The sequence below is a fragment of the Diabrotica virgifera genome, chromosome 6 (assembly GCF_917563875.1).
Source record: "Diabrotica virgifera virgifera chromosome 6, PGI_DIABVI_V3a".
Taxonomy (NCBI): Eukaryota; Metazoa; Arthropoda; class Insecta; order Coleoptera; family Chrysomelidae; genus Diabrotica; species Diabrotica virgifera.
Window position 1 is genome coordinate 16,987,681 of NC_065448.1, and position 60,948 is coordinate 17,048,628.

General features: G+C 34.2%; 1 protein-coding gene across 1 annotated transcript; it reads left to right on the forward strand.

Moving 5' to 3' along the window:
* The first annotated feature begins 30,810 nt into the window (after nt 1–30,810).
* On the forward strand, nt 30,811–59,938 carry LOC114328191 (dynein intermediate chain 2, ciliary). Its single transcript, XM_028276974.2, has 11 exons — nt 30,811–30,924; nt 31,341–31,442; nt 32,557–32,761; nt 34,660–34,988; nt 35,446–35,716; nt 39,412–39,573; nt 43,303–43,553; nt 46,697–46,874; nt 49,862–50,090; nt 56,388–56,621; nt 59,703–59,938. The coding sequence occupies exons 1-11, from the start codon at nt 30,856–30,858 to the stop codon at nt 59,884–59,886; spliced, it is 2,214 nt and encodes a 737-aa protein (XP_028132775.1). The 5' UTR covers nt 30,811–30,855; the 3' UTR covers nt 59,887–59,938.
* Nucleotides 59,939–60,948: the final 1,010 nt, after the last annotated feature.

Here is a 60,948-nt window from a genome sequence, read left to right on the forward strand (position 1 = left end):
GGAAGGAATAAATATGGACGTCCTTTGGACGTCCGACGTTGGACATTCTTCGGACGGAATAAAAATGGACGTCCGACGTTGGACGTCCTTCGGATGGAACAAATATGGACGTATATATACTGGACGAAATACGGACAATTCCCTAATAGCACACGACGTCATTTGGACGTCCAAAATAGGTCCATTTTTGGTCCTAACGTCCATGGACTATAAACGGACGTCCCATGTTGGACGTCCTTCGGAAGGAATAAATATGGACGTCCTTCGGACGGAATAAATATGGACGTCCTTTGGACGTCCGACTTTGGACGTCCATACTGGACGAAATACGGACGTTTTATGAACGCTTATATTGGACACATTATACCAATTACGAGATCAAATAGCAAAATAATTCAATAAAATATTAACTTGCGTTAACTTTACGTTAATGAAATACAGTCAAACCTGTCACTAACGGCCACTAAAATGAAAGAACTATTGGCCGATATAGAAAAGTGGTCGTTATTGCCAGTTTTTGTAGCCTAGATATACAGTACAACCTGTGTTACTGGCCACCTGTACTAACGGCCAGTTTAAAAATTCCCCAAACCAATTATATCTAGACTACAAAAACTGGCAATACCGGTCACCTTTCTATATCGGCCAATAGCTTTTTCATTTTTAGCGGCCGTTACTGACAGGTTTTACTGTAATTAGTGTGGGGAATTTTTAAACTGGCCGTTAGTACAGGTGGCCGGTGTTGGCAGGGGGCCGGTAACACAAGTTTTACTGTAGTTTAAATCGATTAGATCGAAAGATTAAATCTTAATTCAAAATTGTATATTAAATTATTACATAAAACTGTATAGTTTAATATCCAAAACATGTTTTGATTTCATGTAATGTAATGAAAATCTTATTTGTAAATTATTGGTTACAATGTTTAACAACAGGAAATATTCAAGAATAAATAAAATAAAAGTTTCCCCTAACAACAAAACATTCCAGGAATTCTACTATCAAAGTTCTATTCCGTGAACATCTGATTAAATTATGGCTGGAAAGTTACCACAAGATATTCTATGAAAAGAGTACAATGTCCTCCTGGAGGGGTAAAATTTTCCATACTCTAAAGAGAGGCCATTTACTATTCAATTTGCGTTCATTTTCAAATTTGCCGCGCGAGTATCTATGTAGCGTCGCGTGGTCATTGGTCATCAAGTCATCAATTATTTCATTTTCATCATAAGATAACCTAAAAATTTAGTAAAAATTTTGATTGGAAAAAAATGCATCGATAAGGGGGTGAAAAATGGAAATTAGTGGCTTTTTTTGCTGTACTCAACTGTACTGTTTAGTATGCTAGTTTTGGCTATGGCTGGATCTCTTAAACAATTATGTAAGTATTATAAAATCCGTTTTCAATTTTCTTTATGAAACGAATCATTTATGCATGTATTACCTGTAAATATTTTGATTTTTAATTGTAAAGAATAGAAAAATTACCGTTCATTTTAATTTTTTTTAGAATCAGCTGAAAGTGGTCTACAAAAAACCAGATATAACCAAAATAAAGATATAAAAAGTGTATTGGCTAATTGGAAGAAACAACATTGTCCATGCATAATAAGTTATTACTTTATAAACAAATATTAATACCTAGGAATGGAACCTGGATATAATCATCAAGAAGATAGCAGGAATCCCGACAAACAACTTAAATAAGTACAAGAATATTGAGGAAATCCTCCTGGATACTACTGGGCAAACTAGAAGATTGAAGAGGACAAAGCCTTTTGAACTAGTTTGAGTGATAGGTGATAGTGAAAAGCAGAGCATAGTGCGTGATGTGGCTGTGTATGTTAGAATAGTGCACGATCTTGTTAGATTAGATAAGAGACGCTATCGGGTAAGCTCTTCATTTTAAGAAACATTAGTAATTTAGGTTAAATTAAAATTGCTCATTGGTCAGTTATGACCAGATTGCTTTTTTATGTTTGGCAAAAAGGGCGTAAGTCAGAATTGCACATTGCTAATGTTTTGATGATTTCTGGACCAGCAAAAAACTGTTGTAGACGTAAACTGTATGTACTAATAAAAAGAGCCGATTTTTCTGGTCCAGAAATCATCAAAACATTATCGATGTGCATTTCTGACTTAAGCCCTTTTTCCCAAACATCAGAGAATTGTAATGTACAAATTCTCCTATCTGATTTTTCATGAATTTTGTAGGAGACGAAAAACCATTTTTAGGATCATCTCCTGCTTTCACATGTAAATTTTGACATGTCTTGTAGTAAATAGATAGTTGAATTTACTACAAAACATGTCAAAAAATATATGAAAACAGGAGGTAACCATAAAAAAGTTTTTAGTCTCTCTTACAAAACTCATGAAAAAACAAATCTGAGGTATGTCACATCAGTGACTATATCCAGGGAATGTCTAAAAAATATACTTTGATGTCCCAAGAACCAAATATAACCTTTATATATATACAGGGTGTAACAAAAATACAGGTCATAAATTTAATCACATATCCTGGGACCAAAAATAGTTTGATTGGACCTAACTTACCTTAGTACAAATGTGCACAAAAGAAAAGTTACAGCCCTTTGAAGTTATATATTAATAGCACCAAGGGCCTTAGAGGCCCATGGCTTGAAAAGTTTGTTTTTTCTTCATTTTCACGTTTCTTTATGTACTGAGATCTTCTCTGGCTTGATATGTGATTTTTCTCCATTCCTTCCTCTTATTCATTTTTCTTTTCTGACCCTGTAACACCATTCTTTCCAAATCTTTTTCGACCTCTTGCTTCCATCTATTTTCCGGTCTTCCTCTTCTCTTTCTTGAAGCTATAGTGTAGTTTAGTACCCTTTTCGGAGTCCTCGTTTTTGGCATCCTTTCAATGTGACCTCGTGATCTAAGTCTCTGTGCCTTTATCACTCATTTGAAGTTACAAAATGAAAAGTGATTTTTTCCAATGTATCGAAAACAATGTGCTTTTGTGCACGTTTCAATTTAATTATTATTGTAGTACCTACCATTTAAACAACGTTTTAAAAACTTTTTTGCCTCTTATTGCTTTTTCGAAAAGTCAATTTTTATCGAAATATTGTGAATATTTGTCAAATCCACCACATATTTGTATATGGTTAAGTACGATTATGGAGACTTGGTAATAATATGCAAACTTATTTATGCTTTACATTTTTAGGTATATTTTGAACCATATTAAAAAAGAAGCCAGACTCGATAAAACGTGCCTTATCGAAAAAATACAAAGAGGCAAAAAAGTTTTGAAAACACTCTGTTTAACTAATGGTACCTCAGTAATAGTTTAATTGGAACATACAACATTTGGGGGGTTTAAAGGAACAAAACCCCCATAAAATTTTTACGTGGACATATTAAAAAAGAAGTCGCAACTCGATAAAAACTGCCTTATCTGAAAAATACTAAGAAACAAAAATATTGAATTTAACTAATGGTACCACAATAATAAAATTGAATTGGAACATACACAAAAGTTTGGGAGGATTTAAGGGATCAAAACCCCCATAAATTTTTTATGGGGTGCACAAATTTCACCATAATTTTTCTTTAAGATATTCCTGCCATAATAATGCCACATGTCACATGTCCATTTTCAATAAAAAATCGCTAATAGTTTTCGATATAATCGAAAAAATCCATTTTCATTTTGTAATTTCAAAGGGCTGTAACTTTTTATGTGCATATTTGTACAAGGTAAGTTAGGTTCATTTGAACTATTTTTGGTCCCAGAATAATGTGATTTAATTTATGACCTGTATTTTTGTTACACCCTGTATATACAGCCCATTACGCACCACCTTAAAAATTGGGCATTTTTGATGTCTCGAATTTCCTAAACCTGTTGTTGCATCTAGGTGATTTTTTTTATAATATTCTAGCCTAGGCCCTAGAATATGTTACCTCCTTATGCTTGTCATGCACAGGGAGCTATACTGTAATATATATTATATCACATTACTATAGAGAGCGATATAGAAATTGAACTGCTTTTTATAGATTTTCGACAAGCATTTGATACAATAAATAGATCAAAAATAATGGTAGCTCTGAAAGAAATGGGAATACAACATAAATTAAGAAGATTAATACAAATGACAATGAGTAGAACTGTAGTTAGTATAAAAACTCAAGTAGGCGACACAGAAGAATTTGTCATCAATAAAGGGGTGAGACAAGGAGATTCATTATCAGCAACTCTGTTTAATCTTGCCCTAGAATACGTCGTCAGGAAGATCAACAAAGGCACCCTCCGAACGAGAGAAGGACAAATAATAGCATACGCTGATGATATTGTGCTAATAACAAAAAATAGAAAAACAATGGAACGAATGTTAAACGAAATGGTAACAGAAGGAAAAGTAATGGGATTAAAAATAAACCAAGAGAAAACCAAAATAATGAGATTTGACAAAAACTTTGAAAACAGAAAGGTTAGAGTAGGAGAATACACTTTTGAAGAAGCCGAAAAATTTAAATATTTAGGAATATTAATAACAAACAATGGAGAAAGAGAAACCGAAATCAAAGAAAGGATTATTACAGCAAATAAGAGCTTCCATGCAAATAAAAAATTACTTAAAAATAAGTTATTGAGTAAGAAATCAAAAATGAAAGTATACAAAACAATAATTCGACCGACGATGATGTATGCAGCCGAAACTCTTAGCATGACAAAAAAACAAGAGGAAAACCTTAGAATACAAGAAAGAAAAATACTAAGAGCAATATTAGGACCAATAAAAATAAATGACAATGAATTTAGACAAAGAACGAACCTTGAGTTACTGGAAGAAATTGAGGAGGATATAGTATGTAAAATAAAACAGCAAAGAGCAAAATGGCTAGGACACATATGGAGATCCGGATCAACTACGACGATATACTCAATATTGGAATGGACACCAGCTGGCAAAAGAAGACGTGGAAGACCAAGATCTACATGGTTACAAGAAGTAGTAAGTGATCTCAACAATGCGGGCATACGACATTGGAAAGGGAAAACCAGAGACAGGAAAGAGTGGAGAAAAATAACAGAGAAAATTAAATAACGAACATGAGGACTGATCTACCTCAAAACATAGATCTAGAGAGCGTAAGCGGCGTAACCCCTAAAGGGGTGTTTAGCCACTATATATATATATATAGAGAGCGATATGATATAATATACATATATTACAGCATGACAAGCTTAAGGAGGTAACCTATAGCCTAGGCTATAATATTATAAAAACATCACTTAGATGGGACAACAGGTTTAGGAAATACGAGACATCAAATATACCCCATATTTAAGGTGGTGCGTTAATTTCTTGGAGAAGTGTATTGTAATTTAATGTAAATACTGTAATATCCAATAATTGTAATTTGATATAAGATGAAATATAAGTTCCTTAAAAAATATATTTTTTATTTCCCACAATACATTCTCCACAGGTCTAAATATCGTCGCTAGACGTCCACCGAATGACCTTCCAGGACGTTAGATGGATGTTCAGCAGCAAGACATTGGACCAAACTGGGACATCCTATGAATGCCCAAATGACGTCCACCGAACGTCCCCTCCGACGTTAGGTGGACCTCCATTGGACGTTTAACAACTTGGCCTTTGGACCAAAATTGGACGTCCTGTTAAGGTCCAATTCACGTCCCCTAGGACGTCCGATTAAGGTCCAATTCACGTCCCCTAGGACGTCCGATTAAGGTCCAATTTACGTCCGATTAAGGTACAATTTACGTCCGCTTAAGGTCCCATTTACGTCCGATTAAAGTCCAATTTACGTCCGATTAAGGTCCAATTTACGTCCGATTAAGGTCCAATTTACGTCCGATTAAGGTCCAATTTACGTCCGATTAAGGTCAAATTTACGTCCTATTAAGGTCCAATTTATGTCCGATTAAGGTCCAATTTACGTCCGATTAAGGTCCAATTTACGTCCGATTAAGGTCCAATTTACGTCCCCTAGGACGTCCGATTAAGGTCCAATTTATGTCCGATTAAGGTCCAATTTACGTCCGATTAAGGTCCAATTTACGTCCCCTAGGACGTCCGATTAAGGTCCAATTTGCGTCCGATTAAGTTCCAATATACGTCCCCTCGGACCTTAGATGGACGTCCAATGGACGTTCGGTAGCGCGACATTTGGACCAAAATAGGACGTATAAAGGACGTTCCTCGGACGAAAACGGACGTCCAAAGGACGTCCCTAAAGTCCGTGAAGGACGTCCAATGGACGTCCATTGGACGTCCTTGTGCTATTAGGGTACATGATGTACCATGCAGCTATTATATCAATCTGAATTTCGCATTGAAAGGTATTAGGTCTGGACAGTGGCGGCTCGTATAACTTTAGGAAGGTCGTGCCAGAATCCGGGCAGCTGCCCAAATTTTTAGTGACGGTTTCACGATATTGTCAAAAAGGGTATAAAATAGAAATTAAAAAAAAATAGGTGCAGATATTTTTTATATTACTATATTTGGGATGCCAAGAAATTGACCAAAATTTATCAAAACAGTTCCGTAAATTAAGTAATTAACAATAAAAAAACTCAACTTACCACCAGTATTTACTGCTGATGTATTTTTTTTCATCACTAGGTGGGGAATCTGCAAACAGACGTCGGAAGTAAACATTTCCAACAGTGCTGGGTTCCTGAGCTGAAACCTCATCAGTGTCACGTCGACCAGTTTGGCCCTAAATCGGACCTCCTTGCCCTCCGTAACTCCAATGTGGCCGGGACCAGCTAAACCCCACCCCTCTCATACTAGGGCATCAGGGTGAAATCGCCGGTTAGGGCATGATTTCTCCCCGATGTCCTTCTTTTGCCCGATTCTCAGTCGCTCGTCATCACGCATCAGATTCCGTTTCTCGCACTCATCCGACCACCACGTCCTTTAATCCTATGCTGTCAATATTTCATTCTTCCTACTACTGCTGATGTACTTGAAGTTTGTTGTTACGATTTGGTCTCTAGAGTCTATTTAGAAAATTATAAAAATAACACTATTCTATTATTTACACACACGCACAAAGTTATTTAATATCACTGTTAAAGTTTACGATATGTGAAGTCCATCCTTCTTCCTTTTTTGGTGGCAAAGTTTTCAATGACTTCATTATTAAAATTGTCAATGCCATTTACAAAATGTCTTTCTGCAGACAGCATACCTAAAGCACTTAGTCGTTCTTCCTTCATGGTATTTCTGAGGAATGTCTTAATTCGTTTTAGCATTGAAAAACAACGTTCTGCTTCAGATGTTGACAAGGGAATGGTTATTAATATACTTAAAAGTTTAACAGTTTCCTCAAATGTACATATTAAACCTTCATCATTTAATAAAACTGATAACGGAACAGCCCCAGAGGTAGTACTTAGTTCGTCTCGCTGATACAATACTTGTAATTAAGTTTTAAGCCGAGTTTTGTTTAAAAATAAAAATTGTATGCATGTTTCATTAAGAAATGATTCGGGGAACTTATCCTTATAAGCAGAAAACTTCTCTGGCATAAATAAATGAGAAGCAACTAAATGTCCGTAGAAGGTAAACCTTGTTTTTATTCGCAACAAAACTGCATCGCATATCTCGTCACCTCCAAACAAAACGCATACAAAACAGAACAGTTTATTAGTTTGTTCGCAACCACACAACCAGCTATTTTTATCATAAATAGTTTTATTAAACTTACGACAGCGAAGTTTTTGTCCATTTCCACTTTGTTTTTCAATTTTTAAATCGGGTAAAGGCCGACCGAGTTCTTTAATTTGAAGCTTTTTTTCTAACGAAAAACCACCAAAAGAGTTTTTTAATATACTAATTTGATTCATTGTCAATAAATAAATTAAACGTAGAAAATAATCAAAATATTATTTATATACCTACGACACCCACGACCACGACGCACTAATAATTACAAATTAAAAAATATAATAGAGTATAAACACAAATATACTCGTACAATACAGTAGTAGATAATAAACACAACAGCGTCAAGCGAACGCGTAAAGAAACTAGAAATAGATCTAAAACATTGTATCTTAAGATCCACTTTTCGAGATTTCGAGCCTGGCACGGAGAGTCCAATTTAAACGTATATTAAAAGTGCAATACCGCTCTATCTCTGTCACTTACATAGGATGCTCATACAATCTTTCTCTTTTCTGGCGTGCCACTATATCTTTCGGCACCGGGATTTTCATGATCTTCATCCCTTATCCGGTCAGCTGTGGGTGGCCAGAGTCGGTGGTTAGATGTGCATTGCGCTACACAGAAATAATCACAAAACAAATTAACAGGCATTAAGAAGTTTTTAAGATAAAAAATATGTTTCTGCATAGTTAGCAAGGTAGTGCCATGGCTCTATGGCACTACCTCACGGGCCGCCACTGGGTCTGGATCCCGCGTATAAAAAAAGTTGATTAATAGCAAGCTGAAAATTTGTTAATAGCTTAAGGGTGTCTAGTAGAACAAACTTTGATATATGGGAACACTCGAACAGGGGAAGTTTTAATTGTGGAACAGGTAAAAAATTTAGAACGGTCATGCCACGAAAACGTCACATGTATTTTGTCCGACAGAACTTCCAATTGATTTGTTACCCTTTCATTAAACTCTAATGCAAAAATCAGACTGCTATTTATTACCAAATGGGCATTTTAATGAGTGGAACACGTAGAACATGTCAAATGACAGGAATTATGACAGGTGATAAATACCAGTCTGATTTTTGCATGAGAGTTTAATGAAAGGGTAACAAATCAATTGGAAGTTCTGTCGGACAAAATACATGTGACGTTTTCGTGGTCTGACCGTTCCAAATTTTTAACCTGTTCCACAATTAAAACTTCCCCTGTTTCAGTGTTCCCATATATCAAAGTTTGTAAGTCTTAAGTTATTAACAAATTTTCAGCTTGCTATTAATCAACTTTTTTTTCATACGCGGGATCCAGACCTATTAGGTCTGGATCCCGCGTATGAAAAAAAAGTTGATTAATAGCAAGCTGAAAATTTGTTAATAGCTTAAGGGTGTCTAGTCGAATAAACTTTGACATATGGGAACACTGAAACAGGGGTAGTTTTAATTGTGGAACAGGTTAAAAATCTGGAACGGTCACAGCACGAAAACGGCACATTTATTTTGTCCGACAGAACAGACTTAAACTCTCCGAACAGAGATTAAACTCTCATGAAAAAATCAGACTGCTATTTATTACCTGTCATAATTCCTGTCATTTGACATATTCTACATGTTCCACTCATTAAAACGCCCATTTGGTGATAAATAGCAGTCTGATTTTTGCATGAGAGCTTAATCTCTGTTCGAAGAGTTTAAGTCTGTTCTGTCGGACAAAATAAATGTGCCGTTTTCGTGCTGTGACCGTTCCAAATTTTTAACCTGTTCCACAATTAAAACTACCCCTGTTCCAGTGTTCACACATATCAAAGTTTATTCGACTAGACACCCTTAAGCTATTAAAAAATTTTCAGCTTGCTATTAATCAACTTTTTTTTTCATACGCGGGATCCAGACCTATATAACCTGTAATTGTTTTGAAATTAAATTTAAATATTGCTGAATTCAAGTTGCAGTATAATAAACAGCACATTTTGATTTCTGGATTGAAACATTTAATTAAGTGTCGTAAAGTTTTATGTTCCATTAGAAGAGGTTTTTGCAATCTCAATATCGTTGGTCTGCGTTTTTAATTTCTTCTTTAAGATTTTATTTGGCCCAATGAAGAAAAAAAACATCAAAGACACAATTTTTTATGGACAAACGTCTACTATTTTATTGATTCAGTGAATTTGAACTCTACGAGCTCCCTAGTGGGAAAGTTTTGGTGTAGTTCTGATTTCTTTCATTATATATGGATTTTGGGCTGCTGAATCCGAATATGAGGTTTGCGGACAAAATTTCTTGCCGGAACATTGAAAAAATCGCGAGAAAATCGAAAAATTTCAGCTTTTTTTCGCTTTTTTGCTCAAATCTCGAAAAGTATTAACTTTGAGTAAATGGTCTGTTAACAGAAATTAAAGTACTTAAAATTATCTACAATTATCAGTATTTACTTTTTTTTTTCAGACGAACCGTTCGGTCTAAAGTTCAAGTTGAAAATTGCCAATTTTTAACGGTCTCGGCAAAACCCACTTTTTACATTCCAAAACTTTAGTTTTTATTAGAATGCTGCCATTTGATAAATTTCTCCTAGTTTTCTGTACAAATAATAAATGTTAGTTCATAATATGAATACGGTATGTCTCTTCTCACAGCTTCCATGAATCAATTCCATCCTAAAATACCGAGAATGTCTCTGCTTTTCCCTTAGAGCCACAGATATGGAGTCACAGTTTCAGTTGGTGTGAACATTCCCTTCAGATCTTCATTTCTGATAAACCTTGAGGTTTTGTTCTTTGAAAATGTATTAGTTGAACAGCTCTCTGACTTCCATAAACCTCAGGTGCGGGTTTAGTTTTTAGTAGGGATGGCGGTTTTTGACAAAACACCGGTTTTCGGTTATACCAGTTTTTTTTGCTTACGGTTAAACCTGGCGGTTATAACCGGTCAAAAAACCGGTTTTTCCAAAAACCGGTTTTCGGTTTTTTTAATCCAATAGGTTACAATGTTACATTTACAATGCACTTTAGTTTGCGATACTTCACTCGACTCGATACTCGATATCATGATCAAAATTAGTACTATCGGAAGAACATCAATATCAATATAAATAAAACACAATTTTTAATAAAACCGTTTTATTCTATTAGTTATTATATTTATTTAATATTTTATTATTATTATATATTTATTGATTATTTTTAAATATAATATAGCCTAAGATTAATATATACATACATATTGCAATAATATACAATTTAACCCAACCATTTCAACTTATAAAAAATTTCCCAGACTGTTTCAAATGGGATTTAAAAAAAATAATATCAACATAAATATTTTACATAAAAATAAATTGGATAATGCAATTTATCTTTTATTTTTACTACCATCAAAAAAATTGATCATGTATTTCTTTTAACACGTTTGTATATTTGTATAATAAGTACATTTTAACTCATTTAATACTTCCTGTATTAGTGTATCGTTTTGAAAACGTAGGGAAATCCTTGGAGATTCGTATTCGTAATCGGTAATTCGATATTCATAGTCAGAACATTATTTTTGGTAATCAGAAAAAGTCCTTTACCCACTTTCAATGTCAAGAGTCAAGTGTGAAAAATAGATGATGTTTGCGTCTTCTTCAACCAGATCACTTCTTATGTAGATATTATGATTACAAATAGTTTTTCAACGAAATATTATAATAAAACTTAATTGTTTCTGGCTGATATGAGTTTGCACTTCCAGGTTGCTTCTGTATTTATAAAATAAAATTTGAATTATGGTTTTGTTTGGAATAATTACTTGAGATTGGGATCCAAAATAATACATAACCTAATCCTAATCACCGTAAAAACCTAATAACCGGTTTTTACTTTAAAAAGAAAAAAACCGGTTATAACCGGGACAAAAAAACAACCGATGAAACCGGTTATTGCGAAGTAAAAAACCGGTTTTAGGTTAAAACCGGTAGGTTGTTCCCATCCCTAGTTTTTAGCCGAGGAATGGATTAGTTAGGAGCTATTGCATATTTTGGTGCAATACAAGAAATGCCACCCATGACGTAAAAAGTGTAGTATCCGTCGATTGTATGTAAGTTAACCCTTTCTGTCCCAACGCTGCATATTATATATGTTTTTGAAAAAGTGGGTCTGGATTCCCAGCCGCCTTATATATACGTTCAAGGTGTTATGGTCTCAATTTACCAAAGCCGAAAATATGCGTTGCTTATAAAATTTTAGACTCATTGGTTTCCCAATGCCGCAGAAATATGTCCGAAAATGTTAGATTATTGTTCCCAAAGCCTCAAAATGTTGGCACCCAAGACAGGTCATGCGGACCCATTGCCGTATATATTTGTTCACATATTTTAGATATATGCTATATTGTAGCACTGGTGGCAACGATTATAGGTAGCTGCTAGAAGGTGAAGCGTTTGTAGCCACAGAAAAGACCAAAAAAAAAAGAAGCGAATCGAGATACATGTGTGCAAGATGCGGAGTCGGCCTTTGCGTAGTCTCATGTTTTGAGGAGTACCACACAAAAGAAAACTTTTAATGCTAATTTACATTACATTATTTTTTTAAGTTAGTTACATTTTTTCAAGTTCGTTTTGCTCTCTGATGAGTACTTTTGAAAAGAAAACGTTTAAGTTGGTTAAAAAAAACTCATTAAAAACATGTTTTGGTCATTTATTTGTTTATTTATATGCGACGTATGTATAAGGCAATGGGACTCTAAGCATGAAAAAACCTTTGGGATTGAGGGACCAACATGCAAATTAAGGCCTGGCATAGAAAAGGTTAAAATCAGCGTTTTCCTACACCTGTTGTGTAAAGCACGGCTGGTCAATTTTCTGCGGATCGCCTGCGATTGCTGACACTTCCAGATAAGCAACCCGCTTGCTCAAAGTCTTGTAGCGGCAGTAAGGCCCAGATAGTCTCAAGAAAATAGGTTGATGTAGTTTCCTCTTTGGGGTTTTGTTCATCCTATATGGGAGCTGTTCGCCTGGAAGTGTCAGCATTCGCAGGCGATCCGCAGAAAATTGACCTGCCGTGCTTTACACAGCAGGTGTACGATAACGCTGATTTTAACGTACATACAATCGACGAATACCACACTTTTCACGTCATATGTGGCATTTCTTGTATTGCACCTAAACATGCAGTAGCTCCTAAGCAATCCATTCCTCGGATAAAAAAGAAACCCGCGCCTGAGGTTTATGGAAGTCAGGGAGCTGTTCAACTAATTGATTTTAAAAGGACAAAACCTCAAGGTTTATCAGAAATCAAGATAACAGATTCGAAGGAAATGTTCACACCAACTAAAACTGTGACTCCATCTGTGCCCGATTTTCTGTGGCTCTAAGGGAAAAGCAGAGACATTCCCGGCCTCTTAGGACGGAATGGACTCATGGAAGCTGTCACAAGAGACATACCATACCTATGAACTAACATTTATTATTTGTACAGAAAACTAGGAGAAAATCAAATGACAGCATTCTAATTAAAAATAAAGTTTTGGAATGTAAAAAGTGGGTTTTGCCGAGACCGTTAAAAATTGGCAATTTTCAACTTGTACTTTAGACCGAACGGTTCGTCTGAAAAAAAAAGTAAATAGTGATATTTCTAGATAATTTTAAGTACTTTAATTTCTGTTAACAAACCATTTACTAAAAGTTAATAGTTTTCAAGATTTGATCAAAAAAGCGGAAAAAAGCTGAAATTTTTCGTTTTTTTCGCGATTTTTTCAATGTTCCGGCAAGAAATTTTGTCCGCAAACCTCATATTCGGATTCAGCAGCCCAAAATCCATATATAATGAAAGAAATCAGAACTACCCCAAAACTTTCCTAGTAAAAACACAATTTTATTGAATCATATGTGATTTTAGAAAATCACCGGACGTATCTCTACTTTTTCAATGCAAGTAAAGTCTTTTTCGTACTTCCGGGCCTAAAGTGACAACTTCACTCCCTTGTGACAGGTACTAAAGTGTCACATTTAATCCCTCCGGGATTAAATATTGACGAAACTCCCGGAACGATTAAATCACAAACAAACGAATTTAAGGGATATTTTTTTGGAAATTTACTTATATCAATATCTTCTCTAATGTTAATAACCGATTTCAGCATTGAGTAATGTGCCCAGAGAGTTGAGGCACAAACCGCTTTTGATTTATCATCGAAGTAGACTAACAGCGCATTTTCAGTAGGTTGTCTCACATTTTTTAAGCGGCACCACTTTTTAAAAGCATCGTACTGCTGCTCGTATAGTTTTCTAGATTTCGGTGGTAACAATTCTTCACCTACTTCGGCTGCTCTTTTATCAATATCAGATACACCTTCTTCACTCATGATACCAATAATTATCAATAACAATGTTTCTTTACAATGACACTAGTAATGACAATGTTTCTAAATTATAACTGTCACAACGCAATGTTACTATGGTAACTTATTTTAAAGACAGTTTATTAAATGAGTTGAAGAGAGAAAAAACTGATTGAAATTATTGAAATAATTAATAAAATCATACCGGAAGTACGAAAAGTATCGTATATACCTTGCGACTGAAGTACATTTAATCCTTCAGGTAAATTATGGCCCTCCCTGCGGTCGGGCCATAAACTTTACCTTCAGGATTAAATGTACTACTTCAGTCCCGCGGTATATAATGTACTATTTTTATGCGATTTTTTTATATGCGGTTTTCTGAAGAACGTCTCCACCGCATAAAACGAGACCTTACTGTATATGCTTTGGAACAAACTCTAGGAATATCTTGATAATATAACAAAAAAATCCATGCAGTACCGTAAAATGGGGTGAGATTAATCTCCCGGGGTGACATTGATCATTTGTCGTTGTATCACATATACGTAGATACAACCGGCAACAATGTAAAATTGTTTCTGGGCGTGGCACTATTCATTTCTCGGATCTTGACTACGATCAGTTCGCGTCGTTGTAGTTTGCAATTGGCATTGGGAAGAAGTTCTGTGGCTTTGAAATTAGCCATAATTGTTGGCCTATTTTTATAGTTTGTGTACTTTTAATGATAGAGAAAGAACAGAGGTAAGTTCGCTATTTCTAGTGCTATAAAATTATTTTGTATGGTTCTGTAATAATAATTTTAAGTATAGTCTGTTCGCTAAACTCAGACGCAACTTTCTAGATATTTTAGTCGGTAATTTTGCCAATTTTAGTAAAATTGGCAAACAATAATTACTAAATAGTTAATAATCACTAAATAGTTAGTAATTTCGCCAATTTTTGCAAAATTGGCAAAAAACAAAAAAAATATCGACTAAAATATGTAGCCAGTTGCGTCTGAGTTTAGCGAACAGACTATATCTAGCATTTTAACTAACGCCTGCTTTTTTAAGATGGCGGATAATATTGAATGGGGTGGCACTGATCAAGTGATCAATCTAACCCCACGTTACGTACGTTCCATAAATTAATTTTTGTCACAGATTTAAGAATATCAATCACAATGGGAAGAACGTACAAAAGACAATTAGGCAATAGAACGTATGGCAATTTTAATGAAGAATAAGTTATTCAGGTGCACGATGTATTGGAAAATGGATTATCGTTAAGAAAAGCGGCAAAAAAATACAAATTGTCCTACGGAACTTTAAATAACAAGTACCATGGAAAGAAGATTAATAAAACAGGTGGACAATCTGTATTCACATAATATGAAGAAGAAGTAGCCATTATAGAAGTAGCCATTTTAACGTGTGCAGATTAGGGATATCCTCTAAGTGCAATGGATTTGAGAATGTGCGTCAAAAGTTTTTTGGACAAAACTGGTAGAAGTGTATCTAGATTTAAGGAGAATATTCCTGGAATTGACTGGGTAAATAGCTTGTTGAAGAGACATGGAGGTACCTATTGCTGGTAAAAGATCAGCAACTAATATTAAATAAAAGCCGAGCAAAAGTATCTCCGGACCTGATTAAAAAATACTTTGACAATTTACAACAAACGATTGAAAATGTTCCAGTTGAAAATATTTTTAATTACAACGGGTCCAACGTCTCAGATGACCCCGGAAAAAAATTGTGCATCTACCGAAGAGTATCTACCTATGTCTGTCAGGTAAAAGGAGTTTTAGAAGGAGAAGAAATCGAAGTTCAAGGCCTTAAATCAGCAGGATCGAAGAAGATTTTCAAAATAATTAAAAATTACATATCCACTGTTCCCTTCAAGGAAGTAGTTGCCTTACTACCAGATCCAACACTTGAGACTATTTCTGATAGGATACAAAAATATCATTTTCGCGGAGAAATTAATATAAAAGAATGTTAAATCAAATTTTCTTTTTTTATAAATTGTTCTGAATTACATTTTTAGTTGTTAAAATATGTTTTTTTTTGTATAAATAAAAAATAGTACAATAAAAATATTGTGATCATTCTCACCCCGCATGATCAATCTCACCCCTTTGTAAACATTCGAAAAACTGTCTGACCGAATTAGTCAGGGTTAAGATTGATCATATTCTATTTAAAAGCACTACTGTTTCATGCTATAAAATCATCATGATCAATCTCACCCCAGTCACGGGTCTAAGATTGATCACCCTTTTTTATGAGATAAGTGGATTTTCTTAATAATTAAAACAAAAACTAGTGTTAAATCACTACTTTTTAGATATTAATATAACACGTGAAGTGTTTAAATATAGAACAGTAACAAAAACGTTTAAAATATAAATAAAATAAAGTTAAAATTGATCAATCTCACCCCACTTCACGGTATTAAATACAATAAATTTTATTGACTTTAAAAACGTTTTCGTCATGACTAATATAGATAAGGTGATGAATGCATTAAAGGAAATACAGACACTAAATAATAACACTGAAAAAACTGACAGAAATGGTACAAAAAGAAACACATTCAAAGGAAACAAATAAGGTGAAATAAATTCAAGGAGAAATAAACCATGATAAAAAACCAAGTTGATTAACAAATGATATAGGAATGGAATTAAAGAGTTAAAAACATATGAGTCTGATATTGGATCTGATCATAATTCCATGATTTGCAAACTTGACATAAGATCCAAAAAAAAAGCAGAAGACGGGACAAACAATGTCATATTTTGACAAACTAAAGGAAGCAGCCACAAAATAGAATACGAATTCTAAATTCCAAATACCAAAATTAAGGAAACTTTGTAGTTAGGAAAACCAAAACAAATAGAAGATATTTGGCACTCTTTAAAGAACGCAATATAGGCAGTGCATGAAAGTGTACTGGTAGCTCGAAAAGAGAAAACTTGTTTTAATAGACTAAACTACAGAAAAAAAAATAAGAACAATGGTAATGTTAGATAAATTATCTACAAAATCTAGGAAATCTACAAAAAGATCCAGAATTTAATAAAAGAGGCAAAAGTAAGTTGGATGTAGAAACAACGTCAAAAACTTGGGCTGCAAAAAAAGCATGATCATTTTAACATATAGAAAAAACTGAAAGAAGTAACATGAGCGAGAAATAAAAGGCGTTAGGTGAAAAAACGTTATGAGGTGATACTAAATAGGTTTTTTGTATGTACCAGACACAATGTATATCTATTATTTTGTTGTCCATTTAATTGTCTAGTTTTTATCACAAACTCATCATCATTATTAATTAACAAATATGTATTTATTGACTCTTGAAAAAAAAAACAAAAATAACCAAATAAGTGCTTTGTTTTTTGGTTATGGCACGTTAAATTATTCGATTTGGAATTTGACGAATATGAACCTATTTTTCTTTAACTATAATTCTGCCTCTACTAGGTATAAGTGACCTATACCCTATTCCACGAACATACGCCTGTTTTGGATTACTTCGACAACGAATATTTTACTGTGCAAAATAAGAAGAACAAAAGTAAATTGCAAATTACATTGTTGTTTATTGGAATAATTATTAGCGCCATTTACTTTCGTACTTCTTATGTTGCACAGTAAAATATTCGTTGTCGAAGTAATCCAAAACAGGCGTATGTTCGTGGAATGGCCCATAATATATACACCATGTTTTCAGTTTTTTACGTGCTATATTTTTGGTAAGAATTTTTTTCGGCCAAATACTTACTTTTTGAGTTATTTGCGAAAAACTATCTGAAAACGTGGTTATTTTGTAGAAAAATTAACATTTTCACTCGCAAATAACTCAAAAAGTATTAACTTGGTGAAAAAAGTTTGTAGAACAAAAGTTGCTTAGAATTAGTCATTTTATCTATTTCCGGACTTATTTCGAACATATATTTATCACCCACAAAAGGGGGTGAACCTCACCCCTAGGGCAAAATCACACATTGGAACAATATCACTTTTTTTCTTTGACTTGTTGGCTATGTGTATGCCAAATTTCATGTCAATCCAATCAGTTCTTTAAAATTTAGAGGTTTTGCAATATTTTACCTTTAAAGAACGTACTACGTATACTTTCTACTGAAAAAATGTCCCAAATGGGAATATCTCGTCGAATAATTTTGGGGAGATATTCCCATATGTACAATTATTACCGCTTTTACACTCAGAAAATGTATACGTTTTAAAATGCACAATAAATCACGTTAAAATAATTAAGTTGATCTGCTTAATTTAATCAATTAAAGGTATTTATTTCATAAACGTTCGCTAATGATAATATAATATTGATTTGAATACATAATAAAAATGTAATTATTTAAAATTAAGGGAATTTCCTTTCCTTTGATATCTAATATTACTTCTTTTTAAATTAAATATTATCACATATAATTTAAAAGAACCACATTTAAAATAAAACAGCATTGCTAAATTGTTTTACTTCTCTACTAACATTAATAGGGCAACGGTACAATCAAATATACACATTTTTATTTTAATTATTTGCTTTTCTGAAATGTTTACTAGTATTTTAGTATGGTATAGTTAGACCCAAACCCAGACATCCAAAGTGAAAGTTATCCTCCAACACCAAATTGTTCTATATGGTCCACATAATGTTCAGAAAAAACTCATACCATTTTGAGCGTCGGGTTTGGGGCGGAGAGGGGGGAGAAATCTGCAAATTCGTAGTTTTTTAGGTTTTTCGTCAATATTTCTAAAACTAAGAGGTTTAGCATGAACAACCCTCTACACAAAATTGTTCTACATTAAATTTGAAATAAAAAAGGCCCTATGCATAACCCTTCTAAAATGAACGATTCCAAAGTTACGGAGGTAGTATAGTATAATTGGTCCAAAAAAAGGCCTAACCCAGACATCCAAGGTAAAAGTTTTCCTTCAACACCAAATTGTTCTATATGGTCCACATATTGTTCAGTAAAAAGTTACACTATTTTGAGCGTCCGGTTTGGGGGGGAGATGGGGGAGAAGTCGGTAAATTAGTAGTTTTTTAAGTTTTTCGTCAATATTTCTAAAACTATGCTTTAGCGTAAGGAGTGTTCTATAGAAAAATGTTCTACATAAAATTTAAAACAAAAAAGGTTCTATACATAATTGTTATAAAATCAACGGTTCCAGAGTTACGGAGGGTGAAAGTGGAGATTTTCGATACTTTTTATATTTACCGATTTCTGCCCCCCCCCCCTCTCCCCCCGCCCCAACCCGACGCTCAAAATGGTGTGACTTTTTTCTGAACATTATGTGGACCATATAGAACAATTTGGTGTTGGAGGTTAACTTTCACTTTGGATGTCGGGGTTTTTGGTATAGTTATATCATAAATATTACCCAAAAAATATAAAAAGTATCGAAAACCCCGACTTTTCACCCTCCGTAACTCTGGAACCGTTGATTTTATAACAATTATATATAGAACATTTTTTATTTTAAATTTCATGTAGAACATTTTTTATATTACATTGTTTACGCTAAAGCATAGTTTTAGAAATATTGACGAAAAACGTAAAAAAAACTACTAATTTACCGGCTTCTCTCCCATCTCCCTCCCAAACCGGACGCTCAAAATGGTGTAACTTTTTACTGAACAATATGTGGGCCATATAGAACATTTTGGTGTTGGAGGAAAACTTTTACTTTGGATGTTTGGGTTAGGCCTTTTTTTGGACCAGGTATACTATACTACCTCCGTAACTTTGGAACCATTCATTTTAGAAAGATTATGCATAGGGCCTTTTTTATTTCAAATTTAATGTAGAACAATTTTGTATAGAAGGTTGTTCATGCTAAACCGCATGGTTTTAGAAATATTGGCGAAAAACTTAAAAAACTACGAATTTACCGATTTCTCGCCCCTGTCCCCCCAAACCCGACGCTCAAAATGGTGTGACTTTTTTCTGGACATTGTGTGGACCATATAGAACAATTTGGTGTTGAAGGATAACTTTCACTTTGGATGTCTGGGTTATGCCATCTTTTGGATCAACTATACTATACTATTTCCCTTTAAGTCAATTATTAGCGGATATATTATTTAAAAGAACCACATTCGAATCAAACAGCAATGCATTATTATATGAAGATGTTTTCCCCGTCTGCTTATATCAATAATACATCCTTTTAATTTTATGTGAACATTTTTGTTTTAAAAGCGAGAAGATATTGTTTCTATAAGATTAGGATTCTCTTAATAGGTCTTCGCGTGACCTAATACTGTCCAATAGAAACTCGATGCAGTCGCCATCCTGCGGTGGGATTCTGTGTACAATCGCTAACGCCGATCGCCACACCGATCGCTTTCTATCAATGTCAATTGAAAGTGTCAAGTGAAATTGAGCTAAAACGTTTTGACTATCATTTTCAATCATTCGAAGTTGGACAGTATTTAAATACGTTTGAATTAAAACCCTGTAGAGTATTTTACTTCACCACCATTGCACCTATACACATCAAATAACGGCAAAGTGTACTTAAGGAATAAGTTTTTTTAAATATATTTTCGTTTTTCATACTTTCTATTTATTTATGCAATTAAAATAACAAATAATTTAGCAGTTGCATTAACTATTTGTCAATAGAGAATTATATTTTCTTGTTAATGCTAATGTAAAAAATATTTTTATTTGTCAATAATATCATGATATTGTAAGGTACACTTAACGTTTTAGATAACGTTTTAAATAACGTTTTATTTGTCGATAGAGAAGAATATATAGTTGTTAGTTTGTTTTTAAACTTTTACTGGATTTGTGTATCGAAGTTTACCAGTAAAAGACTATAAGATACGCTTCATTCTTGTACAGTTTCTTGTTAGTGATGTTTTACTTTCAAGTAAATGATTTAGTCCAGTGCTTCCCAAACTGTGCGCCGCGGCGCCCTGGGGCGCCGTGGCTCGACTACAGGGGCGCCGCGAAAGTTTTCTTCCAATATTAGACATAATCACATAATTACCTTCAAGTATTAAACATTAAACTAAAGTTGTTATGACAACTTTTTAACTTTTAAAATATACCTATATAAAAATGTTTCCCATGATAAACGAGTTCAGTTATTAGTAATTTTATTTGATGCCGTCAATATATCCTCGATATTTTAAATTCCACGAAACAATTCTCTTACTACTGTAAATTGACTTCGGACCGACAGGCCATAAATCACTGCCGGTCGGCAAATACAATCGTCTCTTTGCACGTGCACATTTTAAAACTATGAATTTTTACTTATCTAAATTTTAGTTAGTTGAATTTGTAGTTTCATACTGTTCGCATCGTTTCATTTATCAGTGTGAATATAAACAGGGTGGTTTCACCTACTTGTGTACAAAAGTTGCTGTAAAAATGGAAAAGTTTTTGAATTTAAATAAACAAGGTGGTTCTAAAAATAAAGTGGATGCACCACAAACTAGTGGTAGAGTCGTGAAGAAACGAAAATGCCGTAAATATTATGACAGCTCTTTGGATTTTGGCTTTACATCAACAAACGTCAATGATGAAGAGAGACCACAATGTGTATTGTGCATGAAACTTTTGGCTCCAGAATGCATGCTTCTAAGTAAGTTAAAACGCCACTTGGAAGCCAATCATCCAAACTTTGCTGACAAACCTCGTAGCTTTTTTTACCAGGAAGTTAAATGATTTGAAGCAACAAAAAGGTAACTTTTCCAAGCATTTGTCGATACCTAAAAATGCTTTGCTGGCATCATACAAGGTTGGGTATAAAGTTGCAAAGTGTAAAAAGCCCCACACAATCGCAGAACAATTAATTCTACCGGCTGCTGTAGATTTGGTAAACATTATGATCGGAGAATCTGCGGGAAAACTTCTTTCAGCGGTGCCTTTATCTAACAACACCATCAGTCGCAGAATTTAGCGTATGGCGGAGGATCTTAATGATCAAATAATTGAAAAAATAAAAGAAAGTGAATTTGCGTTACAGTTGGATGAGGTAACAGATTCTAGTAAAGATGCACACTTGATTTGTTACATAAGGTTCTTGGATGATAATACCATTGTGGAGGATCTTCTGTTTTGTAAAAAAATCACTGCAAGTACAAAGGCGCAAGACTTGTTCGAGATCCTGAATACATTTGTGGTTGAAAACAATTTGGAGTGGACAAAGTGCGTTGGTGTTTGCACTGATGGTGGTCGTTCAATGTCTTGCCGTTATGGAGGATTACAGGCGCTTGTTCGAAACAAAGCTCCGGATTCAGTATGGACCCATTGCATCATTCATAGAGAAGCGCTTGCATCAAAGAATCTGAGTCCTTCACTAAATTTGGTCTTAGAACGTGTGGTAACTGTGGTAAATTATATAAAAACTAGGCCGGTGAAAGCAAGGTTTTTCAAAAAAATGTGTGAGGATATGGGTGCAGAACACACGTCTCTGTTATACTACTGCCACTCACGATGGCTCTCTCGTGGTAATGTTTTGTCTCGTACGTTCCAATTACGGCAAGAAATGTACATTTTTCTTGAAGAAGAAAAACACCAGTATGCCAAGTACTTTGTAGAAACGGATTTTTTGATTCAACTAGCATACTTATGTGATATCTTTGAAAAGTTAAATGCGTTGAACCTCTCCCTACAAGGCCGCAACACGCACATTTTAAAATTGGCGGAGAAGATTTCAGCTTTCAGAAAAAAAAAATAGAAGTATGGAAGAGAAAAATTAATGATAATAATATCAATGATTGTTGTCCCCTGTTGCAGGAGTTTATTATCTCCAATGAAGTTAATATCTCTTGCAATATTAAATCTATTTTTGCGGATCACTTATCAGAGCTTATCAAATGGTTCGAAAAATACTTTCAAGCTGATAATATCGACCAGATTGCATGGATTCAAGATCCATTTAGAGCGGAAGCTCCTTCTGAATTTACTTCTTTAGAAGAAGAAAATCTCATTGATTTGGCTTGCGACAATACGTTGAAGACAAAGTTTGGCTGCACGGAACTAACTGATTTTTGGATATCAGTAAGAGATGAATATCCGCTGCTGAGTGGTAAAGCTCTGCGCATCTTAATTCCATTTGCAACATCCTATTTGTGCGAAGCTGGGTTTTCGGCGGTCGCTGTAATAAAAAGTAAATACCGTGCGAAAATTAACGTGGAACAAGAAATGAGGGTAGCTGTGTCCAGTTTGATTCCGAGATTTGAAAAGATGTGTAACGAACAAGAAAAAGCTCATTTATCCCATTAATTACTGTAATTATTTTTTCAATAAATTTTTTGTGAATTTAAAGTATGTTTCATTATTATTAAATTAACCTAACCATATCAACTGCAACAGAAACCGTATTAACTACAGTTAAAGTTAGACGTTAAGTTAAATCAATATTTTGACTCAGGGCGCCGCGGAAAAATTCTAGTTTATTAAGTGCGCCGCGAACTAAAAAACTTTGGGAACCACTGATTTAGTCTGTCTTTGTTTGATAGTTACTAGAATTCAGTTGAGTTTTCATGGATGTGTTTAGACTGATGTTATATCGGCTTACGTTATTTTTGTATAATATGCAAAATATTTGACATATTTTTTAATAAATTTATGATTTATTTTTATATTTTTAAAAAATTGTGTCATGGTACACTAAACATTTGTCGATAAAAAAGAATATTTATTTGTTATTTACTTTTCAACTTACTAAATTTGTGTATCCCAGTGAAAGACTGATGGATACGCCTCATTGTTTTTGTTTTTTAGTTTAGAGTTCAATCTTGTTTTGATTATTTTTTAGACTGATGTTATAATAGGTTTACGTTATTTTTGTATATGCAAAATTATTAAAATATATGTTTTTGTTATAAATTTAATGATGATTTTATTTAAAATGTTAGTACTAATGCGCTTGAATTAAAGTCGGCTCAAACTTTAAACAAAATAAAATACTAATATAATAATAAACATTTCATTTTAATTCATAAAGAAAACAATTTGATTTAAATTGACAAACAACTTATAATATTGCTGTAAGTTTTGAAATAAAAGGAACGTATTTTAAAACAAAAAGAACGTAATTTAAAAACAAAATGGTAGGGGAGCAAAGTATGCTAAATTTGCAGTCATTCGAGCGTTATGGGGACCTATTAGGTTGTGATTATTAGGTCCTAAAATAAAAAAAGTTAAGTCAAATTTTCCATTGTATGGGGCGCTTTCCATTTTTTAATTTAATTTTCCATTTCCAACAATCTTTTTTTCCGATTGTAGCGTCATCTATCCATGACACGAAAAAATATCTCAAATAAAAGTTGCTTATTTTTACGTAAAAAATACAAATCTGCAATAAAAATTTGGGGTCCCATTTAATACTTTAAAGGAGCATTTTTATTTCAAATCAAATTTACTTTTAAAATGTTATTATCGGCATTTAAATCTATACAGAACTATTATAAAAATAACAGTGTTTCATGTTTATTAAAATAGATAGGTCATTTCAATTGCTTAATGGTATTTTTCTACAAACTTGTTAAAAATGCAACTTTTAGCACTCCATAGGAGAGTTAAAAATGTTACTTTAAAGCACTAGTGGTGTAAAAATTTTAAGGCACTGCAGTTAAAATTGAAATGTCAAATTTTGAAAACAAACGTCAAAATATTTTTTATATTTCATTTATTAACATTAATATTAACAGTACAACTTGCGCAATTTAAAAAGGTTTTTTAGAAGGTTTTTTAAAATTTAATTTAAACTGTATTATTGCATTTTTAACACGTTTGTAGAAAAAAACTATTAAAATTTGTTAGCATATACATACAACAATAAAGTAGATGTTATTCTATACGTAGTTGTTATGATTTACGTATTAACAGTATAGGCAGTTTTGATGTAATGTCAAGAAAAATATAAAAGTGGAATGCCAGTCAAGTTCAAGTAAAAGTTTTTGTAGGTATTGTCCTTTAATTGAGAATGACTAAATTATAATTGTTGATATACAAGACGTTTGTAGAAAAAATATTTTACGATATACGTGTTAAAATTACATTTTTAAGGCACTCATGTGAAGTGCAGAATTCGCTTCGCTCATTCTGCAAACCTTCACATGCGTGCCTTAAAATTGTATTTTTAACACTTATATTATAAATAACTATTATCTACTCTATGTCATATTATGTATAAGTTTTTAGTTTGTGAAAACTGTCATTATAGATAGCAGTACGTGAAGGGTTTAAAGTGTGCGTGAAGTAACAATGTATTTTAAATGGGATTTACTTTTTCGCACTGTTTTTGACACACTTTCATATAATCAAATATCCTCAACTTTCGCGTTGTCATGGTGATGACATAATGAGCAATAAATTACAACAACAATTTTGACCGTTTTGTGGTTTGAAAGAAATTAGAATTTTTAAATGTCAAAGTTCTAAAAATTGTGGAATAGAAATGAATTCCAGTGACGAACAGTTACAGTTTTTTTATTTGTTTATCGTAGATAAAATATTGTATGAAACTGTGCGTGAAGTACTTTTTGCGAACTTACGCGATGTATAGCACTCGCTCCGTTGTCGCTCGTGCTCTAAACATCGCGTGCGTTCGCAATAAGCATACTTCACGAACTGTTTCATAATAGTTATTTATGAAACAGTTCGTGAAGTATGCTTTTTTGCGAACTCACGCGATTTTTAGAGCACGAGCGACAACGGAGCGAGTGCTATAAATCGCGTAAGTTCGCAAAAAGTACTTCACGCACAGTTTCATACAATATTTTATATACGATAAACAAATAAAAAAAGCTGTAACTCTTCGTCACTGGAATTCATTTCTATTCTACAATTTTTAGAACTTTGACATTTAAAAGTTCTAATTTCTTTCAAACCACAAAACTGTCAAAACTTTTGTTGTAATTCATTGCTCATATTGTCATCACTATGACAACGCGAAAGATAAGGATTGTCACCATGACAACGCGAAGGTTAAAACAGTGCGAAAAATAAATCCCATTTAAAATACATTGTTACTTCACGCACACTTTAAATCCTTCACGCACTGCTATCTATAATGACAGTTTTCACAAACTAAAAACTTATACATAATATGACATAGAGTAGATAAATAACTATTATTTACTTCAAATACCACAGTGCGACGTTTTAATAGGATTAACCAATTAGAATGACTATGAGCATGCTTATTTTAAAAATGCGTTTAAAATCATAAGATCTGGTCTTAATTTAAATAAAAACAATAATGAAGCAAAAGCATATTGGATTTTAGTTGAATCATTATTTTTTTTTTTTATTTTACAATGATTTTTCTTTGAGTGTACTTACGATGACTTATTTTACCCATTGATTGATTAGTCGATTTCAACACCTTAATTTGTAAACTGAGCTTTTGAGATATTTTCGTAACACCGGGCCTCTCAATTCCTTTGCCTTTTGGTTCAACCACCCTTTGATTTCTGTGGTTTTTTGTATTTTTTATTGGTTGCTGTTAAGTCTTTTCAGGAAGAGGCTTTAGTTCAACTTTTACTTAAACATTTTGCGCGTTACATCGCTCACTCTTGTAGTCTTTCTATTTAAGGCTGAGATTCACATCATTTTCATGATTACCTCTTGTTAGTTTCTTTTTATCTTTATAAAAATAAATGTGTCCTGGAACAAAATCCAGTTCTACAGATTCCCGATTTTCATTAGTGAGACTCGCAACCAATTAGGCATATAGTTGCTAAGCAACCCATTAGGGCTACGCGACTTCGACCAATGCTATTTTACCACTGGCTTAGGAGGAATAATTTTTATGTAGTTAATACCTACTTTACTGGCCAATTAAAACAAGCACCCACACAGCCACCTATTTACCGATACCTATGGTATACATAAAATAACCAACCGTTTTGAAATAATTTCCTAGCTACTTAATTTCAAGAATTGAGTGGGCCCGAAGTTCCCAGGTCATTTCATCATCATCAGGGCTTTTCATTCCGGGTGGAATGTTTGCCGCTCTTACTAGAGCTCTCTGATTCGCTTATTGCGGTGAATCACTCCGTATTCCACTTGTATGTTGTCAAAGTTTGTTGTATGACTTGGCTTTCGTTACAATTTTCTTCCACTCATTTCGATATGTGCATTGTTCCCTCCAATTTCTCACTTCCAGAATTTTGATATCTCTCATGACCTGGTCCTTCCATCTCTCTCTGGGTCTTCCCCTTGGTCTTTCAGTTTCTGGTTTCCATCTGGCGATCTTCTTAATCAGTAGGTCGTTTTTCCTTCTCTCTATGTGTCCCAGCCATCTCAGCCTCTGTGCTTTAATAAATCTAACTATATCTTCTCCCTTGATTATGTCTCTTAGTTCATGGTTCATTCTTCTTCTCAATTCTCCGTTGTCCATTCTTATCGGGCCCATAATCCGTCTGAGGATTTTCCTTTCGACTATTCTCAATTTTTCTTCTCTTTTTCCGTGAGGCACATTGTCTCAGCTGCGTACGTAACTACTGGTCTGATTGCAACTCTGTATATTTTCAGTTTTGTATTTCTGGACAAGTTCTTGTCCTTCAGAAGACTATGATGTCTCCAGTATGTTTTGTTGCCTGCTAGTATTCGTTCCGTTACTTCTTCACTTCTCTTGTTTTTATCATTCACTATTACTCCCAAATATTTAAATTGTTGGACTCTTTCAAAAGTGTAGTTTTCTATTTTGATTTCTCTCATCCTGTTATCTTCTCTTCTAGAGCAGAGTAGATATTTTGTTTTTCCTTCGTTAATTTATAGACTTCTTTTTTCAGGATTGTTACCGCCTCTTTTAATATTTCCTTGTCTCTTCCCATAAGAACTAAATCATCTGCATATGCAACTATTTGTGTTGAGGAGTGGGCCATAGTTCCTTTTGCTGTTCCTCCTACTGCTATTTTGAATAATGTGGTTGACAGGGAATCGCCTTGTCGCACTCCTGTTTCTATTGCAATTGATTTTGTGCTACCTTCTTCTGTTGTTACTTTAGCTCGAGATCCATCCATGGTCATTTTTGTGTGTGTGTGTGTGTGTGTGTGTGTGTGTGTGTGTGTGTGTGTGTGTGTGTGTGTGTGTGTGTGTGTGTGTGTGTGTGTGTGTGTGTGTGTGTGTGTGTGTGTGTGTGTGTGTGTGTGTGTGTGTGTGTGTGTGTGTGTGTGTGTGTGTGTGTGTGTGTGTGTGTGTGTGTGTGTGTGTGTGTGTGTGTGTGTGTGTGTGTGTGTGTGTGTGTGTGTGTGTGTGTGTGTGTGTGTGTGTGTGTGTGTGTGTGTGTGTGTGTGTGTGTGTGTGTGTGTGTGTGTGTGTGTGTGTGTGTGTGTGTGTGTGTGTGTGTGTGTGTGTGTGTGTGTGTGTGTGTGTGTGTGTGTGTGTGTGTGTGTGTGTGTGTGTGTGTGTGTGTGTGTGTGTGTGTGTGTGTGTGTGTGTGTGTGTGTGTGTGTGTGTGTGTGTGTGTGTGTGTGTGTGTGTGTGTGTGTGTGTGTGTGTGTGTGTGTGTGTGTGTGTGTGTGTGTGTGTGTGTGTGTGTGTGTGTGTGTGTGTGTGTGTGTGTGTGTGTGTGTGTGTGTGTGTGTGTGTGTGTGTGTGTGTGTGTGTGTGTGTGTGTGTGTGTGTGTGTGTGTGTGTGTGTGTGTGTGTGTGTGTGTGTGTGTGTGTGTGTGTGTGTGTGTGTGTGTGTGTGTGTGTGTGTGTGTGTGTGTGTGTGTGTGTGTGTGTGTGTGTGTGTGTGTGTGTGTGTGTGTGTGTGTGTGTGTGTGTGTGTGTGTGTGTGTGTGTGTGTGTGTGTGTGTGTGTGTGTGTGTGTGTGTGTGTGTGTGTGTGTGTGTGTGTGTGTGTGTGTGTGTGTGTGTGTGTGTGTGTGTGTGTGTGTGTGTGTGTGTGTGTGTGTGTGTGTGTGTGTGTGTGTGTGTGTGTGTGTGTGTGTGTGTGTGTGTGTGTGTGTGTGTGTGTGTGTGTGTGTGTGTGTGTGTGTGTGTGTGTGTGTGTGTGTGTGTGTGTGTGTGTGTGTGTGTGTGTGTGTGTGTGTGTGTGTGTGTGTGTGTGTGTGTGTGTGTGTGTGTGTGTGTGTGTGTGTGTGTGTGTGTGTGTGTGTGTGTGTGTGTGTGTGTGTGTGTGTGTGTGTGTGTGTGTGTGTGTGTGTGTGTGTGTGTGTGTGTGTGTGTGTGTGTGTGTGTGTGTGTGTGTGTGTGTGTGTGTGTGTGTGTGTGTGTGTGTGTGTGTGTGTGTGTGTGTGTGTGTGTGTGTGTGTGTGTGTGTGTGTGTGTGTGTGTGTGTGTGTGTGTGTGTGTGTGTGTGTGTGTGTGTGTGTGTGTGTGTGTGTGTGTGTGTGTGTGTGTGTGTGTGTGTGTGTGTGTGTGTGTGTGTGTGTGTGTGTGTGTGTGTGTGTGTGTGTGTGTGTGTGTGTGTGTGTGTGTGTGTGTGTGTGTGTGTGTGTGTGTGTGTGTGTGTGTGTGTGTGTGTGTGTGTGTGTGTGTGTGTGTGTGTGTGTGTGTGTGTGTGTGTGTGTGTGTGTGTGTGTGTGTGTGTGTGTGTGTGTGTGTGTGTGTGTGTGTGTGTGTGTGTGTGTGTGGGATTCTAACTATTAGGTTATAGATGCTTGTTAATAACTTTTTCCCTCCGTTTTTAGTTAGCTCATTGGGAATTTCATCTGGGCCAGGTGTTCTTTTCTGTTTCATTTTTTGAATGATGTCTAAATATTCATCATATGTTGGTATCTCTATTTAATTATCTCTAATGTCTTCCATTGCGCCTACTTCCTCTTCCGGGCTTTCTTTGCCTCTATATAATTCTGTGAAGTGTGTTTCCCATGATCTATTGTCAATTTTACTCACTGGTCTGCCTTTTCTTTGTTGAGCTTTTAGGTATCCAAATTTTCTTTTTTTCTTTATATTCGTTTCGATGATGTTCTTCTTTAGTTGATATCCATTTATCTCTTGCTTGGTTTTTCTGTTTGATTTTGATTTCGCATTCTGCATCAAACCATTCTTTCCTTCTTTTTATTTCCCTCTGTCCTAGCACCTCTTCAGCTGAATTCAGAATGGATTCTTTTATATTTTTCCATAATAATATGTCCTCAGTGTTATTAGCTTCTGATAGATTTTCCTTTAGGGTTGTCTCATACTGTTCTGTTAGTTCCTGTACTTTTAACTTCTCCAGATTCCATATTCTTTTGTTTTGTCTTGTTCTCTCTGCCCAGGTCATTTACCAGTGAAAAAAATATGCTACAGGGATGTTGCGCAATAATGAAAAACGAACAGATAATAAAGAAGCCAAATATTTGGCCAAAATAGTTTGCATCTATTGCGAGATATGTGTAGGCATTGAATAGAAAGCACAAATTATTTTTTCCGACTTTTTTAATTATCTATTAGGTGCTAAATAATTATTGACCGTAGTTTTATTGTTTTGTGAAAACAAACAAGAATTAAATATGGTATGCCAATAATGAAAATACATACATACCTAACTGATACCTATTTTGATTACCACTTTATCTTTCCAACATTTTTCGAAGCAAAAAGTATGTTTGGCGAATTCGGCGGTTTCATTTAAAACATATTGTAGTAAATTTTATATATGTATATTATCAAGAATAGCAATGTCTTCAAACGAATTGAATAGAAATCTGTCATACAAACGAAGAACATAATTTCTAAAAACATGACTGTCTTGCACATATAAAAGACTTGGCACGCTATGTGTTAAGCGTTCAAGTATCAAAAGTATCAACCGTTTGGTCAATAACACTCTGTCGCCAAGCAACTTATCTACATATTGTACTATGTTTAAAAGTGTCACCTATTGTCAATGAGACAGTGAAATTGTCACATATACATATGTTAAATAATTACTAAACCATAATGAAGAATCCACCAGCTAATCTTAAGAAAACCCCTTCCACTGTGGGCAACGCTGGTTCCCAAAAAGCGGTAAGCATTACTCTATCTCCCTCTCTTTCATTTTTTTTAAACATTAGGGGAACGAATGTATTGGTAACACACAGATGTTTTGTACGATAAGAGGCAATGCATTGCAAAAGGTCAAAGGAATTTGTATTCGTCTTCGCAGCGCTGAACATGCAACTTGAAATATCGGTTGTCGAAAATAAACAAGCTTATAAATGCACGATCCTCTAAGCTTCTACCTATAGGTATCACACAAAGTTTTTATAAAATACACAGAATAAAAATTGAGCCCTTCTAGGTAGTAACCACGTTAGAGACTCGTTTTTAAAGAAAAAAATGTTCAAAGCTACTCTTGTTAGGAAAGTTAAAGAGGTCAGATGTTTCAATTTGAAAGATTTAAATAATTTTCAGTGTCTAATTAAAATTTTTCTTTGTTTTAGAAAAGAAATTTGAAAAAAGAGGAAACTTCAGATGACTTGGAGGAATGGAAAAAGGCTAAGCAGCTATTGAAGCCAAAGGATCAGTTAGAACTAACAGATGCAGTAAGTTTATGCTGAAATTTATTTTATGTTTTCTGTATTTTCTATGAATTTTTCCTTTGCCCAAAGGGCCGCCAAGATTCCTTCATTCTGTTTCTCTTTCTCAGTTTAAATGTGTATTTTATGTAAATTATGGATGAATTCTTCATTATTATTCAATTTTTTACTTGCACAGTAGTCTAAAAAGTAACATAAAGGATCTTCTTTGATTTCTTGTTGTTCTACTTGATTTCTTATATTCTTGTATATTCTGTAGATGTTGCTCATTCTTTCAATATCGCTCAACCCTGGATCCAGATTTCTTGCTACTAAGCCCATGAATCAGGTCATCAACGACTATATTCCATAATGCTGGTGACAATATACTCTATTGAGGGCATCCCTTAGTTGTTGCTCTCAGGTTTTTGGTACCTTTATACGTATCTGTAGATATTATGCTGCTTTAAAGCATCTGAATAATCCACTTGCACGATGATTTATTGATTTTCTTCCTTACCAGAGCACTATGTATTGACTCGATGGAGGTATTAGTAAATGCACCTTCTATGTCTACAAATGTAACAAGGGCGAGTTCTTTCTGGTGTAAACTCCTTCTTGATATTCCCATTGTCATTGTTGCAATAGATTTTTATTAAGATTATATTTCTTGATGTATTTATTCAAGATTTTTTCCATGGTTTACAACATGAATGAAGTCATACTTAGAGGTCTGTACGTTTTGGATAAGATGTAATCTGTTTTTCCTGGTTTGAGAATAAACTCTACTCTCCCCTCGCTTTTCTCCAAGTTTTGGGAATGTATCCCAGAGCATGATTACTTGTCCCTGTCGTAGCATTTTCATTAAAATTTAACGAGAATTAAACACTAAATTCTATTTATTTACACTATGTATTGATTACTTCTACAACTACATTAAGGCACGTATCCACTATGTTTGCGCTCCTGCAACTGCACCACATAGTGGATACGTTGGCGCTCCCGGACCGCGCACCAAAAGGTGGCGGTTTAAATGTAGAGGAGCGCATGCTCCTTCGCAGGTTGCAGGGAGCGCGGAGCGCAAGAGGTTCGCGAGCATAGTGGATACGTGCCTTTACATTATATTACAATCATTTTTTAGGAGCTAAAGGAAATAATTCCTAAACAACTTACCTCAACCAATCCTCAAATTCCAGAAGGTCTCATAGAATGGAGCTACTTACAGGCAGCATTTGTACAGCTGCCATCTCCAGGCAATATGGTCACAGTATTTTCTCAAGAAGGTACCTTGCTCCACAAGGAGTCAGAAGAGGCTCGGCAGCAAATGGTTGAAATGGGAATTGATCGTAAGTAAAAAAATTCAATTTTCAATTTTTTTTAACAGGGTTGTAGAAATAGATTCAAAACTTATTCACAATCTATTTTATTGAACATTGGACGACGGATTTCGAACACTAAAATTTGCTGTTTTTCTTCAAGTCTTCGGAAAGGTTTACTTAAAACGCTCATGTATATTATGATACTGTGTGATGGTCTTCAGCTTCATTACACATCGCGTTCAGTACACGATTTAACTACATTCCTTCAACCAGCATCATTTTAAGTAAACCTTTCCAGAGACCTGATGATGAACAGCAAATTTTAGTGTTCGAATCCAGTCATCCTAGGTTCATTAAAATAGATTGTGAGTATAAGATTATATTGATAATATAGAAATATATCCTTGATAATATATCCTTCTTCTTCTTGTTCTTATACTTGTTGTAGATCTGTCGATCTGTTAATTCCGACGTTGAAGTATTTCTTAAGAGGTAGACTGCCAGCTATCTCTCCATCTTTTTGGTGGTCTCCCCGGTGGACGCTTGCCAACAGGTTTTCCTTCTAGCGCAATTCTTGGTAGTCTGTGCTCCTCCATTCTTTTTGCATGACTGAACCATTCTCTTCGTCTTTGCCTACCCCATCTTACTACAACTTGCACGCCATATTGTTCCCTGATAATGTTGTTTCTTATTCTATCCTTTCTTGTCTTCCCTGCTATTGCCCTGAGTGTCTTCATTTCGGCTGTTCGTAGCATGCTTCTGGTTTTATTGGTGTCTTCTCCTGATTGAATACCATACGTCATAACAGGTCTGATGCAAGTTTTATAAATTCTAACTTTGCTGTCCATTCTCATATGTGGGTTATTCCAGACCACATCTCTCAAGCATCCTGACATGACTGCGGCCTTGTTTACTTGTCCTCTTAGGTCTCTAGCTGGGTCATGATAACTTGATAAATCTACACTTAGATATTGGAACTGGTTTAGCTGTTCTATGGGTTTACCCTCTACCAAGAGCTTGCATCTAATTGGATCTTTCGCAATGGTAATGCATTTTGTTTTCTGCGTGGATATGTTTATGTTGAGTCGTCGACATACTTGATAGAACCGATAAAGTTGTCTTTGTAGGTCATCCTTATCCTCTGCAATCAGGGCTGTATCATCCGCATAGCACACTATACTGATTCTACTGTGACCGAGTCTGTATCCTAGTTGTAGTGATTCCACATCTTCTATTATTTCATCCATTAGCGTATTGAATAGAAATGGGCTGAGGCTGTCTCCCTGCCTGATTCCCCCTGATGTTGTCCCCCTCATGTCGGCGGTAGTCGTGTCGTTTGTTTTAATTTTTGTCGTGTTGTTATTGTTTATTTGTTTTATGACTTCCACAATGTTTGCCGGTATCCTTTTTTGCTTCATTTTCTGTATTATATTGCTAAGTCGAACTCTGTTAAATACTTTTGTTAGGTTTACGAAGCAAATATATGCGGGTCTGTTATATTCTATCGACTTCTCTTTCCCTTATTTCATGACAAATATTGCGTCCGTCGTCAACCTGTCTTTTCTGAATTGTTGCTGTTCTTCTCTGTACTTTATCTGTGATTCCAATTTATCCTTGAGTATGCCTGTGAATAATTTCATTGTCGTATTTAAGAGAGTTATTCCTCTGTAGTTGTCCGAACATGACTTTTGTCATTTCTTAAAAATCGGTATTGTGATTCTGGTGTGCTTGTGGTATCGTGGTAATTGAAGAAATCCATACAATAATAATTCAGTTAAGACTTTAAATGGACTGATCTGCAATCCTTATTTTGATGGATACTGTAGCATACTATAAGTAGAGAACAGAGAATTACAGTTTTTAAACAATAAAAAATAATATTGCGAGATTTCAATTTTTTAGTTATCTGTATTTTTTTATTGCAGCATCTGAATTCTTCTCTTCTGAGGTCACATTAATACCAGAAGCTACACCGGAACCATCCATACATGAACAAGAGCCGGAACCGGAGGCTACAGAAGAAGAGGCAGCTAAAGAAGAAGACGCCGAATCCAGAGTTACTGTCATGGAAGAGGAAGAAGAAAAGGGTCCGGAGCCAGAGAAACAAGAAGAACCTGAAGAGGCCGATGAAGATGAAGGGGAAATAGCTATTGAAAAGAAAGCCCCGCCAAAAACCGGGGGAAAACCCAGGAAACTCACTAACCAATTCAATTTTTGTGAAAGAGCTGCATTGACTTATAACAATCCTACCAGGGTAAGTTATTTAACATTATTGAAGATGGGAGAGATGAAATAACTTTTTTCCTCAATGTTAATCCTCTACATATAAATATTATACCATAACTTTGTGTTTCCACGTTCGTCTATTATCTATTTTAAGACAACTAAAAATTTTAAAGGAATGATTGTATTGCCTTCGTATCTAAAGATTGTGGTCCTATTTTCCCTTTTGTTTAAACAGATGTCGCTAATGCGTTCAGCATCAAATAATTGTTAATTATTTTGCTTAGTAGACAGACAGATTTAGTTCACTTCAAGGTACACCACATGACCACAGGCAGTTCTGATGACTTTAAAAAGAAGAAACATATATCATCTGATAGTGGTGGCCCTGGAATCGAATTAAATCTAAAGGTTTTTTCCCTTATTATTATATATTTAACGATCCTATAATGGTTGTTTAATTATTTTCCTGTTTTTTAATTGTCAAGTCTCAAGAAACTCAAACCACACCACCCCCCATGGCATCGTTTTCTGCAAATGTGCTCCAATGGGTAATCTACGACGCGTACCAAGCAGACTACGCAGTACAGGAGCAAGAAAGAGAACGAGAACGAAGAGAAAAAATGGGTCTACCACCGAAAATCCACGTAAAGAAAACTCCTCAACAGCTTACAGATGAAATGCAAGGTAGATTGTTCGAAGCAACGAAGGTGCTTGAGAGGATGATCAATCAGAATACGTACAACGAAATGGCTAAAGGTAGGGTAGAGTATAATATTTGTTAATATTAAATTATACACAAATAGTATAGTTAATTTTCTTCTTCTAGTGTCGACTCCACTAATGAAGGTTGGCTATAACTATTGCGAATTCGTCTCTATTATCTGATTTTCTTAAAATCGTCTGTGTGTTTAATCCGATCCAGTTGCGAATGTTTTTCAACCAGGATATTTGTCTGGTACATGGACCCCTTTTTCCTTTGATTTTTTACCCTTCATAACAGTGGTCCCATTGTTTTTTTTATGTTGGTACCAAGGTATGTGTAGCTGTTCATCCTGTCAATTGGTTGTTGGTTAACCAAAGGTTTGTATTTAATATTTCGCGCTTACTGACTACCATGTACTTTGTTATTTCATATTGAGATCAAGTCCGTATTCTCTACTTATGTCTGATATGCGCGACATGATTCTTTGCAAACCATCTAGACCAGGGCTTCCCAAAGTGTGACGCCCTGGGGCGTCGCTTGTCATCGCGGATTTTTAATGCAGAAAATATACTTATTTGATTTTAAACGAGTATAAAATATATGTATTAATAAATAAATCAAATAAAAAATATAACATCAAGTTGATAGACCCTTGGATTATCGGAAATTATTAAAAAAATTGTTAGTCATATTCACGACATGGCAGAAGATATTAATGAGCAAATTGTGGGGAAACTTTCAGGTTTATTTGCCATTCAACTGGACGAGGCGACTGATGCTCAATTGATATATTATGTACGGTACATACAAGAAACAAATATATATGAGGATTTGTTATTTTGCAGAAAAATGTGTGAAAGTTGTAAAGCTACTGATTTATTCGAGATTTTAAACTCATATATTATGGCTGAAAATAATATTAACTGGGATAACTGTATAGGCTTGTGTACGGATGGTGCCCAAGCTATGTCTGGACAGTATGGAGGACTACAAGCTCTCATCAAAACCAAGGCTCCAAGTGTAAAATGGACACACTGTGTCATACATAGAGAGGCCTTAGCAGCAAAGAACATTACACCTGACTTAAATGTTGTGATGGATAGCATTATTAGAATGGTGAACTACATTAAAACACGACCCGTGAAATCAAGCCTTTTCCATAAACTTTGTGAAGATGTGGGGGCAGAGCACTCCTCTTTAATTTATTATTGCAAATTTCGTTGACTGTCCAAAGGTAACGTACTCGCACGTGTATACGAATTAAGAAATGAATTTTACACGTATCTACATACAGAATCACATAATGATGCCCAAAATTTTATTAATTCAGAGTTTATAATAAAATTAGCATACATCCGTGACGTATTTAACAAATTAAATAATCTTGAAGTTTTTGCTGGGAAACAATACTCATTCCTGCAATTGGCAGATAAAATTACTGGGTTTTAGAAGAAGTTGCTCTTATTGAAGAGAAAATTAGAAGATCAAGAAATTGACTGTTTCCCTGCTTTACAAGGTATTCTACAGGAAAAATCGATAGTAATCCTCGATCCCTCTTTAAAAAATATGTTTTCCACCTACCTCTACCGAAAGTATACTTTTCCGGACCTGATTGTAGGGAGCAAAGTTGTACTTTTCCTCCCTAGGGAGGAAAATATTTTTCCTCCCTAGGGAGGAAAAGTAAAAGTGAGGTCATGGTGTTTCATTCATCAAATATAACTTATTGACGCCCTGTACGATATCTATTTTTTATTACGTAAGTATCTATACATTTTAACGTTTATTTAAAAACACTCTGTATTTTGCAGAATGGTAAAAAACAGTAAATTGTTATTCTGATTTAACAATGTTTACATTAATAATTGACTTATATTTGACAGTTGACAGTTATATTGTACCTACTTGTTTGTTTTAGTTCTAATAAATTTTGTTGGTTAGTTACATAAATAAATTAAGTAAAAATGAAAAAAATGACTTGTTATTTGAGGAAGGTGGAAAAACCATATGTATAACATGGGAGTAAAGTACCTTTTCCTCCCTTGAATGATTACTGCCCTCCGCTACGCGTCGGGCAGTAAACTTCATTCTCGGGAGGAAAAGTAGCACTTTCCTCCCTTGTTATACAAATAGCTATTACACAACACATGTTATCATTGAGCGAACACTTTGAGAAATATTTTCCCGAAGATCTGGAGTAATATCACTATGTCAGAAACCCTTTTCAGTCGTCCGCACTGAATTTTGAATTCAGAATAACTGTTTGAATTTTGGAGCTAAGTTTCTCATGAATATCATGCCATCAGCACTGCTGCAGTAAAGGTTTTATTGCTATTTTTGACTTCGTACTTGTGCGAAACGCGCTTTTCTACAGTGGCAGTAATTAAAAACAAGTACAGGTCAAACATAAGCTTAGAAAAAGAAATGCGAGTGGTAATTTCCAAACTGGAGCCCCGGTTTCATAACCTGTGCTCAAAAAAGCAAGCATATCCCTCACATTAACCAGCCGGTTACATAAATAAATATTCCTTTTAATTTTTGTGCCTATGTTTTGATTTCGTTCTTAATTTCTAGTAGAAATTATAAATGTTTAAATTGTGTTTTTGTCATAACTATAATCTGTTACTGGGCTAGTACTAAAATTGGTAAGTATTATTGGGGACTGGGTTGAGGGGCGTTACAAAAAAATAGCAAAGTCCCAAAGACGTCCCAGTACGAATAAGTTTGGGAAGCCCTGATCTAGACTATCTACAAAAACTATTGCGTCGTCGACATACCTAATTAGATGCATTCCGTTGACTAATACGCCTTCCTGTAGTTCTCCCAGCGCTTGCTCGAAGATATATTCAGAGTATATATTAAACAACACCGGTGACAGAATGCATCCTTGCCTCACTCCTCTATCTATGGAGAGTGCCTCTGTTAACTGGTCATCCACTTTAATATTGGCAGTTTGCTTGTAATATAAATTGTATATGATTCTCAAGTCGTTCTCATCTAATCCCGCTTCGTTCAAGATGGTTATGAGTTTGTCATGTTTTACTCTATCAAATGCCTTTTTGTAGTCGATAAAACAAATTAATATACACGTCACTGTTAACATCCCTGCATGAGCACTAAGGCATCACGGAATCCAAACTGGGTCCATGATACCCGTTCTTTGCATTTTTAATATATTCTGTCGTGTATCACTTTCAAAAACTTTTTAAGTAATTGGCTCATTAGGCTAATTGTTCTATAATAGTCTTCGCATGTTTTGGCATTTACTTTTTTTGGTATAGTAACGCAGGTCGACTTTAGCCAGATTTGGGGTATTTTTCCAGTTACGTATATTTCTTTGAACACAGTTGTTATCCATTCTATTTCCTGTTCATGCATAGGTTTTAGGAATTCTGTACAAAACTGGTCAGGCCCTACAGCTTTACCATCTTTAGTTTTTTTACTAGCTGACGTGACTTATTCAATGCTAATCGGTGGTCCTGTTTCCCATTCAGTGTCTTCAATGTTATTCTGCCTTTCATCTGCAAAAGTTACTTCCACATATTTCTTAAGTGTCTAGTTTTTCTTCCACACTTAACAGTGGTTTGTCTTGGTTATCTGCCAAACACCCAACTCTTCTAGGCTTGTATACCTAAGCCTGCAGCTTCTTTAACTTTTTTGTCTTTAAAATTTTAATCTTAGCTTATTTTGAATTTAACAAAGATTCAATAAATTTTCAAATGTTAATGTATTTCCGTCTTCTTATTTCTAGATTACAAATACTGGGAAGATCCGTCTGACGAATACCGCGAAGAAGAAGGAACTCTGCTTCCTCTATGGAAATTTACTTACAATAAAACGGTTAAACACACTGTTACAGACTTAGAATGGAACCCGTACTATTATGACTTATTTGCAGTTTGTTTTGGATATTGTAAGTATCCAAATTTTCCAAAGTGTCTAAATAAATAATCAAGTTTTTATGTATACAATTAGATAGATATTGCAATGATTGATTTTACTTTCTAATTTATTAATAATTTCACACGTATTTTATTTAGTCTTTAAAAATCCACAGAGAAGAATTTCCTGTAGCTGGCTGTATACCATTAATTACAAGTAAAATTTAATAAAAAAATTTGGTCCTGATAAAAGGTCTTCTTCTTCTTGTAATAGGACTATGTCCTGTTTCTTCTGTTACAGTCTTTGCTGCGATCCGGAGCTCCAACTCTCGTACCATCGTTTTTTGGGTCTTCCAATGGGTCGCTTGGTGTTGGGCTTCTGTGTTTTCGCCCAATGCGCCATACGTTCAGGGTCCATCCGATCTACGTGGTCTCTCCACATGCGTCGTCGCGTTCTTGTCCATCTCACTACGTCTTGAACGCCTAGCTCTCGCAATGTGTCTTCGTTTCGTATTCTATCTCTGAGTGTGATACCTCTTATGGATCTTAGGGTTTTCATCTCTGTTGTTCTCATTATTTGTTTGGTCTTTGTTTTCTCGGCCCTTATCTCAGCTGCGTATGTCAGTACGGGTATAACACATGTCTTATAAATGCGGACTTTGCTTTCGGTGCTCATATATTTTTTTATTCCGTCAGATTATATCCCTCCGGAAACCAGATATTCTCGCTGCTTTCGTTGCCTGCTGTTTTGATTCTTGCCACAGATGCCTGTCGCTAGATATTTCCACACCTAAGTATCTACAATCCATTACCTGTTCGATTATATGGTCGTCCACTACTAATTTACATCTAATTGGGTTCCTGGATATTACCATCGATTGGGTTTTCTCTTTGGATAGTGTCAGGTTATACTTTTCGGCGGTTATTTTGAATTTTTGTAGTAGGTTGTAAGTCATCTTCGTTTTCGGGTATTAAGATTGCATCATCTGCGTAGCAAAGTATTCTCATGGTTCGGTTACCCATTTTGTATCCCTGATTCATTATGTTAACACTACCTATAACTTCATCCATTATTAAATTAAATAGGCATGGACTGAGGCTGTCCCCTTGTCTAATGCCTGCATTGATTTTGATTTCTTCCGTGAGCCCGTGTGTGGTTTTAATTCGTGTTTTGTTGGATCTATTGAGTTCTTTGATTATGTTTATATACCTCTGACCTATGTTTTTCTTTTCAAGGATAGTGAGCACGTCCTTTAATCGTACTCTGTCGAATGCTTGTTTCAGATCTACAAAGCATGTGAACATGGGCTTGTCGAATTCTATTGATTTCTCAACTAATTGTCGCATGAAAATAGCGTCTATTGGAGATCTGTCTGGGCAAAAACCCTGTTGTTCTTCCGATACACCGGCTTTCTTATATATTTTTTGGGATAGAATTTTTGTCAATAGTTTTGATGTAGAATTGAGTGGTAAAAGGTATATTAGTTTAAAAAGCCCCTATAGGGTTACAAACATAGAAACAAAACGTTTTCGCTCTGTAACAAGAGCATCATCAGTGTTACAAGAACATGGTGAGCCAACCAAAAATACAAATAGTTCAGAGAAATAAGGAAAAAAAATATCCTGTTGGTGACACAACCCCCTCCAGGCCGAAATCAAATTTTTTGAGTAGTATGGACATTTATATTAATAACCTATATGTTTCCTGCAGCCCATTTTGATGATATACATAGTTATAAACAAATGAAGATCAAAAAACGGTAAATTTTCGCTTTTTTCGTCTATAACCAAAAAGTTAAGCATTTTAAAGAAATTTGAAAGTGAGAAACTCATAAATCGTATAAAAAACTTCAATATAGCATTCGCTGAATATGTCTATCCTTATTGGTTGCTTAGAAAATTGCAAAATAAATCATAAATTTTGAGTTTTTATAAATATTCATACCTTATGTAAAAATTAACTTAGAACGTTCTTATTACACGGAATGCTGAGAATTCTGGTGCTTAAATCATACTCTAAATTTCAAAGCAATTGGTCAAATAGTTTAAAAGGTATTTAATTTGTTAATCCCAAATTAATTTTTTTGCAATGCTATAAGTTAGAAAATAATGAAGTTACAGTAATACTTTGGATAGTTTATGAAAGAAGAAGATTTATACTATTAATTTAATTTAAAAAAAAATGACAAAAATAATTGTAAATACTGCAAAATTATTTTGCAAAAACATGTGAATTAAAAAAAGGGGTGGCTAACTTCGTCCCTAATTGTCCTAGGACAGTTGTTTTTCTTTCTAAATGTGTATAAAAATTCAGTCTTTCCAAATATGAAAAAATAATTTTTCTACGGGTAACGGTAAAAAAGTTATTCTAATTGTTTATAAGTAAGCAAAAAATCGACGTGTTTTTGCAAAATAATTTTACACTGTTTAAAATTACTTTTTGTCATTTTTTTTTAATTAAGTCAATATTATAAATGTTCTTCTTCCATAAACTGCCAGAAGTCTTACTGTAACCTCATAATTTTCTGACTTATAGTGTTGCAAAAAAAATGAATTTGAGATAAACAAATTAAATAACTTTTAAACTATTTGACCAATTGCTTTGAAACTTAAAATATAATTTAATCACCAGAAGTCTCAGCAACTCGTGTAATAAGAAGTTTCTAAGTTAATTTTTACATAAGTTATGAATATTTATAAAAACTCAAAATTTATGATTTATTTTGCAATTTTCTAAGCAACCAATAAGGATAGACATATTCAGCGAACGCCATATTGAAATTTTTTAGACGATTTATGAGTTTCTTACTCTCAAATTTCTTTAAAATGCTTAACTTTTTGGTTATAGACGAATAAAGCGAAAATTTACCATTTTTTGATATTCATTTGTTTATAACTATGTATTGTATATCATCAAAATCGGCTGCAGGAAACATAAAGGTTATTAATATAGATATCGATACTACTCAAAAAATTTGGTTTCGGCCTTGAGGGGGATGTGTCAAGAGAAAAATCTTATTTCTCTGTACTAAAAGGTGAAAACCTTTTAAAAATAGACTAAAAGTCTTATATAAATGTAAACATCGTAAAATCCAAAGGATAAATATAATTCCTATGGAAGTGGCTTTAGAGCAACATATGATTCCCACGCGTGGTAAGTGGGTTACTAGGTAATAATTAACTAGGTCATTATATTATAAAAGCCACATCCATAGGAATTATATCCATCCTTTGGATTTTACGATGTTTACATTTATACAAGACCTTTAGTCTATTTTTAAAAGGTTTTCTTCAACTATTCAGTTGCCTGTCACCTTTTATAACATAATGACCTAATTAATTATTACCTAGTAACCCACTTACCACCTGTGGGAGTCATATGTTGCCCTAAAGCTACATGCATACGAATTATATCCATCCTTTGAATTTTACGATGTTTACATTTATATAAGACTTTTAGTCTATTTTTAAAAGGATTTAACCTTTGTATTTTTGGTTGGCTCACCATGTTCTTGTATCACTGATGATGCTCTTGTTACAGAGCGAAAACGTTTTGTTTCTATGTTTGTAGCCCTATAGGGGCTTTTTAAATTAATATACCTTTTACCGGGACAAAAATTTTTTATTAAATTTTACTTATTTAGTCTTTGTTTTACACTAATTTATTTACATTAATACTATTTTAATTTACCTGCACAAATACTAAAATATTATATTTATCACATAATACAGGTCCAATTAATCAACGATTTTCATTTCAGTGGATTACACGAAACCCATAGCAGATGGTTGCTTATGCCTCTTTACCATCAAGAATCCGTCTTTTCCGGACTACATTTGTATGACAGAATCTGCCGTAATGTGTGTTGATATTCACGCTAAGTACCCGTACATGGTAGTTATTGGACTGTATGATGGCAGCGTTCAAGTGTTCAATGTACAAGCCACGTGTAAAGAACCAGCGTATAAAAGCAATAGCGTAACTAATAAACATAGAGGTATAGTATGGGAGGTAACTACATTTTTTACTACTTACTTTAAGTAAAAAGTTTATAAGGTCTTTCAACAATCTTTTTCTGTTTTTAAAATCAAATTCTTGTAGGTTCCTGGCACTCATGTCTTTAGTCAAAGCCTGTTTCCAACTGGTCTTTGACCTTCCCCTTTTTCTTTTTTCCTTTTTGCACTTGATTTGCAGTTAACCATTTTAAATACGATAAAAAGGGACAAACGAGACACTAAATCCTGATGACGAAATTAAAATTCGTATAGAAATTGCCAGAGGAACATTTATGAAACTTATATCTATGTAGGTATACTGTGCAATTCTTAGCTGAATGCTGAACTTACCACTAAAAATCAAGTTCCTCAAATGTTATGTGTATCCTATATTACTATATGGATGTGAAACCTGGATCATGAAGGTTAACATGATGAACAAATTAGAAGCCTTCAAGCTGTGGTCATATCGTAGGATGCTCAAAATCATGGGTTTAACACATTTCAATCATAATTGGTCTTAAACAGAATAGGCCAAGGCCAAGGTGACTTGGCGAAGATGATAAAAAAGAGAAAACTTGAATCTTCTTCTTCTTATTTCATTGCCCTGTCCGATTATCGAACGTTGGCGATCTTCTTCTTCTTCTTCAAGTGCCGTCTCCTAATCGGAGGTTGGATATCATCATCACTATCTTTACTCTATCCACCGCTGCTCTAAAGAGTTCTATAGAACTGCATCTAAACCAGTCCCTTAAATTCTTTAACCATGACACTCTCCTTCTTCCTATACTCCTTCCGCCTCTTATCTTTCCCTGTATTATCAGTCTTAGCATTTCATATCGCGGTCCCCTCATTACGTGTCCCAGATATTGTAACTTTCTTATTTTTATTGTGTTTATTATTTCGCATTCTTTACTCATTTCTCGCAGTACTTCCGTGTTCGTTTTCCTCTGTGTCCATGCTATTCTAAGCATTCTTCTGTAACACCACATTTCAAATGACTGTAGCTTATTTATGTGTTCTTGCTTTAATGTCCAGCTTTCAAGTCCATATTGTAGTATCGAGAACACGTAGCATCTCAAAGCTCTTGCTCTCAGTTCTAAGCTAAGGTCTTTGTTGCAGAGAACTGTTTTCATTTTTACAAACGCATTTCTTGCTATTTCTATCCTGGTCCTTATTTCTGTTGTTTGATCATTTTTCTCTGAAATCCAGGTTCCTAGGTATTTGTATTTATCAACCCTTTCTACCGGTACATTTCCCAAATATATGCTTGTTTGTATGTTTGTTTTCTTAGTTATTATCATGTATTTGGTCTTTTTTATATTCATTTTTAGTCCATATTCTTTACAGAAATTGTTTGTTTTGTTCAGTAGTAGTTGGAGTTGTTCAGCAGAGCTTGCTATAATCACGGTGTCATCTGCATATCTTATGTTGTTAATAGATCTTCCGTTAATTATTATTCCTTCACTTTGAGATAGCAATGCTTCTTCAAAAATGGCTTCACTATATGCATTAAAGAGTAATGGAGACATAATACATCCCTGCCGAACTCCTCTCCTGATTTCAATTTCTGGACTGGGTTCGTTATCTATTACAATTTGTGCTCTTTGATTCCAGTAAAGGTTTGTTATTATTCGTAAGTCCCTTTTGTCTATGTTTTTTGTCTTTAGAATTTGGACTAATTTTTCATGTCTTACTTTGTCAAAAGCCTTCTCAAAATCAACGTAACAAACATGCACATCCACATTCATGTCCATGCACCTTTGAGCTAACACATTAAAAGCAAATAACGCCTCTCTGGTTCCTAGTCCGTTTCTGAACCCAAACTGACTATCATCTATTCCTTCTTCTAGTTTTTTGTTTATACGACCATGTATTATTTTCAAGAATAATTTGAGAATGTGACTTATTAATGATATTGTTCTGTATTCACTGCAATCTTTAGCGTTTGTATTTTTAGGGATAGCACAAAAGGTTGAGAGTAACCATTGTTTTGGTATGTTTCCTGTTTTGTACACTGTGTTAAACAAGTCTACGGTAATGTCTAAGGTTTCATCATTTATACATTTTAAGCTTCCTACTGGGATTTGGTCTGGACCTACTGCTTTACCATTTTTGCTGTTTTTTAATGCCGATTTAATTTCTTCTTTTAATATCTTCAAAACCGTATCATCTTCTACTTCGACTTCCATCTGCTCTGTTCTATTGTCTTTGAACAATTCATTTATGTATTCTGTCCATCTCTTTAATTTTTCGTTAGTACTCAACACAAGTTTCCCATCTGTATCTTTTAGTATTCCCGGTTTTCTTTTTCTGTTGATCTGCGTTAATTCCTTAATTTTTTTATGTGTGTTAAAATTATCATGTCTTTTCTGGTGTTGTTCTATTTCTGCGCATTGTTCTTTTAACCACTGTTCTTTAGCCTGTTTAATTTTGGATTTTATTTGTTTATCCACATTTTTGTACATCTGATTATCTTTGTTTTTATGCTGACGTCTTTCTTCCATTAAATCTAAGATTTCCTCCGTCATCCATTGTTTCTTTTTGTATCTGGTTGGGAAAACTTGAATCTTCTTCTTTCATTGCCCTGTCCGATTATCGAACGTTGGCGATCATATTGGCAATAATACCTTTGTTTACGGCAGCTCTAAACAGATTAGCGGTGGTCTCTTAATACCACTCCCGGAAATTTCGGAGCCAGGATGTTCTTCTTCGGCCTGGGCCGTTTCTTCCGGCGATCTTGCCCTATATTATGAGATGTAAAAGTTTATACCTCTCTGGATGTCTCATTACATTGCCAACTTTCGAATTTTTATTCTTAAAACTTGAATATCTGGGGCATCTAATGAGAGGTAGCAGATTATTGAATACTGCAGTTAATACTTCTCAACGAAAATATCTGGGGAAAAAGAGGAATTGATAGAAAGAAATATCCATGTTAGGGACTGGCTTATCAGCAGATGAATTGTTACAAGCCGCACAAGATCGAGAACGATATCGGCAAATTGTCATGGAAACTACCCACACCTAAAATTTGAGGACGGTACTCAAAGAAGATATTTTAAAAATGAATATAGAAATACCATATTTATGTACACATAAAAGAAGAAAATCAACAGCTTCATTGATTTTTGACACTATTTTTGATTGTTTTTTTAGGTAAAATGGGCACCTGATTTACCTGATGGAGAACTCAACTTCTTCTCAGTGGCAGGAGATGGAAAAATAAATAATTGGGTACTAATGCAGAATGACCTATCGGTTACTACTATAACAACATTATATTTAGACCAAGCTCCGGTACCTGGACCTGATGGAACGATGCTTAAAGTTAAAGGTAAATTACACTTTATTTAGTATTGAGAGCAAGAGTAATAAAGTTTAATTATGTATGCAAAGCCCGCATAAAGTCGACAAAAGTGGTTCAGACATTATCATCTCAATTTTTCATTAAATTTGTACAACGTGTTAGCGCACGGGATTTAGATTTGATTGTTTCCTTCGTGAATTGTAGTTTTAGATTTGTTAATTTATTTTCGTGAACTTACATAGGTACAAATAATTGATAAGAATTCTACAAGTTTACGAACTCTATTCATACCTTCTTGTGCCTGATCCTAAGCTAATGCAAAGATATCCTCTGAGTAAATTATCTACTCTTCTTTGGATTTTTACGCTCTCCCATCTCCGTTCTAACAAACGCATGAATTCACCTATTATTTACTTTATCAAAGGCTTCATAGGGTTAAGACTTTTTTTTAATAAAGCTAGTTGTGAGTCAAAAAATAAATTAGTTGTTTATAAAACACGACATTAATATTTTTCTAAAAAGAAGAGATCTAGAGATGAGATACAACTTCTTACAACTCTCTGTTGTTGATTATTGATCGTTTGTTGTTGATCATTGATTTCTACTTGTACTTCTTGTAAATATCTACGTGAAATGAGGAACTTCTGGTTATTGGCATCACCAGTGGCGACGCGTGACTTTTTCTGAAGTGTTACCAAAACCAGATGCAAAAAATCTTATTTAAAAAAATGAAGATATGGCTAAATGTATATATACACTCACCAGCACAAAATTCCGCCACCCAAAATTTTTGATTAAGTTTGACAATCTATAACTTTATTATTTGTACTTCGATTTTCAAGATTCTTGCACGAGTTTGTAGGTACATGTATTGATGTCAATTGCTATTATTCTGGTAACAAAAATTTTTTGCTTAGATGGCATTATACGGGAGTGAATGTAAGTGTTGTTTTTTCTCCTAACTTTAAAAAATTCTGTGGAAAAATTGGAGGGCTGATTTTGTTTCATACCCTTTTGTATTATCCTGGAGGTATCACTAAGGTCTTGTTTTTTGAATTATCTGAATATCTCTTTTCTTGTAAGAGCTGTAATTAAAACACTGCTTTGAAGGTTTATTTAATTAAAATTATCAAACGCACTAAAATTAACAAAACAAATTTAATAAGAAAACAAAACAATTCAATAGCGGTTATGTCCACATCTTGCAGCAACGACTGCTCGCAATCTGTTTAGCATCTAATAAAGATGTGTTTGCCTTGCCTAGGGAATAGCCCGATATTCCTCTACTAGGGCATTAAATGTACCAACTTTTCTGGAGGCCTAGGATGACGGCAAATAGCTTTTTTTATTCATCCCATAAATGCTCAATATGATTGAGATCTGGGCTGCATGCGGGCCATTCTAATCTTATCAATCCAACCTCAATTGTATGAGTCAATCAGTGTTTTTATTTACAAAAAATGGTACAGCTCTTACAAGAAAAAAGATATTCGGAAAACTCAAAAAACAAAATGTTGGTGATGCCTCCGGGAAAATATGACAGGACTATGAAACAGAATCAGCTATTCCATTTTTCCACAGATTTTTTTAAAATTAGGAGAAAATACAACGCGTCCTTTCACCCCTGTACAATGACATGCAAGCAAAAATTTTTGTTACCGGAATAATACCAAACAATATGAATACATGTACCTAAAAACTGGCGCAAGAATCTTGAAAATCGGAGCACAAAAGTAATAAAGTTATAAATTGTTAAACTTAATCAAAAATTTTGGGTGGCGGAATTTTGTGCCGGTGAGTGTAGCTTAATAATATCATTTTGTATATGACTTGAAACTCTCGAAAAAACAGATGTTTCTAGATGTTGACAAAATTTTTGATTTTTTTTTGGCAATTAATATTAACAATTCCCCGTAATTGCCTCGATTGTCAGAGTCGTCGCACTCAAAATGATCACGAAACGCTAGTTCTTGTTTGGCCCAAAAACATACAGTATCTCTTATAAGTGTGCTAAGGATATACCATATATACCTATCTATTTTTGAACAAACTCATTATGTTTAGCAATATTTGCTTTAAAAGCTTGGTTAAGAGAATTTTTGATTTTTGTTTTGCCAAACTGAATCAAATTGGGTATACATCTTACATGTAGGTAACGGAGAAATTTCATGTCTCCTTTTTAAAAATCTAACACTATTTAAATCGTGAACTTGGTCCACCCATTTTTCTGTAGAAACCAGAAGACAGGGCCAACAATACAGTATATTTTTCTTGCAACGATTATATAACCAAGGATTTTCACTGTACCAACTAAATTTAAAATATCGAACTACTTTTGTTGATTCCTTTTTTAAATTGTTTAAAATAGGTCTTTCATTTTTAATAATCTCATTTTTTTCTTCAAAATTATACAAGGAGAATTACTTTTCAAGTAGTTAATCGATTAAGAAGCGACACTCATCTATGGTTAACTGCACGCACACTTTTTATAGGTACTGTCACCAATTTTAAATTTGGTAACAGCCCTACTAATACACAGCGCGCTTATGCCGTCGCTTCTTCAAAATTTTCAGTCACTAGCCGGTCCCGAGCGCCAGCGTGTGTATATAACAATTGTCACCAGAAATGAGTCTGGTAACAGAGTATAATAAAGTGCAACGGAGTCACATAAACTCGCCAATATTTTTGTGTCTACGAGTAGTTGGCTATTTAGTGAGTTATTTACTGAGTTAGGTACTATTACCACATAATATAATAATATATTTCTATTGGTAAAAATACTGGTAAATAGAATTATTCATCGTCATAAAATATTTATTTGCAAGATTTTTAACTGTTACCAATGGTAACAGTGGTTACATGGACGCTTCGCCAGTGGGCATCACGAACCCTGATGGCATAGTTAGTAGCATGTGCCACCCCGATGACAAGTGATCCAGAACCACGCTTGTTCTACCACTATCTTGTTTATTTAAACTTTTACTTAAAAAACTAAAATAAGTTTTTTATTATAGCATGTGCCAGTTGCGTGAAAATTCATCCCAACAAGCCACAAATATATCTAGTAGGAACCGAAGAAGGACTAATCTTCAAATGTAGCGTGGCGTATAGTTCGATGTACCTCTTGACATACAAGGCGCACCAACTACCAGTTTACAGGATAGACTTTAATAGATATAATACGGATATCTTTATATCTTGCAGTTCGGATTGGAGGGTAAAAGTATGGGAAGATAATAGACTGTAAGTTAAAAAGTGTTTTATACAATATTTTTTATAGAAATAGTTACGAGAAAAAAACAAAATTTAGTATTCTTTCACACATCTTCATCTTTATCCGTATATGGTACAGGCTTTCGTAATTATTATGTTTCTCCTCTGTATTACATCCTTCAAAGACATGCCTTGACTCTAACCAGCTTTTTCTGGTCGTTTATATCTTTCTTCCAAGAATTCTATGAAGAAATTTTTGTTTTAGTGCCTCAATAGTTATTACCCTCCTCCCCTCAGGCACATGTAAGAATCAATAATACATATTCAGCAATCTTCTATGCAGCTATGCTGATGACACATCAACAGATGAACTTAAACACATCATGAACAGACTAGATACTATTACTCATAAATATGGACTTAAAATTAATACACAGAAGACCAAGATGAGAATCATTGATCGAACTAGAAATGACCAACCGGAACTCAGAAACATAGCAAGATATGAAGAAAAAAAAAACAATGATGGATGCGAAGAAGAAATACAGTCGGAAAATGAAAGAATACCCATGAACGAACATATAAAACACGCTGTATTTTTCTGTGACCGTGTCACAAAGAAAATTGCCCATAGTTCAGAGAAATAAGGAAAAAAAATAGCCTGTTGGTGACACAACCTCCTCCAGGCCGAAACCAAATTTTTTGAGTAATATGGACTTCTATAATAATAACCTATATATTTCCTGCAGCCGATTTTGATGATATACATAGTTATAAACAAATGAAGATCAAAAAACGGTAAATTTTCGCTTTTTTCGTCTATTACTAAGAAAATAGTCATTTTAAACAAATTTTAGAGTAAGAAACTCATAAACGGTATAAAAAACTTCAATATGGCGTTTGCTTAATATGTCTATCCTTATTGGTTGCTTAGAAAATTGCAAAATAAATAATAAATTTTGAGTTTTTATAAATATTTATAACTTATGTAAAAATTAACTTAGAACCTTCTTACTACACGGAATGCTGAGACTTATGGTGCTTAATTCATACCCTAAATTTCGAAGAAATTGGTCAAATAGTTTAAAAGTTATTTAATTTGTTTATCCCAAATTTATTTTTTTTTTGCAACACTGTAAGTCAGAAAATAATGAAGCTACAGTAATACTTTGGATAGTTTATGGAAGAAGGAAATTTACAGTATTAATTTAATTAAAAAAAATTACTAAAAATAATTATAAATATTGCAAGATTATTTTGCAAAAACATGTGAATTAAATAAATGGGGGGGCTAACTTTGTCCCTAATTGTCCTAGGACAGTTGTTTTTCTTTCTAAATGTGTATAAAAATTCAGTCTTTCCAAATATGAAAAAATAATTTTTCTACGGGTAACGGTTAAAAAGTTATTCTAATTGTTTATAAGTAAGCAAAAAATCGACATGTTTTTTCAAAATAATTTTACACTGTTTAAAATTATGTTTTGTCATTTATTTTTAATAATGGTAATAGTATAAATGTTCTTCTTTCATAAACTGTCCGAAGTATGATTGTAGCCTCATAATTTTCTGACTTGTAGTGTTGCAAAAAAAAATGAATTTGGGATAAACAAATTAAATAACTTTTAAACTATTTGACCAATTGCTTTGAAATTTAAAACATAATTTAAGTACAAGAAGTATCAGCATTCCGTGTAATAAGAAGGTTCTAAGTTAATTTTTACATAAGTTATGAATATTTTTAAAAACTCAAAATTTATGATTTATTTTGCAATTTTCTAAGCAACCAATAAGGATGGACATATTCAGCGAACGCCATATTGAAGTTTTTTATAAGATTTATGAGTTTCTTACACTCAAATTTGTTTAAAGTGCTTAACTTTTTGGTAATGGACGAAAAAAGCGAAAAGTTAGCGTTTTTTATCTTCATTTGTTTATAACTATGTATATCATCAAAATCGGCTGCAGGAAACATATAGGTTAATAATATAGATGTCCATACCACGGTTATTAGACTTTATTACGGTTGTCTTGTCCGACGGTGGTGGGGAGACTTATATTTTTGACTTTACGTCACAAGAGTTTACATTCCCATATTTTTAAATTATTTTCGATCATTGAATGTGTGTTATTGTGTATATATGTGTATTATTTGTGTTATTATGAAATAATAAGACAAATAGTACACATTTTATCTTATACCTCGTGGTGAATCGTAAAAAGGGCCATAGGAAACCCAATGTAAAATTCTGAATTGTTGAATTCCTGCTTCCCTAATTATTCTACATCAAAAGTCGTGACAGAATATTTGTAGAGAATTAAAATCTGTATTAAAATCAAAAGTTAAAATTGTTCTACGATTTAAATGCATTCCAAAATTTTTAAAAATATGATACATTTGCCACAGTAGGTATGCGTGTAAAAGTATATAAGGCCACACGTTACTATTTAACTGACAGTACTCACACCATTGACTGAATAAAAAAAACTTTATTATTAATCCTGTCTCCGCAACTGAGGGTATCTTATTAACTGTATTGTTTTTAAACAATAGAAGATAAAATAAAAATATTGACAGTTCAAAAATGTGAACATTATTGCATTGTGTGTGGCCTAAGTTTGGGCTGAAAACTAAAATGTAAACATTTTTACAAAATTTTGGAATATGTTTAATTACGTAGACCAATTTTAACAGTTATTTCCAATACAGATTTCAATCCTCTTCAAATAGTTTCTAATGTCTTTTGATGTAAAATAATTATTAGGGAAGCTGGAATTCAACAGTTCAGAATTTTACATTGAGTTAATGCAAAACTTTGACGTATGTCAAAATTCTCAATGTGTTTTAATTGTATTCATTTTTTCGAATCCTGAGAAAACTAATAAATATTTTTGAAAAATTTAAACTCAGAATGAAAGACTACATTATTACCGAGGGCTGAAAGTCCCTGAAAACTTCTATAATGTTTATTTTAATAAGTTACAGGGCTGAAAATAAAAGAGAAGTGTGATATTTAATTTCAAATATTTCATTCAATAGAATCTGCTTGTTTATTCTAAGGGGCTTTCCGCCCTAGGTAATAATGTAATCTTGCATCCTGCGTTTAAATTTTTCTAAAATACTTGGTTTTCTCAGGATTCGAAAAAAATCGTATTACGATTCAAATGACAGTAAACTCTCGTGACGTAATCTCACCCTTAATGTTCATTGGTTAGTCGATTTAGGCCACCGTAGTAATGTCTAAGAACCGTGTGTCCATACTACTTAAAAAATTTGGTTTCGGCCTGGAGGGGGATGTGTCACGAGAAAAATCTTATTTCTCTGGACTACCAGCGCAAGTACATGTAATAATAATTATTACATGTACTTGCGCTGGCCAATTTTTTGTGTGACACGGTGACAGGAAAATACAGCGTGTTTTATATGTTCGTTCATGGGTATTCTTTCATTTTTCCTACTGTATATCGATAGGTACAATAACTAGATGATCAAAGGTAAAACTTAATTGAACTTAACTTAAACTGAAATTTGGAAAGATACAGACACAACTAAGAACATCAAACCGCGCCTGATACAGGCGCTTCTGTACTTAGCATTACCACTAGGTTTACCGCAATCATCAACCAAAACATATTGAGGAATTTGGAAGGCATAACCATATCAAGGGAAGGTATGGAAAAAATGGTGGTTGAAGGAAAAGTAGATGGCAAAAAAACTTTAGTGACATCGTCACTTGGATGGTTAGACCAAACAAAGGGCCACCAGTTACTTTCTATCAGTCACCACATCCATGTACAAAGGATAAAGGACAGAAGAAAAGGAGTCGTTACATTGGTTATTGTACAAATTTTTATCAGAAAACATTGCAGGTCTAAAAATTGTGCTTGATCGTATTTACAAGTATGAGAGGAAACCCGCATTAAAATAAACTCAAACAAAATAAATTTTTTGTCTTCTAGCGTAGATATTTTGTCCTTTTGGCGTATTTCTTGCCTGCTGTTATTATCTCTTAGTTGTTTGAGATCATATCCTACAGGATTATTAGCCTTTGTGTTGTTTATGTTTTAGACGAAAATTACCGAAGAGTTGGTTATGTCTAATTTTAATATCAGTACGAGGGTAGGTTTGTACCAATGTTATTGAATTTAAATCTTTTTTTTCCTTATATTACGCATCAACCACGCAGGGTTATTAGCGTGTATGGATTGTGTTACAAAATTATAAATTAAAAATAGAATTTAAACATAACAATAGGAAGTTATAAAAAGCCCTAAATCTATACAAAGTAAAGTAAAATACTATATTCTTCGTAAAGGGTTGCAGTCATTGAGGAATGTAAAGATGCTTTTTGTATCACTGTCTTTTCCGAGTGCGCTATTTAATGTTGGTGGTATCTTGTACTTTTTTCGTTGCACTTTATACTTCGGACACTGCAATAAACAATGTTTTACGGTAAGGACACTTCTACACAAATCGCACACAGGTTGATCAGCACGTTGGAGTATGTAGTCAGTCATAGGTTAATCGAGTATGGCCAATCCGGAGACGAGTGAAGATTACTTGTTCTCTTCTGTTTTTGAATTGTGGAATTTGATTGTGGTTAATGTCAACTTCGTATACAACTTGGTTGGGGAGTCCCTCCATGTATCCTGCCATATTTTAAAAGTATTTTCTTTGAAATATGCTTTTCGGTCGGTGTGTAGGGTTTTCATGTTCTCTTCTGCGTTTGGGTTATTAGGTGCATTCTTTGCTATTTTGTCTACAACCTCGTTACCTTCGATTCCAGTATGAGATGGTACCCAAATAAAATTAACTTTAATATTCATATTTTCTGCCTGTTTTAGTTCCTTTTTAATGAAAAGTAGTAGTGGATGATCAGAATAGAGTTGTTTTAATGCCAATATTGAGCTGAGAGAATATGTAATAATGATGTTTCTCTTTTTATTTTTGTTAACTATCAGAGCTAATACTTTTAGAATAGCAAACAGTTCAGCGGAGAACGTTGTTGTATATGAAGGTAATTTATAAGCTGCTGTGTAATCTGACGAGTAAATTGCTGCGCCAGTTCCGTCTTCGTTTTTGGAGGCATCGGTGTAAACTTTGAAGCAGCTACCATATTTGCTTAATATTTTAAGAAATTCTTGATTGATTTAACTTGCAGGCGTTTCTGATTTGTTTAGCCGCAATAAGCTGGTATCAGTAGAGGGAAGGCGAATTGTCCAAGGAGGAGGGGTTTGGATTGCGGAAATATCGTAGGTGTCTGGAAAATGAATACCTATTTTTAATAAATAAGTTTGTATGCCGTAATATAAAGGGTGATCAGTTCGATTTGAGTTTTGGAAACAACTGTTAAAGCGGTCAGCAAATACGTTGTGTCTAACTGGATTATCTTAATTAGAGGAATTATCTGCAGCGGCATAAGAAAGACTTAGATGTTGTCTTCTAAACGTGAGTGGGATCTCTCCAGTCTCCCAGTGTAGGGTTTGTATTGGACTTGTGTGTTGTGCTCCTAAAGAAATTCGAAGACCTGTATTTTGAATCACATCTATTGTTTTTAAGTACGTCTTTTTTGAGGAGTTGTAAACGATTGAGCCATAGTCAAGTTTGGAACGTATTAAGGCCTTGTAGATATGTAGTAATGTAGAAGAGTCGGCGCCCCATTTTTTGTTTACAAGTGATCGTAACAAGTTTATTCCAGGCTAACATGTCTTTTTTAAATGTTCTAAATGTGTTTTCCAAGTTAGTTTTTGATCGAATATCATACCGAGAAATCTAACTTCGTCTACATATTTCACCTGCCCTCCATTTAAGTATAAGTTCTTTAGTTGTATTTGGTGACTTTTCGTAAAACACACTGCTTTGGTTTTAAGGGAATTAAATTGAAGCCCACTTGTGAATGACCATTCTTCAATATGATTTATGGCTTTTTGGACATGTTTATGGATAGTTGTTGGGTTCTTTCCTCTGCAAAGTATAACCAAATCATCTGCGTATAACTTAGCTTTTACAGGATGTTTAATTTTTGCGGTAATAGAGTTCATAGCTATAAGAAACAGAGTTGTGCTAAGGTTCGAGCCCTGTGGTATACCATTTTCTTGATTCCTTGTTAAGGAATATACGCCATCTACTCTGACTTGAAACTGTCTATTTTCTAATAAGTTTGATATATATTTGAGTATATTACCTCTAATTTTCCATTCACTAAGTGTTTATAATATTGAGAATTTCCACACTGTATCGTAGGCTTTACTAATGTCGAAAAATATTCCGATACAATGTTGTTTAATTGCAAAAGCCTCATGTATTTAATTTGAATCTTTATGTTTTAGAGAACCTCTATTTGTCTTCGACGTAGGCGACAGAGTAGGAGATGTGAAATGGGCACCTTATTCTTCTACAGTTTTTGCATGCGTCACATCCGAAGGAAAGGTTTGTGTCTATGATTTAAATGTCAACAAATACAAACCTATTTGTGTACAAGCAATCGTTTCAAAGAAGAAAAACAAAATTACGAGACTTTCTTTCAACTACAAATCTCCAATAATTGTGATAGGTGATGACAAGTAAGTTGTATATTTAAGTAAGAAGTAAGTCTATATTTAAGATACTCAAGTCGCAAAGAATATTATAAATCTTTATCTTCATGTGCCTCATAGGTACTTTAAGGACATTGGCGATCATCATGTCCCATTTAACTCTATCTGCAGCGGTTCTAAAGAGTTCTATTTTTGTTTTATCATTCCTCTGTTTTAAATTTCTCAACCAAGACATGCGTCGTCTTTCCCGGTCCTTTTTCCTTCCACTTTTCCTTGTATAACCAAACGCATCAACTTATATTTTTCATTTTAGGTAGTATACGTCCATGATATGGCCAAAGTAGCTCATTTTTCTTTCTTTCGTGGTGTTGAGTATTTCTTTTTCCTTTTTTTAACTTTCTTAATGTTTCTGTGTTTGTTACGTGTTGTATCCATGTTTTCCACATTGTTCAATAACACCACATCTCAAATCTGGCAAGTCTTTTTTCAGTTGCGTCCGTAATTTTCCACGCTTCTACTTCATATAAAAGGACAGACAGTACGTAAGATCTCAATTAGCAGTAAAATACGTGAAAAAACCAATCGTACTAAAGATCAAGATTGACTCAAATAGCGAACATGTCTTAATTGTAAATACAAAAATGTAAAAAAAAATGTTACAAAATTGTAAATAGTGGCTGAAATTTTTGAAGAAGCGAGGGTATAAGCGCGCTGTGTATCAGTAGCGCTGTTACCATATTTAAAATTGGTGACAGTACCTATAAAAAGTGTGCGTGTAGTTAACCATGGATGAGTGTCGCTTCTTAATCGATCAACTACTTGAAAAGTAATTCTCCTTGTATAATTTTGAAGAAAAAAAAATGAGATTAAAAATGAAAGACCTATTTTAAACAATTTAAAAAAGGAATCAACAAAAGTAGTTCGATATTTTAAATTTAGTTGGTACAGTGAAAATCCTTGGTTATATTACGGTTGCAAGAAAAATATACTGTATTGTTGGCCATGTCTTCTGGTTTTTACAGAAAAATGGGTGGACCAGGTTCACGATTTAAATTAGTGTTAGATTTTTAAAAAGGAGACATGAAATTTCTCCGTTACCTACATGTAAGGCAAGCCGCACACCAAAGAAACATGAAACGAAAAACATGAAACATGAAACGTAAAACATGTTTCATGAAAATAAAACACTGCTAAACAAATCTCAAAGTCCGCCTCCCAATGAAACGAGTGTGATTCATGCTCATGACACATTTTTATTTTCGAAGAGTTTCATAAATGGCCGGACGTATATTTGTTTAACAGTGTTTTATTTCCATGAAACGTAATTTACGTTTCATGTTTCTTTGATGTGCGGCCTGCCTAAGATGTATTTACTGATTCAGTTTTGCCAAACTGAATTTGATTCAGTTTGGCAAAACAAAAATCAAAAGTTCTCTTAACTTAACCAAGCTTTTAAAGCAAATATTGGTAAACATAATGAGTTTGTTAAAAAAATAGATAGGTATATCCTTAGCACATTTATAATAGATACTGTATGTTTTTGGGCCAAACAAGAACTAGCGTTTCGTGGTCATTTTGAGTGCGACGACTCTGACAATCCAGGCAATTACAGGGAATTGTTAACATTAATTGCCAAAAAAGATCAAAAATTTTGTCAACATCTAGAAACATCTGTTTTTTCGAGAGTTTCATGTGATATACAAAATGAAATTATTGAAGCTACACTCACCGGCACAAAATTCCGCCACCCAAAATTTTTGATTAAGTTTGACAATTTATAACTTTATTATTTGTGCTCCGATTTTCAAGATTATTACAGCAGTTTGTAGGTACATGTATTCATATTGTTTGGTATTATTCCGGTAACAAAAAATTTTGCTTGCATGTCATTGTACAGGTGTGAAAGGAAGCCTTGTATTTTCTCCTAATTTTAAAAAATTCTGTGGAAAAACGGAACAGCTGATTTTGTTCATAGTCCTGTCATATTTTCCCGGAGGCATCACCAACATTTTGTTTTTGAATTATTCGAATATCTTTTTTCTTGTAAGAGCTGTACCATTTTTTGTAAATAAAAACACTGATTGACTCATACAATTGAGGTTGGATTGATAAGATTAGAATGGCCCGCATGCAGCCCAGATCTCAATCATATTGAGCATTTATGGGATGAATAAAAAAGCTATTTGCCGTCATCCTAGGCCTCCAGAAAATTTGGTACAGTTATGGCCCTGGTAGAGGAATATCGGGCTATTCCCCAGGCAAGGAAAATACAACTTTATTAGATGCTAAACAGATTGCGAGCAGTCGTTGCTGCAAGAGGTGGACATAACCGCTATTGAATTGTTTTGTTTTGTTGTTAAATTTGTTTTGTTTTGTTAATTTTAGTGCGTTTTATATTTTTAATTAAATAAACCTTCAAAGTAGTGTTTTTAATTACAGCTCTTACAAGAAAAGAGATATTCAGATAATTCAAAAAACAAGACCTTAGTGATACCTCCAGGATAATACAAAAGGAGTATGAAACAAAATCAGCCCTCCAATTTTTCCACAGAATTTTTTAAAGTTAGGACAAAAAACAACGCTTAAATTCACCCCCGTATAATGCCATCTAGGCAAAAAATTTTTGTTACCGGAATAATAGTACCTAATTGACATCAATACATGTACCTACAAACTCGTGCAAGAATCTTTAAAATCGAAGTACAAATAATAAAGTTATAGATTGTCAAATCAAAAATTTTGGGTGACGGAATTTTGTGCCGGTGAGTGTATATATACATTTAGCCATATCTACATTTTTTTTAAATAAGATTTTTTGCATCTGGTTTTGGTAACACTTCAGAAAGAGTGACGCGTCGCCACTGGTTGTGCTTCACTTAGTCTCTGAACCCACAGAAAAACGTAACAATTGTATTATTCTATTAAATATATCAGTTGAAGATGAGACTATGATATAAAACTTTGTCAAAATAATTTTGCGCGTCAAGGAAGCGCTAAAAGTTTTTTTTTAAGGCTCAAGCAATATTATTTAGGATTTCCGTCATACGTATTGAATTGTGATAACATTTTAATATTACTTGTTTTAGTATACCATATTTTTTGTTTTAGAGGATGTGTAACCACAGTAAAACTGTCGCCAAATCTGAGAATACCATGCAAAGCACCGAAAAAACAACAGCATCTAGATCAATGGACTCTACAATGTATGAAACTAGACAGATTGTTGTCGCTTGTACGAGAACCTGTGACTTTAACTATACCACCCGACACGGCAGGATCAGAAGAACAGTAGTAGATGTAACTTTTAGCTAAATATATTAAATATAAAATAAATATTTTTTTAAAAGATATTTTAATAGTTTCTGGTATTTCCACGTTCTAATCTTTCCCCAAATTTTGGTACTATAAGTCCATTTTAAAACAACAATACCTTGACTAAGTGATGAGAGGAACAGAATACCAGCTTCTGCAGAATATCATGCAAGGAAAGATTGGGCGGTTGAGGAGGGAGTATTAGGCGCATTTTTCATTTCTTATACAACAATTTAGGTGGCAGATTGACTTCGCTCATCCTTGTCACTCCTCTCTATTTCTCGCTCTTCGCTTGACTTATCTCTAACTCAATCCAATTCTCTATAATACAGCTATTATCCGCTCTACGTCGTCTTCTTTTTCTGTCAAGTTGGTACTCGAGTAGGTACTTTATGTAAGAATTCGATAATATCTCAGGTCGGCATATTTTTAGAATATTTCTTAAGGATCAATTAACCATCTTCTTGTGGTGTGAATTTTCGATTTAAAAAAATTGACACTGCAGTTACTATACAAAAAATTGAATATACGTATAAAATTACGAAGCAAGTTTTCAATCCTAATAGCAAATAATTAATATTGAAAAATATCAAAAATCACTAAAAGATTTATAAATTGAAAACTTACTGGTACATCCCCAAGTATACGCCTCCAAGACTTCTACAATTTGCAAGTCATATGGATGCTGCAGTAAAGACGATAGGGAAGGAATTCTAAACCTTGCAATTCAAATCCCCCGTCTGCAGCCGGCTAGGAACTGAAAGATGCACCATAGTTACTCTACTGAGTAATACGAAAATAAAATAATAAAAAAATAAAAAAAAAATCGATGCAATTTGATTGGATTAAGGAGAACAGTGCCTACGTTCCTTCTGATGACGCTCCAATAAGAGCAGAAAATTGCAGTTAAAGGGACTGGCTGCACTCCTTATTCTAATTAAAGAGTAAGATTTTTTTTCCTTGGTATTGCAGCCGAATAAAAATGGTACACATTTTTATTATTTTATTTTCGTATTACTCAGTAGAGTAACTATGGTGCATC

Bases quoted from the DNA above. Each gene is read 5' to 3' on its own strand.
- LOC114328191 (XM_028276974.2), top strand. From the start codon at position 30,856: ATGAAGAATCCACCAGCTAATCTTAAGAAAACCCCTTCCACTGTGGGC. The intron at 32,762-34,659 runs GTAAGTAAAAAA...TTTTTATTGCAG, and splicing joins GGTTGAAATGGGAATTGATC to CATCTGAATTCTTCTCTTCT. The intron at 34,989-35,445 runs GTAAGTTATTTA...TTAATTGTCAAG, and splicing joins CTTATAACAATCCTACCAGG to TCTCAAGAAACTCAAACCAC.